General features: G+C 49.0%; 4 protein-coding genes across 5 annotated transcripts; 1 reads left to right on the forward strand and 3 right to left on the reverse strand.

Annotated features, from left to right (window-relative positions):
• Positions 1 to 20,700: 20,700 nt before the first annotated feature.
• DHX58 (DEXH (Asp-Glu-X-His) box polypeptide 58) lies at positions 20,701 to 41,022 on the reverse strand. Its single transcript, XM_006832650.1, has 12 exons — positions 40,855 to 41,022; positions 40,448 to 40,649; positions 39,720 to 39,910; positions 38,667 to 38,783; positions 25,628 to 25,754; positions 25,235 to 25,426; positions 24,435 to 24,688; positions 23,806 to 23,955; positions 23,556 to 23,717; positions 22,619 to 22,809; positions 21,205 to 21,301; positions 20,701 to 20,886 (listed from the first exon to the last, which is right to left on the reverse strand). Exons 1-12 carry the CDS (start codon positions 41,020 to 41,022, stop codon positions 20,701 to 20,703), a joined length of 2,037 nt encoding a protein of 678 aa, XP_006832713.1.
• A 1,133-nt stretch (positions 41,023 to 42,155) lies between these two features.
• On the reverse strand, positions 42,156 to 51,128 carry KAT2A (K(lysine) acetyltransferase 2A). Of its 2 annotated transcripts, none has more exons than XM_006832652.1 (18): positions 50,790 to 51,128; positions 50,530 to 50,653; positions 50,077 to 50,222; positions 49,883 to 49,972; positions 49,419 to 49,600; positions 49,127 to 49,318; positions 48,258 to 48,364; positions 48,026 to 48,136; positions 47,793 to 47,929; positions 47,502 to 47,710; positions 47,198 to 47,324; positions 46,302 to 46,412; positions 45,799 to 45,942; positions 45,420 to 45,534; positions 45,302 to 45,338; positions 45,160 to 45,223; positions 44,955 to 45,039; positions 42,156 to 42,349 (listed from the first exon to the last, which is right to left on the reverse strand). In XM_006832652.1, the coding sequence occupies exons 1-18, from the start codon at positions 51,126 to 51,128 to the stop codon at positions 42,156 to 42,158; spliced, it is 2,514 nt and encodes an 837-aa protein (XP_006832715.1). The 2 variants fall into 2 exon arrangements, with proteins under 2 accessions (XP_006832715.1, XP_006832714.1); XM_006832651.1 differs by having other exon boundaries at positions 47,793 to 47,932.
• A 1,218-nt stretch (positions 51,129 to 52,346) lies between these two features.
• HSPB9 (heat shock protein, alpha-crystallin-related, B9) lies at positions 52,347 to 52,825 on the forward strand. Its single transcript, XM_006878319.1, is given in 2 exon segments — positions 52,347 to 52,536; positions 52,539 to 52,825. Coding segments are annotated over 2 exon segments (477 nt in total).
• Positions 52,826 to 55,218: 2,393 nt separating this feature from the next.
• On the reverse strand, positions 55,219 to 59,084 carry RAB5C (RAB5C, member RAS oncogene family). Its single transcript, XM_006832653.1, has 5 exons — positions 58,850 to 59,084; positions 57,438 to 57,589; positions 57,045 to 57,167; positions 56,011 to 56,104; positions 55,219 to 55,341 (listed from the first exon to the last, which is right to left on the reverse strand). The coding sequence occupies exons 1-5, from the start codon at positions 59,013 to 59,015 to the stop codon at positions 55,226 to 55,228; spliced, it is 651 nt and encodes a 216-aa protein (XP_006832716.1). The 5' UTR covers positions 59,016 to 59,084; the 3' UTR covers positions 55,219 to 55,225.
• Between the last annotated feature and the right edge of the window lie 6,562 nt (positions 59,085 to 65,646).

The following is a 65,646-nucleotide window of genomic DNA, read 5'->3' on the forward strand; positions in this document are numbered from 1 at the left end:
TCATTATAGAGTTAATCCCATGTATGTCAGAAAAAGAGTTCTGGTAGCAATCGGGCTGTGAACCGCAAGGTCAGCAGTTCGAAACTACCAGCTGCTCAGCGGGAGAAAGATGAGGCGTTCTGCTCCCATAAAGATTAACAGCCTCGGAAACCCTGTGCAGGGTCACTATGAGTCGGAACTGACTCCATGGCACACAACAACAACAACAACATGTCAGAGAAGAACTCTATAGGGTTTTCAATGAGGCAACTGGACTCAAACTTCTAACCTTTCAATTAGCTGCCAAGTACATTAACCATTACGCCACCCTGGTACTTCACATACCTAATACTGTTTGTCGTTGTTAAGTGCCATCGAGTCAGTTCCAACTCAGAGGGACTCTGTATAGGGCTTCTGAGGAGCAGCTGGTAGATTTGAACTACCGACCTTACAATTCAAAGTGACTTGTAATCTAATGCTTATCCTACGGCACCACACTAGGATCCCCTGAAGATTCTTGTTTTAACAGGTACTCAATAAATGACTGTTGAGTTACTGAACGAATTCATTTATACTCAAAAGTAAATGCACAATGAATTTTACACTTTAAATGGGTCATTTGGATAGTATGTGAATTGTGATGCTGTAGAATAAGCACTGGACTTCTAACTCCAAGGTCGGTGGTTCAAACTCACCAGCCACTCCTCAGAAACCCTATATAGGGTTACTATGAGTCATAACCAACTCAATGGCACTTAAACACAACAAAGTGGTTGTTACTCCCCCCTCCAAAAAAAAAAAAGTAAATCCAGGGCAGGGTGACAGTCACGGGACACTGTCTGCTTGTTGTCCCCACAGCACACCCATCCTCTAAATTGATCCAGTCACACCCTGTCCATTCCAGTCCACATCCTGTGTCTGTCCATGGAGAACTGCAGTTGCTCAGACTTGGAAGGGATCTTAGAGGTTACCCTGACCAGTTACCCTCTGGCCTCTGCTTGAATACACTAGTAACGGGGTGCTCATTGCCTCAGGAGACAGTCTAATCTATTAGGGGAAGGTTCTCCCAGATAGAAAGCTCATCCATGTAGAGGGCTGAACTGTGCTTTTTGTATGATGCTAGTTCTGCTTCCTGGTGATGTGCAGTGCTATCCACACCCATGTATGTGTAGGGACTTTCTGAGAGGCCCCTTCTCCCAGCTAAAAAAGCACATGTTCCTCAATTCCTCTTCCCCTGACATGGCCACATTCTCCAGGAAGCCTTCAAAGAAGTGGATGTCCCACACTACACTTATTACACTGTGTTGAACTTTTGCCCCCAAGACCCTGCCCCAGTTATCCCACTAGACTAATCCCCTGAGGGCCGTCTGTCTGTCCAGTAGTACCCTGAAGAATGAATAGTGCCCAACTGACCTGAACTAAACAAACTTAGTACATATTTGTTGAACGAATGGTTTCCAGGCATTTTATCACCTCAGTCACATCCCTCTACTTACTTTGACTTTTCAGTATCCTCTGGAGAATACAACAAAGGAATCACCTCCCCACATCCTTGAGCCTGTCTCTCTTAATGCTGCCTGCCCATTGACTTCCCTACACTCGGGAGTTAGTTCTTGAGAGAGCCAAGGGTCAACGAAACCTCCCAGGAGTTTTTGCACCTGATGTGTTGGTGCATTCAGCACCCTGCCACTCCTAGTTCCAGGGCAGTAAGTGCTTTCTTGAGCCGTAAGCATCAGTCCTCATGTGGGCTTGCTGGCTCTCCCATTCTGCCCAGCCTGTTGGTATCATTCAGCAGTGCCACAGGTGCTAGCTTTCCCTCAGCTTAGTGCTCCCAGCAAAGACATGGCTTCACCTAGAGACCTAGGAATAACACATCCCTAATCTCAGCCATGTACCCAGACAAAATCTTTCTACACCTCCACTGACTCATTCTACCCTCCCACCAGTCCAGTAAGGAATCCCTGGGGGGTGCAAATGACTAAGTATTCAAGTCCTCGCTGAAAGGTTGGCAGTTCAGACCCCCTCTGCTTCTGAAAGGTCACAGCCTTGAAATCCCATAGGGCTGCCCCATGTGAGTTGGAACTGACTCCATGGCAATAAAGAATAACCCTGTAAGGTCAGTATTATGCTCCTCATGTTGAAGATAAGCAAAGGGCGGCTCTGAGAGGTTAATTGACTTGTCCAAGGTCACATACAGGAGGTCTGGTAGCCTTAACAGTGGTTAAGTAGTTGGCTGCTAACTGAAAGGTCGGCAGGAAAAGGATGTGGCAGTGTGCTTCCACAAAGATTCACGGCCTTGGAAATCCAATGGGGCAGTTCTACACGGTCCTGTAGGGTCACTATGAGTCTGAATCCACTGGGCAGAAATGGGATCGGGGTTAAGGCCACACAGTGAGATAGGAACTAGATAGGGATGGAGTTGGGATTTGAATCATTTTGGCTGACTCCAGAGTCCTAGCTCTCTTTCCACTAAGCCATGCTGCCTATAAGGCCCCCATCCCAATATGCCCAGTGACTTTTCCCTGCAAAGGTGACGTGAGGAAAAAGCATCAAACCTCTTCCTAGTCCAGAGACCTGGGGGTAGTCACATGGTGCTGGCATGCCCCTGCCTCCCTGCCCCATCCTGCAAGGAAGGATTCATGTTCCCTAGCCATAATCCTTCCCACCACCCCCTGACAGAAAATGACCGTTCGTCTAAATAAAGCCCCTGAGTGTCCCTTAGCCGTTACAGACCTCACCACTACCTAATTTCATCCATGATCTCGTCTCTCTCTGTCTGGTCTGGATGAATCTCTCCAGTTCAAGAATAGTGCCCACCACACAAAAGACAACGAACACATAGTTCTGGCTTTATGGAATGACCCAACTCTCACTGAGTGTGTAAGAAAAAGAGAGGAGGCAAACCCATAAAAAAGACCAGGCTGACTGGTCAGAGAGAGGTTGATGGCACCCCAAGACTATGGCCCTTGGTCACCCTTCAGTTCTGAAACTGAACTCACCCCTGTAGCTCAACTGTCAGCCAAGCAATAGACAGGTCTCTAGGGAGACAACAACACTGGTGAGGTTCACACGTCACAGAATGGTCAGCCACTGGAGATGAAGAGGACAGCATTTACCGACAGATAGGATTCAGAAGGGTAGGGAAAGAAGGAGGAATGGAAGCAAGAAGAACAGGGAGGAAGTCGGGTATTAAATAATGTTACACTGAGGGAAGTGTATGAGTTGTTGAAATGGGGATCTGCTCTGTAAACCTTCACTTAAATCACAGCGCCACACACACACACACACACACACACACAGAAAAATGGAGCAGCCTTTTTGTCCCAGTCCTCTGTGTGAACTTCAGTGAGTTCCTTCCCCTCTCTGAGCCTCAGTTGCCTTATCTGTAAAACTGCGCGATGCACATGTAGGAACACTGTGAGGATGCTAAGACATCATCCCTGCAGAATGCCTAGTTAATAAAAATGTTAAGTGCTGTCAAGTTTCCAACTCATAGCAACCCTGTATAGGGTTTCAGAGGAGTGGCTGGTGAGTTTGAACTGCCATCCTTGTGATTCAAACTGACTTTTCAGCCTAGTGCTTCTCCTACAGTGCCACACCAGGAGTCCTTAGTTAATATGGGCTTCATTAATTAGGTGTTCCTAGTCCCTGATTTAGAGTCAAAGACACTGACGTTCAGAGAGGTGAAGGGACTTATGCAACCGACTTTACTAAGCTTGGGAGTGATCTGTACAGAACACGAACCTGGGTGTGCCTGACTTTAAGGCTATGCCCTTTTCCTTGCCCCATGGAACCTTTTCTGAATGCTCAATAATGACCACTTCTACGAAGTCATGGGATTATTATTTAAAATGTCATTATTATAATAACAGCTAGGGCCCCAGCTGTGCAAAGTGTGTGGCAAAGGGGCCCAGGCAAGCAGCCAGAGACCCTTGCATATCCACCAGCTTCTCCTATTGTGCTCACAGCCCAAACTCTGCGGGGCAGGGAGGGTAGTGTAATTCTGAGCCTCTGGTTTCCAGGAAGGTGGGAGAAGGGTCAGTGTGTTTCATCCATCTTGGTTCCTTTCCGTTCCGGCTGGAAGGGCAGACTTGCTAAGGGCTTCAGCAAGTCTACTGTGACCCCTCCCCCTGTGGGGCCAGCCTTTGGCCTCCTAAAATAGCCCAGAGTCACCATGTGCCCACAGCCACTCCCCACTGGTTGCAAACCCCCCTGAAATCAAATCCCCATCCTGTCCTAAGTAGGATGGCACCACCTCCTGCCACAGTGCTGGCCAGGCTCCTCCCAGTGGAAACCCCAACGGTCAGTTGTCCTTCACAATGACCGGGCCATAAATTCCCAAATAATGAGACAGGCGCTGGGAACACTGAACCAGACATGGTGCTAATTGGTTTACTTCTGGGCGGGCGGGGACAATGTGTCAACAACAGTAACAGGCCTCGATTTCCGGCTAGTGAATTGGGGGTGGGCGTTGGGGGGGGGGTAATGATTTCCTGGGTCTCTTGGTGGGCTGACTTTCTGTGCTGTCTCCCAACTTCCCATCCAATGCTTGGTCCCTCTCTGCACAGAACCTAGTACTTCCAGACCGATGGGTTGATCTTTCTAGATTAAATTCTCAGACCCAGAAGGGAAGAGTTGAGGTCCCCTGACCCAGGTCTCAAAGCAGTGAGGTCTGAATCATCCAATATCTAGAAGAAAAAAAAAATCGCCTTTCAACTAAATTGCCTCCAGGCTCTGTCCTTCCCAGCAGGGCTGCGGATAGGGACAGGGCAGCTGGGAGGCCCAGCACAGTGTCCCATTCCCTGTGTGAAACGTCATGGAATCTCCATTTGCAGTAATCAGAATGAGATTATCACATGAAATTTTACAAATCTTTGCTCAGAAAGAAGCATCAGCAGCAGCAGACACCCTTGACTTCCCCCAACTTTGCCACCAGTGTCCTCTCCTGGGTCCTGGCCAGCTGAGAGCCACACGGAGGCCCTGCTGCACCAGGCCAAATGCAGGGGGGTGGACAGGGTGACCATGTGGTCAGATCGAAGGGGGAGGAGCCAGGGTAACTTGGAATAAGGCAGACATGCATATTATGATGCTACCATGTGTCCCTTCTCATTTCTGGACCTCAGTTTCCTCCTCTGTAAAATGGGGATAACATTAACAATAATAACAAATGGTAACTCCCTGGTCCCAAAGCTGACAGCTAAAAGGATTAGATAGGAGAACACATAGAAAATACCCTGTAAGCTGTAAAGAGCCTTATGAGGGATACAGCAGTTACAGCAGGAGAAACAGTGATGAGACTGCAGAAAGAACTTCCTCACAGTTGTGCACTGGAAACTAATAGAGCAAAGGGAGCGGGAAGAGAAATGGACCTGGGTGGAATTTCTAAAATGCCATCAATTTGATGCCCTCTCTAGTCACTCAAGGTCCAGGCTAAATCACTGTCATCTCACCTCCCAGAGCTCTCAACTCTCCCAGCTCAGGATGATAGTCAACACCAAGAAAATTAATTCAACCTCCTCATCTAGTTGGCAGAGCTGCCCGGGATGTAGAGGAGGCTGGAGCTGGAGAAAGGAGCCTGGGAACCGGGGTACCCAACAGCAGGGGTAGCCTCCTTCCCTGAATATCAGCTGCAACTGCCAGCAGTCTAGATGTAGTCAGCTTACTGGAAGGATTTCCCATGAAAGGGAAGGTAAAGGCCGAGAGGTCCAGGGGCCTCACCAGGACTCTGGCTCCCCTCCTTTTTACTTAGAGTTGCATTCAGAAGATGCCTGGAGAGGCCCTGACCACCAGCCAGTATCAATCGTGTGGAAATTCAGATCTTTGAGTCTAACTGACCCACACCTAACTTCCTAGTGCTTATATTCATTAATTTGTCCAGCAGGATCTTCTTGGGGTCCCTTCCCCTTCCTCAGTTTGAGAACCTAATTCAGCCCAACTACAGAAGGCTGTCAAGGAGCTCTGGTAGCATAGTGGTTATGAAATGGGCTGCTAACCTCAGGGTCAGCAGTTTGAAACTACCAGCTGCTCTGCGGGAGAAAGATGAGGCTTTCTGCTCCCGTAAAGATTTACAGCCTCAGAAACCCTGTATAGGGTTGCTATGAGTCAGAACCGACTGCCTCTATGGCACATAACAACAACAACAACAACAACAACAACAGAAGGCTGTCAGGAGGGACCAGTCACTGGAGAAGGATATCATGTTTGGTAAGGTGGAGGGTCAGAGAAAAAGAGGAAGACTCCCAAGGAGATTGATTGGCCAAGTGGCAGCATCGATGGACTCAAACCTGGCAACAGTAGTGAGGTTGGCCCAGGATCGGGCAGTGTTTCATTCTGCTGTGCATAGATAGGGTCGCTGTGGGTCGGTACCGACTCAATGGCACCAACAGAAGGCTAAGAATTTGGAGTCACCTGGGAGGAGTTGGAGGGAAGGGTTAACCTATAAGCCCACAGACTGAGGGAGATGGTGGGAGGGCCACAGCCCACCTTGCTGACCAGGAAACAGCTGCCAATCACATTGAGAGGAGGTCCCCTCCTCTCAAATCAGTGAGGTAGGTGGAGCACACAGGTTATTACAGCCTATGAAGGAACCTTTCAAAACCAGCTGAGAGGGTCCAAGCAATGCCAGACGATGGACATAGTCAACACTAGCCATGACCCCCCGGTGCGGGACAACTTCACACAGCAGGGCTGTGGCCTAGACCAGGGGCCATGCTGGATGGGGGACAGACCCTGGCCTCTGGAGCATCAGACCTTCACTTCATGTCTCTGCTCTGTAAAATGGGGCCAATAGTGTGATTATTAGGTGGACCGAATTATTGTTTGCTTTGGTGAATTTTTTGGTGAAACCATGTGTTTTGTTGGTTCTGACTCAATGACCCTGTATAGGTTTCTGAGGAGTGGCTGGAGAGTTGAACTGCTGACCTCGTGTTCCATTGTTTATCCTACAGTGCCACACCAGGACTCCAGTAATGAACACCATTTTGAATGAAAATGAAACCTTTTTAGGTAATATGGATTTTTATATTATACAAGCGGGACTCACAGGGTCTGAGGGGTATTTGGTGCTGGATTTGGTGGGATAAGGCCCATTTCTTCAATTCATGCAGTATATAGGCCTCTGCCAGATGGCAGTGTGCACTAAAAGTGGGGTCAGGGTTTCCCACTAACCCCTAGAGGTGGAAAATATAGGTGGGACACTGTCTGTCCTATGTGTCACGAAAGGGTTAAGAAAGGACATGAGGTGAGTGTATCTCTTTGTACCTGGAACAGGGAAGAGGCTCACTAAACACATTCAACAAACATCTGTTGAACCTCAGACCCTCCATTCTGTACTCTGGGGACCCAAACTGAACAAAAGTTTTCAGGGGTTATATGGAGCTCAAAATCTAGGGGACGTGGAGCGTACAGAAAATAGCATATAAACACATGAAGGGCCAGGGAGGGTGAGGACTTAACCAAGGTGGGTGCACAGGGAGAGGTCTCTGAGGAGAGGGCAATTATTCCCTGAATGACATGAAAGACAGACCTGTCTGGAGACCCTTAACCATGGCTACCCACTGGAATCACCTTTGAAAAGTCTGAAGTCTGATCTCCACTCTAGGGGCCCTGATGAGATTGGTCTAGGGTGCATCCTGGACACCTGGACTTTTATTCTGCCCACGTGAGAACCCCATCCTGCAGCCTTCCCAGACACCTGGCTACATGAGCATCACCTGAGAGCTTGTTCTCAGGTATCCTAGCCTCACCCCCAGGGGCCCCAGTTCAGGGGCCTCAGGGTCTGGCTTTTTCATAAGTACCCAGACAGGTCTGAAGAGCAGACAGGTCTCTAGACGGTCTAGAAAAGCAAGTCCAAACTCCTGTACTTGGCACTAGAGTCCTACTGCAGATACTGAGCCCATCAACAGGATCTCCTGCTCCTTCCAAACTCTGGCTCTCAGTCTGGAAGTCCACCTCCCTTCTGGGCCAGTCAAATCCTGCTTACACTCCTAGGCTTATCACAAAGCCCAACAGTCCCCACCTGTGTGGTGGGGAGAGCTCTGGCTCTGCTCCCCACTGCCCAACCCTTCAGCTGAAGCCCCATTCTTTTCCATGTCCATGCTCTATGTCCAGCTGGACTCGGCTCCCCAAGGCAGGGCTGGCTCCTCCACAGCGCCTGGCACCAAGTCTGGCACCCTACAGGGTATATCTAGCCCTGTTGAAGGAATCCCAATATACCGCAGTCTCTACCTAAGACAGCTGCTCCTACTACTGGACCAAAGGTGGTAGGGTTGTGAGCTGCTCCTCAAGATCCCTGCTCTGCCTCCTGTCCTGGGTCTCTGGTCCCAGGATTCCTCTTTTAGACTCTTCCTTCTTGTTGCCTTCCTTGTGCTAACCCAGGAGCCAAGTCCTGGGATGGAAATCAATGCTTCTCATCTGCTCTAGAACATCCTCACCTCCATCCCTTCCGAAGAACTGGGTCTTCCCCTTCAGGTGCCTGACCTAAGGGACCCCCCACACACACACATCCTTTTCTTTCTAGAAGCATTGTGTAGTCATACTTCCTGGATTCAAATCCTACATCTGTTACTTCTCGGCTGTGTTACTTTGGATACCTCAATCTGTACAAGGGGAATAAAAATAATAATAGCTCTCCTAGGGAGTCATTCGATTCCTGGTATGGCATTGTAGGATAAGCACTGGACTGCAAGGTCGGTGGTTCAAACTCACCAGCCGCTCCTTGGAAACCCTATACAAGATCACTATGAGTTGGAACTGACTCGACAGCACTTAACAACAGCAACATGGGATCATTATTGTTACTGTTGTTAAATGCCCTGGAGTCAGTTCTAACTCATAATGACCCTGTATAGGGTCTCTGAGGAGGAGCTGGTGGGTTGAACTGCCGACCTTGAGGTTAGCAGTTCAGTGTTAATCTTGTATCACCACACTAAGAATCTTGTCAAGTCAGCCCCCAATTCATGGCAAGCCCATGCAAAACAGAATGAAAAGCTGCCCAGTCTTGAACCATCTCCTTAATAGGGAAATAATGGGCCATTGTGATCCATAGGGTTCATTGGTTGATTTTTGTAAGTAGATTTCCAGACTTTTCTTCCTAGTCCCTTTTAATCTAGAAGCTCTGCTGCATCCTTTTCAGCATCATAGCAGCACACCAGCTTCCGCTGGCAGACAGGTGGCCAGGAATTGAACCCATCTTCCACACAGAAGGTGAAAAATTCTACCTCTGGCCTTAGAGGGTCGTTAACTGGGTCAATATTTAGAAAGTGTTTAACAAACAGGCACATGGTAATCACTATGTGTTTTTGTCAGTCAGTCAACCACCTGGGTCCTGACACTGTGTAAGGTGTGGGAGGTGGGGCTCACCATTTTTAGGGTGAGGAGGCTGAAGGCCAGGGAGATGAACTAACTTGCCTCAATGACACTCAGACCTCGGATCTGTGACAATTTCCTCTTAAGCAACCCCAAGACCACCTCTCACTCCCCAGGCTCCCAGCCTGGCCCAGATGGGTACAGTGCCTGGGTGGACAAAGACCCCTTTGTGCCCCTGCCCAGGTCACTCCCTGAGCTGGGAGCCACGAGCCGGACAAGCGCCCAGAGTCTGGGTCTATTTCACCGCCAGGTCTCACAGCTGCCTTCACTGCTCCTGCCATGTGACTCTGGGTGGGTGGACTCCAGAGCCATTCCCAGACCCTTTCATCCCCCACCCCGTCTCACAGGGCATCCCCTACCGCTCCCTCTGCCACATTCAGCAGGAGAGTGGCTGGGAGGGAGCCCCAAGGAAAACACCGGTTCTTGGTCTCCACCCTGTACAAACTCTTGATTGAATACCATGAGAAAAGGAGGGATAGGAACTGAGGATGTGAGGGATCAGAGGGAGGTCATTCTGGGAGTGGGACGGGCATTATCCCATCCTTCCTAACTAAGGTCGGCAGTTCAAACCCACCAGCTGCGCTGCAGGGGACAGATGAGGCAGTCTGCTTTTGTAAAGTTTACATCCTTGGAAACCTTCCGGAAAAGTTCTACTCTGTCTGTAGGGTAACTAGGAGTTGGAATCAACTTGACGGTGGTGGGTTCTGGGGGGTGCAAACAACTAACTCCAAAATTGGCAGTTCGAACCCACCCAGCCAGCATCAGTGAACGTCCTCACTATTGTAACAAAAAAACCCTGTGGAGCAGTTCTACGCTGTAACACATGGAGTTGCTTTGAGTTAGAATTGATAACCACAGCAACAGGTTTAATCCTTCTTCTGTGTTCTCCTCACCTTACCACCTGGATGGCCTCCTCACCAGCCTCCCTGCCTCCACACCTCTCCCACCCCCGCTGGTTCCTTACAGTCACAATGAGCTTTTTAAGAAGTCAAATCTCAGGTCACTCCCCAGCCTAAAACCTACAAAGGCATCTCCTTCAGGAGAATCCTAACCCCAGCCAGAAAGATCCAGCCCCTCATTGCCTCCCCAAAATCTGTCTCCTCTCCTGCAGTGCTGTGGATGACTTCATATGGCTCTTTTACCCATAGTCCTTGTAAATCACACCAGACAACTTTTCCTTGATGGGTCTGGATAAGAAAAGGTGGGAGAAGATGCTAATAAGATGATATATGATTCAGTTATGATTGTTAAAAAGAGTTCATTTGTGATTGTATAAACTTGGAACTGTAATGTGGATTAACCAAGATATAAATAAAAGAAGACTCAGATTAAGAAGTGTCAGTGGCCATAGCTAGAATGGGAGACAAGCAAAGTCATGGCTGAAGAGTCAAATCGTGACCACACTTAAATCTCTCAGTATCAGATGGGCAAACGCACAGTGGCAGACACTTGGTCAGGAGCCTTTGATTTGCTTGGCAGCTCAAATCTCAGTCACAAAACTTAAATAGAATTGATCCTGATGACAGTCATTTCAGTCAAAATGAAATGAAAAAAAAAAAAAAAGAAATTTGTTTAACTGTAGCTGGAGGGAAAAATTTTAGAAAACTCCAAACCAAGAATCAAGTTGGATAAATATAGTTCAAACTAGAAAATACCTTCAGTCAAAAGCCTTCCATGTTGGTGTGTTTGGGTTTAAAATGTTTGCATTCAAAACATCCTTGAGGTCAAAATGTCCAGGTAAAACTATCCTGTGTGCCTCCAATGTGTTTTTGTACCACTCCCTGCTCTGCTTACAAGTTTCCAACCACACTGGCCTCTTTCTGTGGCCTGAGCTCTCTGCCTCACCTTGGAACCTTCTAAAGCCTGTCCTCTCGGCTGCCCTGAGGTGCTCTTTTCCTCCCCTTCTCGTGGTTGGTACTGAAATATCACTTCCATCAGAGGCCTTCCTTCATTGTCCTCCTCAGGTCCTTTCCACCGTCTCTCACTCACTGACAGTACATTGTCATATACCTTCTTGAAGCCCACCCCACCCCCCCACCCCAGAAAAACCCACTGCCAATGAGTTGATTCCAACTCAGTCACCCTATAGGACAGAGTAGGTCTGTTCTGAGGATTTCTGAGACTGGAAATCTTTATGGGAGCAGACAGCCTCAGCTTTCTCCAATGAAGTAGCTAGTGGTTTTGAGCCACTGACTTTGTAGTTAGCTGTCAAGTGCTTAACCCACTGTACCACCAGGACTCCTTTCCTTGAATTCCAAGTAAAAAAAATGCCCCATGTCATTTCCGACTCATGGCGACCCCATGTGTTGCCTAGTAGAAATGTATTCCGTAGGGTTTTCATGGAAGGTTACCAGGCTTTTCTTCCACGCTGCCTCTGAGTGGGTTCAAAATGCCAACCTTTTGGTGTAGCAGAGCACTTGCTTGCGTGTTACTATTCAGAAACAAGAAGCCGAGGCAGCACAGTAGGTGAAACAAGGGGTTGCTAACTAATCAGCTACTCCAGAATTTGCCTCCATACAGATCTTCAACCCTGGAAACCCGAGCAGACAGTCCTGTTCTGTCCTGTAGGGCCGCTATGAGATGGAATCAACTCCATTCAGGTGATCCAGGGTCTCCTAGTAGTTTATTGAATGAATGAATAAATCTGTGTCACTGGGGTGTTAGTGGTCAGAGGGGCAGGGTGGAGACGCGTTCTACTTCTATCCACACTGCTCACAATACCAAGTTCCAGAAAAGGCCTGCTCAATGGGAGAGAGAAGAGGCGACAAAAGTAGTCCTGCTTCAGTTTTGCCCCTTGATCGAGGTCTATGTGCCAACTGGCCAGCTGCCCCCCAGTTGGGCTGCCCCCTGTAGCCTGGCTCCCACATTTCTCATTTGGCTGTTGTCCAGGCTATTTGAGGAAACTTCCTGATCCCCCCTCTGGCCTCTCCACCCCCACACCTCATCTTGCAGACCAGGAATAGCTGTCCCCAGCCTCAACCTAGGGACAGTCACATTCCTAATTAGCATCCAGATGGTTGAAATCATCTCTAAAAGTTTTTTGTGTGCCTCTCCCCTCAGGAAGCAACTAACTGGGACAGTAGAGCTCAGAACAAGGTCACGAGAATGCTGCCTGTTCTTACTCTCCCTTCCTAGCTGAGCTCTCTGAAGTTGGAGGAAACAGAGGATGAGGGTGAGAGGTGACTGCAGTTTATGATTCCTTTTTGCCCACGGAGCCAGCCGCCTGACATGGTCCTGGAAGAGGAGTGAGTCCTCCAGATGACTGACCCTGGGCAGTTGCTGTGCTGCCCCGTGCTGAAACTTTCTGTGATGAGGAGGATGTTGATCTCTCTGGAAGCTTCTAGAATGAGATGAGAAAGCTCTCCTTGGAGCGCCAGGGGGATCTTCTGAGCTCTTAGGGAAGTCTTACTTCAGGGCATCCTTGAGTCACTCTGGCTGGCTCAAACCTCAGTTGAAAAGGCTGGGAAGCCTTCTCCCAGGCTTGAGGTCCACACCCCACATGTCCCTCTTGGAATATCCCTAACAACACAGGCGCCCAGCTCCAAAAAACTTCTCTCCGAATTTCCTTTCCCCATCCTGTCTCTCTGGGTCTGCAATCTGCTCAGCTACCTTCTGGCCACAAGGGAGGGGAAGAAGGGAGGAGGCTGGGCTGGGGTAAGAGGCTGGCATCAGATACAGGAATGAACAGACCTGAGATTAGGAAGGCAGAGAAGCCCCGGGGGGCCTGGGGAGGTGGGGGAGGGAAGGCGGGCAGTGCAACCAAGGCTGGAGCCAGGTCTGGACTCTTGCCTGGGCATCTGAAGTGGGCAGAAGTATCTGTGAAGTCGCTCCTCACCCCACCCAAGGAAACCTTAGTCAAATAAACAAACAGCCAACACAGCAGCTCCTATGCAAGCAGCCAGCATGGCAGAAGGGAGAAGGCAGCACAGTGGGGAGGCCAGGGGAGAGGGCAGGGAGGCTGTTTAAACAAGCCCTGTGGACCTTGGGCGGTTGGCGGAAATGTTTAGAACAGGGTGGGGAGCGTGATGGTGGTTTGGAGCAGGAAGCTGGGGCCGGGGGTGGGTGGGTTGAGCTTGGCTGCTTCGAGGAAAAAGAAAAGTGTCAATTCAGCCCCATTCTGATCAATACCTCTTCTGAGGGAGACTCCAAGTCCCCCAAACCCTTTCCTCAACTCAAGGTCAACCATGTCACCCTCAGCCCTCTCTCCCTGGGCACTCTACTCCACTCCAAGGCGTTCTAAGGCTATGACCTGGGGCCTTGTCACTGAAGAACAGCATCTCCGAGTCCAGACCTAAAGCCCCAAAATCCCCAACAGAGGAGCAGGAGGGAGATACGGTGGCATCTGTCCTCACCAGCCCTGACATTCCTTCCCTCCTCTTGCCTGGCAGAGGAGGGTCCATGGCGATGTTTTGTCACCTTCACATACCCAGAGACACTCAGTTGTCCTATTTCCTTGGAACTCCTCAAGAGAGTAAGGCAGAGAGACAAACATCCAGACTTAGAAGCAGAGACGAAGAAAGACAGAAACAGAGGACACACCCACACAGTCAGAGACACAAAGCCAGAGAGACAGGGAGAGAGACTGAGGACAGAGAGCATGTGTGAGAGAAACAGAGACAGAGACTGAGGAGAGAGAATGTGTATGAGAGAGACAGATTGAGGAGAGAATGTGCGTGTGAGAGACAAACTGAGGAGAGAGAACGGGTGAGAGAGAGATCGAGAAGAATGTGTGTCAGAGACACTGAGGAGACAGACTGAGAAGGAGAATGTGTGTGAGAGAGAGACAGAGACAGGAAGGGAGACAGAGGAGAAAATGTGTGTCAGAGAGTCAGAGAGACAAGGAGAAGAGGAAGAGAGAAATGGAAAGAGAAGGAGGAAACACAGGGGGAAGGAAGGGTGAGAAAGAGAGAAAGAGATTGAAAACAGAGAGGCATAAATACAAAGAGAGGAAAAGGAAAAAAGAAAATGAACAAATGGAAGGCCGAGGGATCTGGGGAGGGACAGAAACAGCCTGCCAGAGACACGGGAAGACACACAGACTGAGGAACAGAATGAGGCTCACAGAGAACTAGACAAGGAGAGACACGCCTGGAGACTCAGGACCTGAAGACACTGTCCTGAGGGATCTGGAGTACTACTGGACGGTGATCGCTGGGAAATCCCAGGAGAGCCACACTGCTGCCTCCCTTCCATAAAGCTGGACACTACAGGGACCTGGCCCCAGGCACCCTCCAGAAAACCAAGCTGGTGTCACTGCATCTGGTGGGCCACCCAAGGGGAATGAAAAGTCACCAACAAGGCAGAAGGAGACTGATTATGGGGAGGACATGGGGGTCTGCAAACTGTCATTAGCATGAGACTTCAAGGGTATCCCCACCCAGACTGTAATTGATGCAGTGTTTAGGCATGTGAACTATGCACAGTCCAATCTGAGTGTGTGCAGGTGGGCAAACATGTATGTGGGAGTGTGTGTGAATTTCTGTGTGTATGTGTGTGCCCAAATCTCCAGTTCCTTCAAGCCCCTCACAACACTAATGAAGTCAGGGTGGCGGGTTTACTCCTCCAAAAGCCCAATCAGAATCAGTGAGGGAGTCTAACATCACAAAAAGCCTGTGCCTCTTATCCGTACAGACGGTGTACCTAGATGCCACAGGGCACTCAGCTACATTCACGACCAGTATGCCACTCATTCCCACCAGGGCTGATCCCCACAGTCTGGCCAGCTGGACCATACCCTTCTCCATCCAAAGTCCAGGATCCGAACTCATGGGAGGACCCGTATTTCAGATACATGGCCTGCTTCCTGGCTACGGTGACTTTTTCTCTGAGAGGGGCAGCCGGAGAGCTGGACGGCCCACCTCGTCTTGCCACAGTCTAGCTTCCATCTGTCCTACTCTGCAGCCCTACTTAGCCCTTTCTTGCTTCTTGGTGCATAGGCTGTCTGCTCCTGTCTCAGAAACCGTAAGGAGTAGTTCTACTTTGTCCTCTAGAGCCAGACTGACTCAGGACACTGGATTTGGTTTGGGTTTGTTCGCTCCTTGGGTGCAGTTAGGGCCCACACCCAGAAGATACACCACCTCTCTCCTGTTCCTTCTCTCTCAAATATTTCAGGACATTTAAAAAAGTTGCCCCAATTTTGGGGGTAGAGAACGAGGTCAGAAGGCCCATGGGGGTACTACTTATCGGCAACAGCTGACAGTCTTTATGTCACCTTGAAACTCCTTCCTGGCATAGGCAAACAAATTCTAAGCCTCGTGTTACAGGGGAGCTATCTTGGGGGACAGGGACAGGCTTCACTAAATGGCCTGTCCCTAACATCTGCAGGACCCAGGGCAAGGGGACAAATGGAGACCCACAGACACCTCTCTAAATATTTAAAAGTTATAAATCAAGCGAACAAACTGTTAAATACGTACTAGAGAGTTCTGGTGGTGTAATGGGTTATGCGTTGAGCTGCTAGCCACAAGGTCAGCAGTTTGAACACCAACGTTTCCCCAGGAGAAAAGTGTGGCTATCTGCTCCTGAAGGATTTCTGGTCTTGGAAGCCCTAGGGAGCAGTTCTACTTTGTTTCTGTATGGTCACTATGAGTCCAAATCGACTTGTTGGCATTGAGTTTGTTTTTTGTTTCTTTGACCCTTTATCTTGACAAATACACCTTAATTATTTGGAGTTATGATGGTGATAGTTACATGCCATGGAGTTGGTTCCATTTCACAGAGACTGTGTATAGATTTTCCAAGGCTGTAAATCTTTGCAGGAGCAGAAAATCTCATTTTTTTCTCCTGAGGAATGGCCCTACGGAGAAGATTCAAACTAATCTGGAAGACAAGGGTAAATTTAGATTTCTCTGACTTTGGGGAGTTGTGTACCAGAATGACGCTGGGTGGGGAGAGGCTGCTTCCCTGTCACCCCTGAGCAATGGCCAGTGCCCCTTTCCTTGTATACTGTAGGGGGACTCACATACATATGTGTGGGCAACCAATCTACACGTCCTCCTTCCATCCGTAATCCACCTGCCCTGCAAACACCTATCCCTGGTCATCCCTCAGGTCCAAGGAGCACACGCTAGGGCCACAGGCTACTCTAAGGAGGACAGACCCAGGGAAGGGGTTTGCACAGACCTGGAACAAGCTGGTGACCACCTGGGCAGGGACCTCCAGAGTCACAGGAATCGGAAGTGTGGTTTTGAAGGGGACCACAGGCTCCTTGGAGGCTCATCGTCATGGGCCTGCCGACTCCTCATCCCACAGGGAAAAGACAACTGGAAGAGGGCCAGAGCAAAATCCTTGAAAACACTCTGGCCAGGGTATACACCCTTGCCCAGGTTTAAAGGTGGTACTGAGCCAGCCTTCCCCGGCTTCTTTCAGAGTTGAGACTGAATTCACCTTTCTATAGGGGGGCAATGTGCACAATCCCCAAACAGGACATTCAGCCATTTGTATTATTTATATTCCTGGAAATTTTTAGTGTGGCTTGATACCAACTTCTGGATTTCTGGAGGTGGGGAGGGCAGGGAGGTGATGACAACGGGGCATTTTTTTCAGGTTGGTTCTCCAAGCCAGAGCTTGTTTCACTGAGGCACAGTTCCAAGCAGTCTCCTGCTACCACTGGTCCCTGCCCTGAGGGGAGGTTTTCTCCATCCCAGAGACAAAGGGACAAACAGAGGGACTAAGAGAGGAGGGTGAGCAGCCCTGAACAGCCCCCCACAACCAGCCCAACAGAAATCCAGGAACCAGCAATGGGCAGAGATGGTAAAGAACATCACTTTCTCTGGCCAAGTTTGAAAAAAACTTCCAACTGCTCTCCTACCGGCTACCGATCAGCCTTGCTGTCCTACACACACAGGGATACTTATATGTGTTGAGCTCTCACCAGGCGCCAGGCACTGTGCATATTCTCATTTAATCCTTGCAGCCACCTTATGAGGTGGGTTCTAATTCTATCCTCATTTTACAGGTGAGGAAGCAAACTCAACCAGTGAGGCTAAGTTGCTTGTCACAGAGTAGGTAGAGGAAACAGAACTCAGGTCTGTCTGACCCCAAAGCCCACATTCTTTCCACTCTAAGCAAACTGCCTCCCAGAAACAAGAAGCCGGCACAGAAGCAGAAGGGATGTAGGTTAGCTTGAGAAAGGGCTCCCTGATTGTGCTAGTGTGTGCAGCTGGGGGGAGACAATGGGCTGGGGCATCTAGACAGACATGGACATCTCTCCCCCCATGTCACCTCAATCTGTCCAAAGGCTTGTGATGATCTCTGGGGCCCCAGATAGATCCAAATGATAACATCTTGGTCTCTTTTCACCCTACAGTCCAGAGTCCTCGGTTCTACCCCAGCTAACCCCAAAGACTGACCGCCTTTCCTTTGTGGCTCAGAAACTCTCCACATCACACCTAATCTGACAGCTCAAGGCTTACTGTTCCAGAAATCTCCCATGAGGTCCTGGGAGCAAGTCTCCTATTTCTACAACCCAAGTTCCATTCCTAGGGTGCAAGCATGCCCCACATCTATGAAGTCCAACACATATGTGGACACATCTGTGATCACCTTTCTCTTGACACAGAAGGACCTAACCAGTGCCCAGGTTTTCCAGACCCCCAGGCCATTTGGCTAGCCCTCTGCCTCTCCATCCCCCTCACAGGCATACACTTGTAACCAAATAGGAACGATGCAGTGGTCCAGCGGTTCATCTGGAAGCCCACGTCCCAGCTGAACTCTGCAAAGACTCTTAACAATTTTGCCCACCCGCATAAGCCTTTTGGTCAACCCATCAAACCCTACCGTGAGTGAAGTACTTGGATGAAGCACTAGCCAAGTCAATGAGGTCCCCTTACTTCGTAGACCTCGTAGTCGGCGCAGCCGCATACCTAATGCCCTACTCTGTTCTTTCCCACCCCTAGAAGACAACCCTTGCGTCAGGGCGAGGCAGCCGGGAGCCTCTAAAGTTCCCCAGAGTTGAGCCGCACCGCTAAGATGCGCTATGTCGGTGCGCAGAACCAGGATAAAACCGTCCTCTCGGCCCATAAGGATCCTTTAGCTTTGAGACAAGGGACAGAGTAGGTAGAAGGGGCTTCCTGGCTCTCCCACCTTCCCTTAAGGTCTTCAGCAAGGACCAACCCGCGTTGCAGACTTACCTGCGGGGCAGAGTCGGAGCCCGCGGTGGCCACCTGCTCTCCAGTGCTCCGGAGCGCAGCGGCTTGGGACTGGCGGGGGCGGGGCCCTGCCGGGGGCGGGGCCTGGGAGGTAGTCTCACCCCTCCCCTCCCTGGGTCTCTGCCGGGGTTGGGGAGCCAAAGGTTTCAGGTGGGGAACGAGGAGGGAGCATCCGGGCCACTAGGAAGGGTGGGGCTCACGGTTTTCCAAGAGCTAAGTTAGCGCACCTGAGTCTCCAGGACTTGAAGATACTCTCTCCTGCAGGAAGCTTGCCTTTGTGCCTGGAACCAGTAGCTCCTCATGGAGACCCCTCACAGGAAGATGGCCTCAAACCACTCCTTAACGAGTTCCCCTTCCACCTGAGCTCCCTGCTCCCTTCTCAATAAAGCTCTCCAGCCTGGCTGACTGGGTGGGAGAGAGGATGCCCACCACCACCAAAGGCAGGGCTCATGTGCAGTGAATGAGTGAGTGACCAGCTGTATAGAGAATGAACCATTATCCTCAGTACCTCCCCCGCTCCGCCCCCAACACCAGCTCAGGCACCTCAGCTGTCACTGTTTAGCCCTGGAATGACAGGCGTCCGGACTCCGTGCGTTCAGCCACATTCAAGGCCACTGAGTTTAGCACCCTGGGCCTCTGCCCCCAGTCGCTAATTTTATTGACCTGTAAAAGGCACGTTGCTGGCAAAGCGGATAATAACTGAAGGCAAAGTGGAGAGCCGATGCAGCAGAAGGGGTCTGAGAGATGGAGATAGGACAGAAAGAAGGGTAGACTCTGGGTATTTGGTCAAGGGACTTTGGGAAATTAGGAAAAAGATGGGCCTGGAGAAAAAAGGAGTACATATCTCCTGGGGTTGGAGACAAAAAAGACTAGAACTGGAATTTTAGCCCACAGACAAGACACTGATGAAAGAAGATGCTGGGTGAAAGGATGTTTTATTTGCCATCCATCCTGAGGGAGAACCAAAGCTACAGAAGGTGGGGAGGTGGTTAGATGTCAGAAAGGACTGCCATCCTACTCTCCAAATCTCTGCCCTAGCCCCCTCCCTTCCTCTTGAAGGTGACTCCTGCCTGCTGGGCCTCTCTAACTACAGAAATAGTCCTTTCCCTGAAGAATCAACCTAGATCTTGCCTTTTTCTTTCTTGTAAAAATGAGAACAGAAAATTTAGGCCTTTGCAAGTCCCCTGACTCACATGCCTATCTGAGCTCCTGAACCCATTCCTCAAATCTTAGATCCCCCCGAGACGATGACCTAGGGACTAGAGTAGGATGAGAGGGTGGCATTGGGGTTGGGGTCTATTATGGGTTAGAGGGGGCAGAATGGCTTCACATTCATGACAACTTCAATTTAGACTTTTGATGTTCTTTCTAAATAAGGTTATGCATAAAGAGGAATGTTAAAACTAATATTAAAAATATACCACAAAACAAATCAATGAATGGGGAGGGTCAGAGATAGGGTTTATAAAGGGGTATGAGGAAACAGGTGATGGTGGTGGTTATGTTCCGTGGAGTTGGTTCCAACTCATAGTGGAGGTACAGGGTTTCCGAGGCCGTACAGCTTTACGGGAGTAGAAAGCCTCATCTTTCTCCTGTGGAACAGCTGGTAGTTTCAAACTGCTGACCTTAAGGTTCGCAGCCTAATTTGTAACCACTACGCTACCAGAGCTCCTTAATGGTGATGGTCATGTTTAGTATCTTGATTGTGGAAGAGCACCCATATATCAAAACTGATCAAATTGCACACTTTAAATGTTAGTTTATTTGATATCAATTATATCCATGAAGCTGTTCTCAAAATACTGCAAATTAGCTAGCCCATTTTTTCCCATTCTTTGTTTTTAATTTATAAAGAGCTTCAATAAATGGAAGTGACATGGCAGAAAAAGGACTGGCAAGAGATTGTGATTCTTAGAACCATGTGGTGACCTTCTGCTTCAGTTCCCCCACAACCCCATCCAGTGGCTTAGAAAGCGTCTATGCTGGTGTGAAGTGAGACCGGAGTCCTCCATTGGTTTCCTCAGAGAAGGCGTCAGAGTTAGTCTGGCCGCACACCAGTTCTTCTGTGACTGGAAAGAACAGCGCCCCAAGTGGATGATTCAAGCAAGAGAGGCCTGGACCCAGGTTTTGCCTGGGGAAAGATGGGAGTTGCTACAGACTCTAGTGCCCCCTGCAGTCTCAGGTAGGCACTGCAGCGACAAAGTGGTCAGTCGAGCAGCAGTTCCGAAAGTCTCTCAGCACAGTGCTGCGTGTAGTCGAAGTCAGGCACAGGGAAAGGCACGCGGGACCACTTCTTGGTATGGACCTTCCCTCTCGGGGTCTCCAGCAGCATGCTGTGTACTCGGAGCACTGGTAGCTTCACTGACTTGTAGTTTATCTGCAGACCCCAGCTCTAGGAGGGGACAGATCACAGGATCTGAGCCTCTGCTCTCAAACTGGGCTTTTCTCCTCAAATGGGTTCCATGAAGAGAAAGTGCTGACAAATCCCTCCCCCTTCACATAGTAAACTCCCTAAGACAGGGACTGAACCACCTTCATCGGACTTGGGGCTCATGAGGCAGGGGACAAACATTCCCCTTCAGTCTGGGAGCCTCCTAGGTAGGACTGTCTCCCTATCCTGCTGGGAGATCCCTGAGTACAGGACCTGGACCTACTCCTTCAGACTGAGGGCTGAGGACACTAGGACCCGAGACACAGGCCAAGCACTTACCTCCCCACAGTTCCTGCAGTTAATGGCGCCGCCAGGGCTCCAGTCCTTGAAGACTCTGTCCATTTTTACAGGCATAGGGGAGGTGGTGTAGTAAATCCTGGAAAGATATGGGGTTGGCCACATGGGGGAGCCCTTGAGCCTTTTCTTGGGTTTAGGACCTTCCTGCCTCCCAGAATTCGAGGTACAGGGCTTCCCGGGACCAGGAAACCTAATTTACACTACATCTACAGCCTCCATTCCACCCCCTCCTCCACTAGCCAAGGTCAGGTCTCAGCATTACCCATGTGCATGATATCATAGCTTCCCTCATTACTCCCATCCCTAATTCATCTTCTGAAAACATAAATGGGCTGAACTTTTCAGGCCTAACTTTCAAGATCCTCCATAGATTAATGTGTCTTCCTTCTGAATCGCATCATTCACAACTCCTTCCTCTCAGGTCAACTGGAATGACTCTTGTCTGTTTCCTCCTATCGTCCCTGCCTACCTATACTCTCTTCTTAGTTTTTTTTTTTTTAAATCCAAACCCAATGCAGCCTTGTAGACTTAGTTGAAATGCTGAAATGCTACCTTCTCAAATCAGAGAACTGGGTGAAAATCCTTGGCACCCAGTAGTATTTCATGAATGACTGGATGGGAACAAAGGTTTTGTGAGGGAGTAATGGTTGCTGTCTAGGGAGCAGAGACTGGGTTATGGGTTCTGGACAGCCAGCCCCTCCTGAGGTCCTCAGAGAACGTAGGACCAAGTATCTAGTACCTTTTGTAGCCCTTCAGCATTTGGAAGCCTCAGTTCTAGCTCTTGTTCAACCACATAGCTGTGAAGCATGGACAAGTTACTTAGCATTTCTGAGCCTCACTTTCTCACCTGTAAAACAGGTGTGGCATTGTAAGATAAGTACTGGATTGCTAACTGCAAGGTGAGTGGTTCAAACCCAAAAGCCACTCCTTAGAAACTCTATACAGGGTCAACCAACTCGATGGCACTTAATAACTACTAGACTAGTTCTGATGTGGTGCTGTAGATTGCCAACTGAAAAATTTGGTGGTTCAAACCCACCACCCACTTCTTAGAAACCCTACACAGGGTTGCTATGAGTCAGAACCAACTGGACAACTCCATGGCACTTAAAAACAACAGTTTGACATTGCTGTTGTTGTTGTTGAGTCCAGTTGGTTCTGACTTATATGACCCTGTATAGGGTTTCCAAGGAGTGGCTGGTGTGTTTGAACCACTGACCTTGAGGTTCAAGCAGACATTGCAGTCGAGTGCTTTTCCTATGAAAATGCAAAATCAGGACTAGTTAAAATGTTCTTCAACCTCATAAACCTTCAAAGAACTGTCTGAGGGGGGAGTCTTGGTCCCCACCCTACCCTCCCTCCTTCTCATCTTGACATCCCCTTTCATTAGTCTCACGAGAAGTTGGGGTTCACATTGACATGGTGGGTGCCCTCCACCTTCCGAAGGTCACTCCCATGACCCACTGCCACTGAGCAGTTGATGCAGAAGAGCCGCACGTGCTCCGGCTGGAACTGTTGCTGCTGCTTTGTCCGCTGTGCAGCTTGGGCTGCTCGTCTGAGCAGGGCAGAATGCTGCAAGTCCCGGATCTAAGGTGAGAGGGAACTTTCAGACTCAACTCCAGGTAGGCCCCAATGGGAACAAAGAGCTCCCAAATTCCTCAGATCATTTGTACCCAGAAAGGATTCCATTAACCCTCTTTTGTTTGGAGAAAAAGATAACTGGGGGGAAGGGCAGCAGAGGGAAAGGGTAAGCTTTCCAGATGAATCTCTGCCCCTTCTTTGGAGGGTTTCATGCAAAACTGCTGCTTTAAATCTGATAGAGTCAGAAAGATCACCCCAGGGGAGGGTGAACATATAGTTTTTTTTTGCCCAAGTTCGGACAATTTTGAGAGCAAACGAGGACATCATTAATACCTATGCTGGGACAACAGGACTGAACAGGGAGCACTCTGGGCAAGGCTGGATGCTGGTGGCCCTGTTGGAAGATGCTGTTATAAGCCCTGGTTCTGAGCTTATTCTGGGCTTATTCTGGGCTTTTCTTTGCTTTTTCCCCCCTTAGCCTGGTTCCAAAAGGGTTCTAAGGTGTCTCTCATAGAAACAGAGTATCTGGTGATGAGGATAATCCAAAAGCACTGGACAAGGCATGTTTCCAAGGCCTCTTGGAGACCACACATTGCCTTCCCTGGCAGCCCCACCCCTGGCCTCTACCCTTCACGCTATTCAAACCTTCCCCAGGTGGGGCCAACTAAGCCTCAAGAGTAAAGAGGAAGCAGATGGGTGGTGTGCAGCCCTCAGCCCCAAACCTCCATGGGACCTGAAGGCTGCCCACAGACCTTGGCTTGATACTTGGCTTGGTCCATCTTCTTCACAGCAGCCACCGCTTGCTCCATCAAGGCCTCTAGTGCTTCATTGGTCAGCTCCCGCCGATGCTCTCGACTGCCCTTGGCTGCTACAAAAGAGTACACACTCTGACCAGCCCGGGCACGGCCTCTCGCCTGTAGAAGGGAGCAAGGGAGGAGCCTCAGTAGGGCTAGGATTCCATGAAAGATCTTTCAAGGGTAGTTGTGGGGGCAGGGTGAGCACCTGGACCATGGAGATCTCATTGGTCAGGAGTCCATAGCGCACCACTACATTGCAGTGGGGGATGTCCAACCCTTCCTCAGCCACACTCGTGGCCACCAGGAGGTTCAGGGTGCCATCTCGGAACCTCCGGATTACATCTTGCTGGTCGCTCTGGGGTGGGGGAGAAGTGAGGTGGAAGAAAGTATATGAGGACCTACCTGCCAGCCCCACCTCTCTTGGTTCAGCCCTTTTACTCACAATCTTGGCAACCTTGCCCCTCTCCCCAAGTATGTCCAATATTTTGATCATCTTCTCAGAGGATCATCCAGTCCCTATCTTCCTTAGGGACACCTAAGAGTCCTTTTCCCTCTATCCTAGGGTCTCTCAGATCCTAGTCTCCTCAGATGACCTAGGCCATGGGAAACTGAATTACCAACCTCTTCTCCCTAAAGACCCCCAAACTGGAGGGACCTTTAACACTGGGCACCTCAGTGTTCAGCCCTCTCCTCCAGCCCTCTGTCCTTCTACCCTGGGGACATTCAGTCCACCCCACTCTCCCAGTGTCTGCCTGCCCCCATCTCTCTGCAATGGAGACCCAGTCCCTTCTTCCTCCCCTAGCCCCAGCCACCCCCCCCCCCACAAACCCACACCTGGGTCATATGGGGGCTCTGGTTGTTGCTTCCTGCCCCGATGAGTATTTGGGCCCTGATGTCCAAGTTCTGCAGGCCAGGCTGCTGCTGGAGCCAGAGCAGGAGTGAGTGGGCACTTTGGCGGGTACGGGTAAAGATGATGCCCCGAGAGCTGTTAGGGCCCCCAAACTGTTTCTGCAGGATCTCTTCCAGTTTCTCCAGCTTTGGATTCTCTGGGCCTTGATTTGCCAGGTGGGCCAGTTTGTTTTTGTGAGCTGCCGGAAAACCCAAAATAGAGGCACAGGACTCAGGCCTGAGGGTGGACAGGGCACTGTAGAGATCACAGGGATGGGTTGCTGGACTTAAAGGTCAAGGCAGACAATCTGAGGGAGCACTATGACCAGGCAAGGACACCCTCTACTCTGCCCTGCCTCAGAGGTCTGCGGTAGGTACTCCAGGGTCTGCAGTACCAAATCCTTAGTTCATATCCATCAGATCTGTACCCCCTTCAACCTAGCTAAAAGGCTGGCCCCTGACTTTCCCACTTGACTTCTGACACCCAGGACTGAGTCTTGATTGAAGGACTCTCCAGCCTCCAATCTCACCCTCTGACCACCTCATTTTCCCAGTCTAAAGGACTTCCAGGGACAGCTACAATGAAATGATTTTTTCAAAATCTTTCTATAACCTGAATTCATTTTCATATCTATGTCTTGACAAATGAGGAAGTTCAAGGCTATACCCACAACCTTGACGTTTGGTTAGAAAACTACAGTTGTCGTTTTCTAGCCTCTTCTTGCCCACACGGTCCTATGCCTCACCATCGAACTGTGCCAGCAGCCTGCGCTCAGCAAGCAGCACCTGCATCTTTGTGGAGCGCTCCTTGTCGTAGAAGTCTTGCAACATGGTCAGAGCATCCACGGCGCGGACCGTGTCAAGGATGAGCAGTGCGTCATTGTAGCGCCGCAGGTGGAGCATATACACTCTCTGTTGCTGGAGCCCGGCCTCGGCCGCTGTGGGTAGGACGCGAGGTCTCAGGCGCTTTCCGCTCCTGGCTCCGCCCTTCAGACTCTGCCCCTGGATGGCTCAGCTCCACTTCCTTAAAGCTAGCCCAGGCAGACTCCGTCCAATTGGACTTTACCCTAGGAGGCAAGTCCTGCCCCTAATACCCACCCTGCCAGTAGTCTTGTCCTTGGGCAGGTAACCCCTCTCACCGGTCTGGCTCAGTTTCACCACCTGCTGCTCGTACTTTTGTGTCCCGAAGTTCCGACTCATCTCGGGCATTTCCGGGTGATCGTGGATCTGGTCCATGAGTTTCTTCACCAAGTTCCCAAAAGGGTCCTGGGTGAAAAGAATTAGGGTGTGAGGGGATTCCTGTGCTCATACCCAGCGGGAGTGCTTACCCCCTTGTGACTCTGAGACTCCTAGCTTTGATGTTTCTTTTTTTCTTCCTTCTAAATTTTATTTGGACTCCTGGTGTGGCGCTGTAGGATAAGCACTGGACCACAAGGTCAGCAGTTCAAACTCACCAGCTGCTCCTCAGAAACCCCTATACAGGGTAGCTATCGGTTGAAACCGACTCGATGCATTTAACACAACAACAAATTTTACTTTGTTGCTATTGTTGAGAATAAAGGAACTCTGATAGCACAGTGGTTGCAAATTGGGCTGATAACTGCAAGGTCAGCAGTTCGAAACTACCAGCCTTCCCGCGTGAGAAAGATGAGGCTTCCTGCTTCCGTTAAGGGCCGCTCTGAGTCGGAAACTGACTCTACAGCACATAACTAACCAACCAACCATTGTTGAGAATATTCACAGCAAAGCATACATTAATTCAACAGTTTCTGCATACAATTCTGAGACATTTATTACATTCTTTGAGCGGAGCAACCATTATCAGCTGTGGGTTCATGTGCCAGACTGCTAAGCCATTTGAAATGCAAGGTCGGCAGTTCAAGCTCACCAGCTGCTTCTCGGAAACCCTATACAGGGTTGCTATGGGTTGGAACCCGACTTGACTTGACGGCACTTAACAATAACAACTCCTCACTTCACTTAGGAGTCCTGGAGTGGTGCTGTAGGATAAGCACTCAATCATAAGGTCAGTTTGAACTGCAAGGTCAGTAGTTCAAAACCATCAGTTGCTCCTCAGAAACCCGATATAAGGTCACTATGAGTCAGAACCAACTTAACAACAACTCCTCACTAACTGACATGGTTAGGTTCCAAAGACTAGGTCATTATGCAAAAATATGTATTATCCAAAAATGGAGGATGACCACATCAGATTGCAAAATGGATGATGACAACATCAATGTACAGCTGTCAACTTACGTCATTATATGGTGGTAGTGAGCTGCGTGGAGTCAGTTCTGATTCACAGTGATCCTTATAGTTTTTCTGCAGCTGTAAATCTTTATGGGAGCAGAAATCCTCATCTTTCTCCTACGGAACAGCTGGTAGTTTCAAACTGCTGACCTTTAGGTTAGCAGCTTGACTCATAACCACTATGCTACCAGAGTTCCTGACATCACTATATACCTGTCCAAGTATATAATTATATAAAAATATATATTTCATAATTGCCAAATTACATCATTATATAACTGCCAAACCATTGAGCATCAGAGCCTAGGAAGTGGATACAAACCTTAACCATCATGACTAGTGTTACCTTCCACCTGTTTATTTGTTATTTATGGCATTACTGCACAAAATAGACAGTAGATTTTTTTTGACTCTTGTCATGAATGTAAGGTAGATCAAGTTTTTGTTTGAGGGATGGCCACACAGTTTTCCATACCAGCTTACTATTTTCATTCCACCTGCAATGGATAACGGTACCCATTTCCCATAGCCTCACCAACATCTGTTATTCTCTGCTGCCATCCTAATGGGAATTAAATGGAAGCTCCTTGTGCCTTTGGTTTGCAACTCTCTGCTGGCTAATGATACTGAGCATCTTTTCATGTGACTGATGGCCATCTCAATGTCATCTTTCGTGAAAAGTCTATTCAAGACCTTTGCCCATTTTATGATTGGGTTATTTATCTTTTTGTTGTCAAGGTTTTACATATATTTTGGTTATGAGATTCTTGTTGGATACATGATTTCCAAAGATATTCTCCCAGTGGGTAGTTTATCTTTTCACTTTTTAAAGAAGTGTTTTGCTGAACAAAAGTTTTTCATTTTTAAGAGACCTCATTTATTTAGTCTTTTCTGATTGTGCTTTTGGTGTTCTATTGGATACTCCATTGCTGAAAGCGAGGGCTAACAGTACTGCCCTTGCTTTTCTTCTAAGAGTTTTATGTCTTTGTGCTTCCCATTCAGGTCCCTAACCCCTGCAGACATTCTAAGGCTGCACATCGTTAAGGAAACAGACAGCCGCACCTTTTTCCTGCAGAGTGGCTGGTGGATGCAAGCAGCTGGTCTTTTGGTTAGCAGTCTATCACTTTAATCACAAAGACAGAAAACAATTTTTGGCAAAAATATACCAAACAGGGGCCTAATCTCAAATATACAGAAAATATCAATACCTCAACAACAAAAAGACAAGCAATCCAATTTAAAAAAACAGGCAGAAAACATGAAATGACACCATGAGAGAACACATTCAGGTGCCCAGCACATATGAAGAAATGCTTATAATCATTAAGTCATGGTTTTTAAGTGCCATGGAGTCGGTTCTGGCTCATAGCAACCCTGTATAAGGTTTCCAAGGAGAAGCTGGTGGGGTTGAACCATTGCCATGCAGTTAGCAGTCCAGTACTTACCCTACAGTGCCACACCAGGACTTCATTCTGTTTGTTTACTTTTAGTGATGTAAAGTTGGTTCCAACTGTAGCCACCCTGTATAGGGTTTCCGAGGAGCAGCTGGTGAACTTGAACCACCAACCTTGTGGTTCAAACTCTGCAGAGTCCAGTGCGTTAACCCACAGCAGCACACCAAGACTCTTCACTTACTAAGTCATTGGTGGTTTGGTTTATGTATTGTGGAGTCAGTTCTGACTCATAGTGACTCTGTATAGAGTTTCCGAGGCTATAAATCTTTATGGGAGCAGAAAGCCTCATCTTTCTCCCACAGAACAGCTGATAGTTTCCAACTGCTGGCCTAGAGGTTAGCAGCCCAACTTATAACCACTAGAGAGATGTAAATCAAAACAATGAGCTATCACCTAACCCTAGTATTGACAGCATAGTTCAAAAATAAATAAATAAAAACAAATGCTGGTAGAGATATGGACAGACTGGGACCTCCGTACACTGCTGATGGCACTGTTTACAAAACAAAAAAAAAAGGTGCAATCACTGAACCACTGCAGAAAATGATGTGGTGCTTCCTTAAAAATTTGGAAATAGAAATACCTTATCATTCAACAATCCTACAACTAGTTATAGAGAAATAGGAGTCATGATATGAAGAGAGAGAGAGATACACATTCATGTTCTTTGCAGCATTACTCACAATAGCAAAAACAATGGAAGCAACTTAAGTGCCCATCAGTGGGTGACTGATAAACAAACTATGATACATACGCATAATAGAATACTACGCAACATGAAAGAATAACACTGAATCTGTGAAACACCTCATAGCAGAGGACAAGTATTATATTAGGCCATTATACAAAGTCAAGAAAAATTTTACACACAGAAACACTTGTTGATGGTTACCAGGGGTGGGAAGGAAAGGAAGAAGAACTAAGTAGAGAATGTTGTTGTTGTTGTTGTTGTGAAGTGCAGTAGAGTTATTATGTCTAACTTTACTGCCGACTCACAATGATCCCATATAGGATCTCCGAGGCTGTAAATCTTTACAGAAGCAGAAAGTTTCATCTTTCTCCTGCCCAGTGACTGGTGGATTCAAACCACTGATCTTGTGGTTAGCAGCCCAACACATACATAAACCACTATGCACCAGGGCTGAAACTAGAGAATACACATGTGTTAACCTGCGTGGGATGTGGCATTGTAGGAGCAGCACTGGCTGCAAACCACAAGCTCGGCAGTTCGAACCCACCAGCTACTCCTCAGAAACTCTATCCAGGGTCACTGAGTCAGAACTGACTTGATGGCCCTTAACAACAAATGGGTGGAGGGAAAGACAACATATGGATCAGCACAATAGGACCAAGGCAAAAGATACCGGGAAAGTGGACAAGAGGAAGGGCAACAAAGGTAACACTACATACACTTCACTGCAAACACAGTTAGTAACAATCACCCGCAAGTCAACACAAAGGCATGTGCAAAAACAAAGCCATGCCATGCCTACCACAGCCATCTCTACTCAGCTGGGTTTGAGAAGTCATTGTAATGAACACCTAGAACTCTGATACCATACTCAGTTTGGGGAGTTATTGGGGAAGTTACAGGTTACAAGTAAGAGTCAGAAATGTTCAGGGTACAGTTGTTTGAGTTAGGGCAGCCTCTTCTCTGTCATGCCCACAGGCAGATCTCTGGTCCTCAGCTTGGTCTCTGCCCTGCTCCAGCAACCTTACAGATTTCTTTTAGGGCACAGATGAAAGCCCACAGGGCACACCACTCTACTATAAGCCTTAGTCTGAAAGCACTTGGATCTAGTTCTGTGGATCAGCAAACCTAGCTCCCCCACTTATGTGTGTACCCGACTCTGTAATCAAGCCTCTAGCCCACAGTCACTCAGCTTTACTTGTTCTGTGGGCTGGGAAGCCCACCACTCGTGGTTCTGCTGCAGCTACTCCTCTGCCACTCCTCCAGGGACACAGCTTCCTGTCTCTGAGCCAAGGAGGTCCAATGTGCAGGGATCTTGGAGTTCAAAGGCCACCTTCCACTCCTGCCTCTTCTTCATGGTAGTCAGATCCCATCTCCAGATTCTGAGATGGCTCATTTCATACCCACATTAGAATTCTAAGTTCCACAATTAACCCTGTTAATCACTCACAACTGAATTATAATGCTCTATTAGCATCTTCTCCCACCTTTGCTTACCCAGACCCGCCAGGAAAAAGTTTTTTTGGTGAGAGTCACAAGAACTGTGGGTAGAAGACCCATATAAACAAACCCACTGCACTGCCGGACACCACTGACTCTTCTAGCCATTGGCCCTTTTATATTTCAAAGGTTAACTTTTCCCCATAACAGTATTTTTTAACTGAGCACACCCATGAAAGCCAGCCACTTCATGTCTTTATATCCTCCTATTTTAGATATCCAATTTCTAAATTGCCTGACTCTGTCAATCTGGTGTGGTGCTGTAGGATAAGCATTATACTGTAAAGTCGGTTTGAACTGCAAGGTCAGAGGTTCAAACTCACCAGCCGCTCCTTGGAAACCCTATACAGGGTCACTATGAGTCAGAACTGACTTGACAGCACTTAACAACAACAACAACATCAACCAAGTAGGAGCACAATAGCTCTGTAAGACAAACACTGGACTGTTGAACCACAAGGTTGGTGGTTCAAGCCTTTTTGCTTCCACAAAGATTTACAGGGTCTGTACGAGTCAGTGCCAACTCAACAACACTTAACACAACAACAACAATCAAGCAAGTACTCTGAGGAAACAAGCATATTTCTTGATGTGAAGAATCAAGTTGGAACTTGGAATAAAGTTCAGTCCAGAGCAAGGCATCAAAATTGCACCAGTTCACAGCATCAAGCATCTCTCTTCATTAGCCAGGTTCTGGTCAATTCAGCCCCAGGCATCATAGCTAGGTCAAATGGGTACAAGCTGCAAGCTTGAAAGTCGATATACACCTCCCTGCACTTAAGACCAGCTCGCCCTTCCACTCACTTTCTCTCGGCCATAGTGCCCCATGGGCTGGGAGAGTGCCCGCAGGCAGGCTCAGGAGTTCACACACTGCTGTGAAGTTCAGACCAGCCAGCCCTTCCTATTCTCTCTCTCAACTTGTCTCTTTGTTGCTGCAAATTCCCTCACTTCTACTCATCAAGTGGACCCAAGTGATCACCAGTGAGCATTCCAGACTGGCTGCTCCCCAGCTTCCTTTAACTTTCAATCCTAGAATGGGGTTCTTTTTGATAACAGATCTTTCCTGCCTTGATGCATCCAACAACATACTGCTTGCTTGAAATTCAAACAAATCAAAACACTTTTTATTCTCTCTCTCTCTTCAGGTCTTTCCTTCACAGGTAAATCTGTTCTCTCAGCAGGTCTGGGTGGGGCTCAGGTTTCTACCTAAGCCCCTTACTCTACAAAGACTTAAAACAAAAAACCTGTTTCTTCTTGGAGAATTTTGAACCCCCTCTTTTAGCATATCCAATCAAGTATAGGCTGAAGGTGGGCTTACAAGTTTTCTGTCATCTAAATACCCAGTAACCATTCCATCACACATATGCATAGGGCCGTGGGCCTCTGACTTGCAGAGTGGATCAAATAGGACCTGGCCCCCTATTAGTCATCTTGTTTAACCAGCCAGGCTTTTGCCTAGGTGGCTCCAGTCCAAGCATTGGATCTCTTAAATCTCGTTCAGCTATTGCTGGGGACAATAACCGAAGTAACCTTCTAAGAATAAAACATTTTACTTCCTATGCCCCTTTGTTCTTTCTCTTACAAAGGTCCATATTTTCACGAGTCTGGAGCCAGTGCAACAAACCCCACTTCTGACACCAACTCCAAAAAATGTGGCACCAATTATTTCCTCTACTCATCTGGGATCAGTCATTCACTGCAATGACCACCCAGAACTTAGACACCATGCTCACAGTTATGGGGTTTAGTATGGAAGCTAACAAGGTTACAAGTCAGGGTCAGAAATGTTCAGAGACCAGTTCTTCCACTCAGGACGGCCTCTCTCTGCCCAGCCAATATTATAAAGTTCTTTTCTGTTGTTGTTAGGTGCCATTGAGTCTGTACCGACTCATAGCAATCCTATGCACTACAGAATGAAACACTGCCCAGTCCTGGGGCAACCTCACAACCATTGCTACACTTGAGCCCATTGATGCTGCCACTTTGCCAATCCATCTCACTGGGAGTCTTTCTCTTTTTCTCCGACCCTCACCAAACATGACCGGTTCCTCCTGACCATATGTCCGAAGTATAAGAGATGAAGTCTGGCCATCCTGGCTGTGCTCCAAGGAGCACTTCGGCTACACTTCATTTAACACAGATCTGTTTGTTCTTTTGACAGTCCATGATACTTTTAATATTCTCCTCCAACCCCATGACTCAAATGCATCTATTCTTCTACCGTCTTCCTTATTCATTGTCCAACTTTCACATGCATATGAGGTTATTACAAGTACCATGGTTTAAGTCTGGTGCACCTTAGTCCTCAAATGGACATCTTTGCTCTTGAACACTTGAGAAAGGTGCTGTACAGCAGATTTGCCCAATGCAATAGGTCATTTGATTTCTTGACTGCTGCTTCTGTGAGTGTTGATGGTTGATCCGAAAAAAAAAAAAAAAATGAAGTCTTTGACAACTTCTATCTTTTCTCTATTGATAAGAATGTTGTTTATTGGTCCAGTGGTGAGGATTTTTGTTTTCTTTACATTGAAATACAATTCATCCTGAAGGCTGTGCTCTTTGATCTTCATCAGTAAGTATTTCAGTCCTCTTCACTTTCAGCAAGCAAGATTGTACCATCCGTACATCTCAGGTTGTTTATGAGTCTTCCTCGACTCCTGATGCCATGTTTTTCTTCATATAACCCAGCTTCTCAGATTATTTGCTCAGTATATAGGTTGAATAAGTATGGTGAAATAATTCAACCCTGTCACACACCTTTCCTAATATTAAACCATTTGGTGTCCCCTTGTTATGTTCGAACAATTGCCTCTTGGTCCAGGTCCAGGTTCCTCATGAGCACAATTAAGTGTTCCAGAATACTCATCCTTCGCAATGTTGTCCATAGCTTTTCATGGTCCACACAATCAAAAGCCTTTGCATAGTCAATAAAGCACAGGTAAACATCTTTCTGGTATTTTCTGCTTTCAGCCAAGATCCATTTGACGTCAGTAATGATAACCCTCATTAACAGAGAAAGTTCTTTTAGGCTGTTGAAAAATGCCACAGGGCAAACCATAGCCTGAAAGCACTTGGCTCAAGCTCTGTGGGTCAGCAGAGCTAGCTTCCCACTTAAGTGCCTGGGGGTACCCCACTCTCCAGCCCAAAGTCACTTAGCTTTTATTTGCTCCGTGGGCTGGAATGCCCACCATTCTTGTCTCACGTCTGACTCTTGCTTTGGCTGCAACTGCTTCTCTGCCACTTCTTCTTCAGTAGAACAGGATTTTGTCCTTGGGTTGAGGAGATTCAATGTGCAAGGATATTGGGATCCAAAGGACACACTCCACTCCTGACTCTGCTTGATTGTAGTAATATGCTCATTTTACAGCCATGTTAGAGTTGCAAGTTTTCACAATTAACACTGTTAACCATCACTCACAACTCTGAATGATATAATTCAGACCACAGCCTTCAGTATGAATTACATCTCAATGTAAAGAAAACAAAAATCCTCTGGACCAATAAAACTCATGATAAATTAAAAAAAAGATTGAACTTGTTAAAGTCTGCATTTTGCTTGGACCCTCTATTTTCTGTTGTTGTTTTCCTTTTTTGTTTCATTGTTTTTGTTTATTCTTTCTTCTCCTTCTCTTTCCATTCTCTGAAATTTTTCTCATTCCCTTGAATTTTATCTTTTCTATCTCTACTTTTGTTTTTCCTTCTTTCTTTCTGTTTCTCATTTCCCCTCCTCTTCTTTTTTTTCCCTTTTGAGTATTACTAGTTTATACTCTTTTTTCATCTTCCCTCTCCCTGTTTTTATTATTATTATTTTGTTTTCTTATTTTTCCTCTTCTATAGCTCCATTTCTTCTGTCATTTTTTTCTCTTTTTAGTCATTACATTTTTTTCTGTTTGCTGCTAGTTGTTATTTAATTTTTCTCATTATTTTCTTTTTCATTGTTGGTTGCCTGTTTATTTATTCAGTTTTTTGTTGTCTTTTGGGATGGGGGGAGCTGGGTTTCTCCTCTTTCCACTCAACAGGAGACAGCAACTATGTCTATACAGCAAGTCACAACCATACCCTCTGTACTTCTACCCACTGGGCAAGGACAAATACCAGCTCCTAAACCACCTGATCATTGATAGACAGCAGCCAACAACAGCCAAACCCACTCTAAACTGAGGTGCACTAATGGCAAACAGAGAATGTATATACTTCTAATCTCTTACTACTCCCACAGGAAACAGTGGGTGGGAGCCTAAGAACATGTCAATGTGCAATCATCAATTAAATACCAATAGGAAAACACCACAATGCTCTGGAGACTAATTTAGCTTACACGAAGAAGCAAGAGAGAACTGTTCAAACAAATGATCAAGATGCAGTGTCAAAAAACATTTGAGGGATAAGAGGCATTGTTGTTGTTGTTATGTGCCATCGAGTCGGTTCCGACCCATAGCGACCCTGTATAGGGTTTCCGAGGGTGTAAATCTTTACGGGAGTAGAAAGCCTCATCTTTCTCCCGCGATGCAGCTGGTAGTTTCGAACCACTGACCTTAAGGTTCACAGCCCGATTGGAACTAACTAAAAAAGAATTTAAAAAATTGGTATTTCGGCACTTTCAAATGATTGGCAGAAAGATAGAAGAAAGCAAGGAGAGCACAGAAAAAACTTTAGAAGAATTTAGGAAAACACTACAAGAACAGACAGACAAAATAAATGCAAATTTTGAAACAATAGCTGCAATTAGAAACCCAGAAGATTAATGCTGAGATTTCAGAAAATGGACAATACATTGAAAGGGCAAAGGAATTGACTGGAAGCAACGGAAGCCCAAATTAGTGAGCTTGAAGAGAAATCTCTCAATACATGCTAACAATCAGAAAAATGTAATGAAAACATCTGAAGAAAGCTCAAGAGTTATGTCGACCACCATGAAGAAGAATAACTTAGGGGTGATTGGACTTTCAGAACAGAAAGAGACAATTAAAATCACAGAAAAAACTGTCAAAGAGTTTCTGGACGAAAACATCCCTAACATTATGAAAGACGAGAAGATAAGCATACATGAAGCTGAAAGAAACCCACACAAGATAGATCCCAAAAGAAAATCACCAAGACAGAGTATAATCAAACTGTCCAAAACCAAAGACAAGGAAAGAATCCTGAGAAGAGCTTGGGGAAAACAAAAAGTTCCCTGTAAAGGAGAACCAATAAGACAATGCTCTGATTTCTAGCAGAAACCATGCAGGCAAGAAGGCAATGGGATGGCATATGCATAACTTGGAAAGAAAAAATTGCCAACCAAGAATCATATACTCAGCAAAGCTGTCCTTCAAATATGATGGCAAAATTAGGACATCTCCAGATAAACAGAAACTAAAGGAATTTGCAATGACCAGACCAACTTTATCAAAAATGCTAAAGGGTATTCTTTGGACTAAGAACCAACAACAACAGACAACAACCTGAGATTAACATACATGACAACACTGCCCAGAACTCAATCCAGATATACAAGTATTTAAAGCAAAACAAATCTACAGGACTAAAAATAGGGAACTAGAGATATCAATGCATAAAGAAGTCAACTACCAAGTAAAAAGAGGGAATAATACAGATCATGGTTTTTCTACCAAAATTTCTAACACAATTCATGGGCTATAAAAAATTATCAACTTAAAAATTAGCCTGTTTGTTATATTTGGTCAAACATTTAATTAACTCACGTCTAATGTGATGGCTGGAGTCCTGGTGTGGCACTGTGGTTTAATGCGCCAGACTGCAAAGTCCTTGAAAACCATACACAGAAGTTGCTATGCATTGGGACTGACTCGATGGCACTTAACAACAGCAACAACAATGCGATGGCTGCAACTTTGGTCACCTTGACAGGACCAGAGGACCTTGTAGAAGTCCTGGAGTTCTGATGTGGCACTGTAGGCTAAAGCACTGCATAGCAAGGTCAGTTTGAACCACAAGGTCGGCAGTTCAATCTCACCAGTGACTCCTTGGAAACCCTACGCAGTGTTGCTATGAGTCAGAAATGACTTGGTGGCATTTAACAACAGCAATAGGAGTCTTGGTGTGACGCTGTAGGATAAGCACTGGCTTACAGGGCGGTTTGAACCACAAAATCAGAGGTTCAGACTCACCAGCTGCTCCTCAGAAACCCTATACAGGGTCACTATGAGTTGGAACCAACTCAGCAACACCCAGCTACAACATATTGCCCAAGGGCCAGATGTTCCCCACCTCTGTTTTAGATACAGAACTTCCAAATGGCAATAAAATCAAGTAGATTTTGAGATAAAGCAGACTGTTTTAAACAGGGGGGAAAATAATAAGTAACTGGGTATCCTCAAAGAAAATGAATACATCTTCACATCAAAATAAAAAAGAGGAAAATTAGAATGTTTTAGTAAGCATGAACACAACAGAAATGAAAGTGAAAAGAAAACCCACAAACAAAATGAATCAGCACAGAAAATCATGTGGAAGAATATGGATTAAATGCACCAGTCAAGAGAGAGTAACAAAATTGATAAAAACACAGTATCTTTCAATATGCTGTCTGAAAAAGACATGAAAAAGATGGAGACAGCCCAATGCCTGTCAACAGAATGGTTAAGCAAACATTGGTACATACACACAATGGGATACTACGCAATGTTGAAAAATAACAATGAATCTGCAAAACACCTCATAACATGGATGAATGTGGAGGACAGTATGCTGAGTAAAATGAATCACAAAAGGACAAATATTGTATGAGACCAATGTTGTAAAAAGTTAAGAAAAGGCTTTCTTGATAAAAGAAACATTCTATGATGGTGATGGGGGAGGTGAAATGACTCACCGACCAGAGTGTAGACTCGCATTAACATGGATGACAGGGCAGGCAATATACAAGAGTGAGGTTGGCGGAGGAGAGATGGAGGTAGCGGGAGACACAGAGGAATGCATGAGTTACAGTGAATCAAGGTGAATACTGTGAACTGATGGTACATGGAGGGGATTGCAATCATTGTAATGAAGTAAAGTATATGATTTGTTGAATGCAAAATGATGATCTGCTCTGTAAACCTGCACTGAATCCACAGTGAAATGTTTAAAAAGAAAAAGGTTGTGAACAATCATTTAAGCAAAAAATGAAGAAAATCAAAGAAACAGAGACAAAGGACATGAACCGTGTGAACCTCAGTGTCCACTACCTGAACTAAATGGTGCCCAGCTATTAATACTGACCACTTTAGGACCACGATAGAAGGTCCTGGCTAGAATAGGAGACAGATGTGCAACAAAATTCAAAATCAGCAAAAAGACGAGACTGATGGGTCTGACAGAGGCTGGTGGAACCCCTAAGACTATGACCTTTATAGACCCCTTTACGTCTAGAACTGAACTCACCTCTGTGGATCAACTTTAGCCAAACAATAGACAGGCCTAAAAAGGGAACAGTTAACACCAGGGAGGAATGTACTCCTTAAAACAATCCATCGGACCAGACCAAACAGGTGACATCTGCCCAAAAAACGTAGCTGAGAAAGCAGTAAGGGGCAGGAAAGAAGGACAAATGGATGCGCGCTGTTGCGGGGATTGCAACCAGTGTCAGGAAACAAAATGTGTACAAATTGTTGAATGGCAAACTACTTTGTACTGTAAACTTATACCTAAACCACAATAAAATGTTAATAAACAACACCACACAAAACACTGAGAATGGGTATAAAAAGCTGATCTTCTCCCATGTAAACTATCTCTCAGTTCTCTCTCTCTCTCTCTCACACACACACACAAGTTCATTGGGGCAGGGGGAACAGGGGAACAACATTGAGAATGATCAGGCCTGTTCTGAGAGGCCCACTGGGGTGAGAGAGAGTCCTGGCTGTAGGCAGAGGCCAAGCTATGGTCTGGGTTTCGGTTGTTTCCACCCTCTTGTTATCATTGGACAAATGGGGTCTTGTCTTTTCCAAGCCCTGCCAGAGCAGACACTGTTGTGAGTACACCGAAGGAGAGCGCTTGGGACACCCTCAGCACTAAGTGCCCCTGCTTGATGGTTTTTACAAGGCACTCGATAGAATGTCCAGGTCCTGGCACACATGACCGTGGCTTCTGACTCAATCCCGGCGGAAGCTGTGGGTATGACTTAAAGCTGTCCCATTTCATAGAAAAAGGAAATGGCAGCTCAGAGACATAATGAAATGACCTAAAGTCACACATCCAATGAAGAGGAGAGTCTGGCCTCAATCTAGGTGCCCTAACTTTACAGTAGGCCCCACCCTCCTCACCCACAGGTACCTGGCTGCGCTGTTGGCAGAGATCATACTGTTTGCAGGGCTGGTGGCTGACGTCATGCAGCTGAGGCTGGTGTTCTTGGGGTGACATGATGCACCATGTGTCCAGGTTAGCACAGAGCTGTGACAACAGAGAGGGGTTCACTGGAATGAGAGGGTGTGGAAATGATGGGCAGAGCTTTTGGGCAACCTGGGGCATGGCAACAGAAGCATGAGGATTCGTTCATTCAGCAAAGATCTATTGCCCGCCCCCTTGGTCCCAGATACACATCTAGACTCAGAGGGACTTTGGAGTTGGGGAGACAGCTGATGAAGCAGTAATGGACAGAGTGAGAGCATTGTGGGTAGAGTGAAGAGCTCTGAAGGGAATGCAACTGGATGAAGGAGTGGAGAGACGGTGACCAGGTCGCACTGAAGCTGCTCTCCCAGACTTTACTTACTAGCCAGGTAAAGTTCAGGGGAAAGGGCATTCAGGGCAAAAGGAGTGCATAGGTTGAGAACAAACCTGCAGAGGCTTAGCGAGGTTATCAGTGGTATGAAGTGCCCAGGTGGTTTGTTGTTAAGTACTGTTGAGTCGGTTTTGACTCAGGGACCCTGTATAGGGTTTCCAAGGAGCAACCGGGGGGGGTTTAAACCGCTGACCTCATGGTTAGAAATCCAGTGCTTATCCTACAGTACCACAGTAGTGCCCAAGGGTAATGTCTAAGTTGGGAACACCCACCCCCACACACCCAGTAGGGTGTGTGTGATTCACTGGTTGGCCCCCTCTGGTGTCCACTTGAACTTGTGCCTGGGCAAGTGCCCTCTCCGTCCACCTCGGTAAGCCTCTGTAAGCATGACCATGACCTGTTCAAGATACAGAAATAGGGTCAGTATAGCTGTAGTCTGGACAGGTAGGCAGGGGCTAGACCACGTGAAACTCTGTAAGCCAGAGTAGAGTTGGAAATTGATTTTAAGTGTAATAAGAAACCACTGGAGGCTATGCTGTGGGTGAGGAAGGGGCCCAAGGGAGCCAGGGTGGGGCTGGTAGAAGGGAGGGCCACAGGGCCCAGCTGACCTGCAGGACGTGGTTGATGGCTCCATCAAGCTTGGAGGCCCCTCCAGTGCCTGGGGAGGCTGTAAGCCCTAGCACCTGGGGCAGAGGCTGCACTCTGTGGAGTTTATGCTCTAGGTATCGGCTCATGATGATGTTGTAGACAGTGTCTTTATGTGTGTGGTGACACTCGTCTATTACAAGCAGGGAGAAGTCTGAGGAGGAGCACATGAGGGAAAAGGTGGTCATCTTTATAAAGTTCTTCTTCTCATAAGCTGAGAATTTTCCCACACTCGTCTGAGAATCCCTTCACCGTTCACAGGGAACAAGCCAGATGGGGATGGTTTACTTCCATTTTACAGATTAGTACACTGAGGTTCTGGTAGCGTAGTGGTTACGGATTGGGCTGCAAACCGCAAGGTCCAGCAGTTCGAAACTACCAGCTGCTCCGTGGGAGAACAATGAGGCTTTCTGCTCCCGTAAAGATTTACAGCCTCGGGAACCCTGTTTAGGGTTGCTATGGGTCGGAACCAACTCGACGGCACTTAACAACAGTAACAACACTGAGGCTCAACTGCAGTTAGGGACTTACCCAAGGTCTTGCATAGGAGCCACAGCTGTTTCCGCTAGCAGGTGGGCTAAAGGTTGTTCCACAGGGAACCCCGTCCCACAAAAATAAGGAAGGGGTGCCCTGAGGTTGACAGGAGTGGCTGCTCAGGTGCTCACACTCTGCCCCCGCCCACATCTCTTACCAGTGAGCTCTACATGCTCCTCTTCCTCAGGGCTGTTCAGTGCCATCTGCAGCAGCTCAGCTGTGCAGATGAGGAGGTGGTTTCTACGGGCCAGGTGGCCAAAGCCAGCACGTGGCCCCATGTCTCCGCTCAAGGTTACCACGGCCCAGCGTCCATCCAACATGCGATTAAACTCTTCACGATGCTGGGTCACCAGGTGCACCTGAGGGTGGGGGATGAGATGGGGAGGAAGGAAGCCGGATCAGGGACTAGAGTTTTGGAAAGGGAAGGTAGCCCCAGGACATGTTTGGGAACTGGAGTGGGGTGGCAGGGGAGCTGAGGGCTGGCCCCAGCAGCACTGGGGTTCTGGAGGGTCCAAGGAGCACCGAGGAACTCAGGCCCCACAAAATGGAGAGCAGGTCACTCACCCTGTTGACTAATACAACCACCTTAGCTTGGTCCACAGTCTCTAGATGTCTCTTGGCCACATAAGCAGCCGCCCGCGTCTTTCCGGAGCCTGTGGGCAGCCATATGATGACATTTTTGCCCTCCAGGGCCGGCATGATCACCTCCCTCTGGTAGGGTCGCAGTTCCATTTTGAGTATATCAGAGATTCAGAGCCCTCTCAAAGTGACTCCTCTCTACCCGGAAGCTGGGGCCAGCTGGGCGGGGGAAGAGCTCTTCAGTTTGAGGGGGCAGGGCTGGCACTGTTCTGGCAGACAGGGAGACTACACCTGCTCCCACCTGGCCTGGGTCTCATCTGCACCTCGGGGGCTGACCAAGGGCGGCTCTGCTAGGCTTAGCTTGCAAGACGCCGCCTAGCTTGGCCGAGATGGGAACTGGAAACTGAAACCAAGGGGAGGAGCCAGCTAGAGCCTGGAGCTTAACATTCCCCTTAGAAACTTTCAGCCCCTGCCTTCTGGGGAAACACTATTCAGCATGTTGGGGTGGGGGTTCAGTTATGTTACTGGCAGGGTGTCACTCTTTTATTCCTCTGGGGTCCTGCTACACCCGTACCCCCTTTCCAAGCCAATAATAAAGTCCTCTCCAGGCTGCCTCTGCTGTCCCTGGCACTTGGGTCAGGAGTGGGGTGAAGGGGCAGGCTGCAGCCAGGCAGGCCACACCACCCAGGAGTCCTGGATTGGGTATGGGACTTGTCGTCCTGAGGGTACCACAGTGGCCAAGGTCAGTCAGTCTGGCAAAAGTTGGGGGCAATCCCCAAGAACCACTACACAAAAGGGGAAAACAAAAACAAAAAACTTTATTGTTCCCTCCAAGGGATTAATGCCAGGGAATGAATGGTCCCCTATATCTCCCACCCCTGGGAGACAGAATGTCAGACAGAACAGTGCAGGGCGAGCCTTGGCCCCTACAGTCTCGTTTGAATTGCCAACCTCTGAAGGGCCTAATCAACTCATGTTAAAGTCAGTAGTCCTGGCCCAATAGGAAACAGCCAAAGTGGGCCAGATCCAGGATTCCAAGGTGCCATAGCTCTAGGGTACCAAGACTGGGCCCACTAGCCAGATTAGAATGACAGGGTCCCAGTCCCAAGGTCAGACACAATGAAGGGTGGGTAAGAGCTGCAGGCTTGGTGGTTCCTGCAGATCCAGAAAGGGCAGTGGGAGCCAGGCTGGAGTGTCTTATGCTGAGAGTCAGCAGGCCTTGGGATCCCTAGGGGGTCACGTCAGAATCCAAGTGAGGGGGAAACCCCCAGGTCTAAAGCTAGAGACTATTTGTCAATGAGCCCCCCCTCCTTGAGCTTGAAGTAGAAGAACTTCTCGAGGGCACTGGCGCAGCGGCAGTACTCGCTGTCTGGGGGGTTGTACTCCCGGCAGTTGGCGATGACTCGCTGCAGATCTGCTACAAAGAGTTTCCGGGTTACGTAGTAGCGGCTGCGTAGCCTCTCCGTCATGGTCTTCAAGTCTGGGCAGCAGGAGACAAAAGCAGAGCTTTTAGAGGCCGAGGAGAAACTCTGCTCATCAAAGGACTTTATCAAAAGAATAAAAAGATAACCTAAAGAAGGAAAATTTTTCGGGAATGACAACCAATCAGGGTCTAATTTCCAAAATATATACAAAACGTCATAACTCAGTAAGAGACAAATAACCCAGTTAGAAATGGGCAAAGATACGCACACACACTTCATCAAAGAGGACATTCAAAAAGCCCCCAAAAAACCACCTGAAGAGATGATCAATCATTAGCTGGAGTTGCTTGTGGTGGTGGTGTGCTGTGGGGTCACTTCCGACCCTGTATTGGATTTCTAAGGCTGTAAATCTTTATGGAAGCAGAAAGCCTCATCTTTTTCCTGAACCTTGTGGTTTGTAGCTCGGCTTATGTTACCAGGATTCCTTGTCATTAGCTAGTAGAGATGCCAATCAAAACTCCAATGAGACATCAAAATGGCAGTGGTTAAAAAACAAAACAAAACACGTAACAACAAATGTTGGCGAGGATCTGACGAAACTGGAACTCTTATCCACTGCTGGTGATGGTGATGTGCTGCAGAGCCGGTTCCGACTCATAGGGACTCTGTATAGGGTTTCCGAGGCTGTAAATCTTTACAGGAGCAGAAAGCCTCATCTTTCTCCTGAAGAACAGCTGGTAGTTTTGACTTGCTGACCTTGAGGTTAGCAGCCTGATTCCTAACTATTGTTATCAGAGCTCCTTATTCACTGCTGGTAGGAATGTAAAATGGTACAATGGTTATAGAAAACAGTATGACGCTTCCTTAAAAAATCAGAACTCGAGTTACCTTATGATCCAGCAATTCTACTTGTGATATATGCTAGAGAGCTAACAGAAGGGAAGCAGACACACACACACACACACACACCCATATTCACTGCAGCATTACTCACAATAGCCAAAAGATGGAAACAACCTAAGTGCCCATCAACAGATGAATGGTTTAAAAAAATGTGGTGTATGTGCATAGGACAACCTTTGCTACGATCAAAGAACCAGCAGGTGCATTGTTGTGATGGAAAACAATTCCTCAGCACAACTTTCTTGGTTTTTTTTGTCACTAATGCAGTTTTCAATTTTCTCAAAATTTTTTTCATGAGCTCCCCCATGACTGTCTTGTGTCCTTCCAGGAAACCTACCAAGATCTGCTTTGTAATCCAAAACACCATAACCTCTGAGCTGACTTCTTCACTTTGAATTTAACTGACCTGGCAGATCCCCTCAGAAGCCACTGTTTTGATTGGACTTTTTTTTTCCCTTGAAGGCCCCCTAGCAAGATTGAGGCAAATGTACGACTGAAAAAACCTGTCCGTGCCATCCACTGATTGTAAGGACATGCATAAACATGTTTTGTTTGGAATAAATTTGTGTGTGTATGAACCCTATTACTTTTGACTTACCCTTATATATATCTTTGCAACCACCATGATACATGTATGTATATATGTATAAATATATATATATGCACATATGTAGGTAGGAGTCCTGATGTGCTATTGTAGGATAACACACTGGACTGTGAGGTTGGTTTGAACTTCAGTGTCGGCAGTTCAAACCTTACCAGACACTCCTCGGAAACCCTATACAGGGTGGCTATGAGTCGGACTCAACTCAACAGCACATAACAAGGTGTATGTATGTGTGTGCATACAATTATGTGTATGTGATCATTAAGGATCACATCCCAGGAGGTAAGTTTTCTGGTTTGAAGACTCAGGTTCATGAAGTCGTGTTTCAACTCAGCCAGTTGGCATAACGTAATTTATAGAATTTAGGTTCTATACTCTATTTTGGTGAGTAGTGCTGGCAAGGAGCCATCTAAGACACAACTATTGGTTTCTCTTTGGCTGGAGCAAAAAAGAAAGACAGAAACTCAGACTCAAGACTGAGAAGAACCAGTCTACAGGACTAATTGCTTACATGAACCAACATGGACTCCTCTACCCTGAGACTGGACGAACTAGACGATGCCCACTGCCACTCCCCTATGTTCTGATCAGGACCTGTGGAGCCTGACAGAAAAGGAGAAACACGCAGAACAAAACTGGACATTAAATAAAAAAATCTAGTCTTACTGGACACACTGAATTGCCCTGAGATAGTCTTTAAGTCTTGAGCCAAAACTATTGCGAGTCACCTTTTACCTAAGTAACAGGCTAGCTTATAAAGAACTGGACCTCACTCTTGAGTGCTATGCTCATTTAAAGACCAGCTATGGAGACTAAATGGCAAAAGAGACTCTAAAACATAGATTGAGAGGGTTGGGGGGCTGTGACACTGGGTAACGGAACAACTAGAACAGAAACAGTATAGTCAGAATGTTGATACAATGTGAAGAATGTAAATAATGTCAACCTACAACATGCAGAGTCATTGTTGAATGGGAACCTTTTTTTTTTTTTTTTTTAAATATTAAAAATTTTTTTATATTTTTAAAAAATATTAAAAAAGCTTTGGGGGGGAAGAGCTGTAGCTGTCTGCTAAGGTGGGCCAGATGGCCCAGTGAGGCAGAAGTGGATCTGTTGGTGGAGGTGGAAGGGGCTGGAAAGAGCATGCTCACCAATGGGGAAGCGGATGACCTCATAGTAGTCTGGGGCCTCCGACTTCTTCACAGGCTCCATGAACGGCCAGGCACTGGGGTGGGACTGCAAAGAGATCCACGGGGGTGGGGAGTGGGGGGAGGCACTGAGCCCCATGTCCAGCCTTCCCGTCTGCCACCACCCCAGACCAGATCATAATATAAGTCAGGGCCCGGGACTCCCCACCTTGATCTGAGCTAGCAGGTTTTTGAGGGTTGTGTAGAGCTGGTCAGGGTCCTTTAGCTCCTTCCTGGGGGTGAGAGATGTCGAGCTAAGGTGCCTGATTCCCGTCTTCCCCACCCTCCCTCTCTCTCAATGCAACACTCACCCCTTCTCTTTTCCCAGTGGTTTCCAGCCTGTCTCTCCTGTGAAGTGGGGAGACTGTTACTCAGAATGTCTGCACCCCCCCACAACAGTGAGCCCTCCCTGCTGAGACCCCTGCTTACGAATGCCAGGAACACTCTCCACAGGGATTTGCCTCACGCCTTCCTTAAAGCAGCTGAGCCCAGGGTAGACCTTGCGGATCTGGGCCTGTTTGCGTTCAATCAACTTCTTGATGATCTGCGAGAAGGAAGGGTCTGAGGAGCTAACTCCAGCCCTCCATTGCAACCACCTGCCCAGGGCCACAGTCAGAAGAATCCCAGGTCACTCCCTCCAAACGTCCCGAGAGGCAGAGCAAGACCCAAGGCCCCAGCTCGTGCCCACACACGGATAATTGCAGGTACCACATGGTGCATGTCCACATCCTTGTGTGCACCCCCTCATGTATGTTCATAAAACACACATGTACACACACACACACACACACACACACACACACACAACCTCCTTCTGCTTCTTGATGATGTGAGACAACTCCGTGTAGGGGATCCGGGGATTTAGCTCACACTCCATCAGGGTTGCACCTTCATAGTCCTTGATGTAGCCCAGGTAGCGGCTCTTGGGCACCTTGATGTCCTTGGAGAAGCCCTGCAGGAAGATGGTCATGTCTTAATGCATCAGTATATGTTTTCCAACTTCCATAACCCCTCCCCAAAGAACATGAGGGGCACGCTCTCCCTCCCTGGGTACCTGACAAAGTATTCAACACACAGGGAGGGCTTGGTCTGTCCCTAGAAAAGCTTCAGGACAGCTGCCCCTTTCCACCTCACCCCCAGGAGCCTGCCCTTCTGCCCCTTAGGATCCTCACGTTTCACTGGGGCCGTGTCAGGAGGAAGCCAGGCATGAAGGACTTCCCCACAGTGGTGAATGCAACACAGGACAAGAGAGGACTCCCCCTCTATTCACACCCGGGAGTTGGTGCAGGGTAGGGTGAGGCTGAGGGTCACCTGCTTTTTGAAGTAGCCGATGGCATACTCATCAGCATAGGTGAGGAAGTAGAGAATGTTGTGTTTGATGTGATACTCCTTCAGGTGGTTCATCAGGTGAGTCCCGTATCCCTGCAGGGAGGTGAGCCTGGTGTTGGAGAGGCCTCAGGAGGACCCAGAGCCCAGAGAGTAGGGGCAGAGAAGGAAAGGGGCAGGGAAGCTGGAGAGCTAAGCTGCCACACAGAGGAAGGGGGTTTATGGGAAGGAAAATGAAGGGCACAGGGTGATCAAGTGCTCACTCTGAGCCAGGCCTAATTCTCAAGTTAACCCATGAGGTGGTTCCCACCCCCGGGTGCATTCTGTAGATGAGAAAGCACTTGGCTAGGTTAGGAAACATGTCCCAAGTCAGACTCCAGCCACAGTAGGCCTAGGATACAGTTAAACAGGCCTGATTCCAAACCAGGCCACTGGGTTCTAGTCTCCGGGCTTTAGAAATGGAGGGACAGGGGGCATCACAAGGGGTCTGCTAGTCATACCAGCTGAGCCTCAAAGACACTCTGTCTCCCATACGTCATCTGGACCAAGGAGGCACCAGGTGGGTCTTTGGAATTGAGGAATGGTCACCCAGTGCAAGAGTATAAGAACAATGCCTAATTTCCCAAGTATGTAAATGGCCTTGGGATGAAGAAAACACAGGTCCATTTAAGTGCTGCTGATTCTTGGGCTCCATTGTCAACAGGTGCTTTCTGAATCCAATGTTCTCAGAAGTACAAATGCCACCTGGTGGGCGTGGGAGGAACCATCTGGCCACTAAAAAAGTTCTTTCCAAACTGGAAAGGGTTAGGGGCTGAGCATCAGCACATCCAGCTGCTCTGGACTGGACCCAGCAGCCTAGGGGGGAGGGTAACTGCGCTCACCTTGACCTGTTCATTTGAGGTGACAGCACAGAAGACAATCTCCGTAAAGCCTTGGGTGGGGAACATGCGGAAACAGATCCCACCGATGACCCTCCCGTCCTTGATCAAGGCCAGAGTCTTGTGTTTCCTGAGAGGAAAGGGGCATGTCATAGCCTCTACCTGCTCACCAAAAGCTCCCCAGGTCCCGCCAGCCCTGGAAGTCTGAGCTAAGTTCAAGGGGGGAAGTGAGGCTGAAGAATTCCCAAAGGTTGGAGGGGGCAGCCTGGGGATGGGGGCCAAGGAGGAGGCTCTTCTAGGGACGCACGGGTCAAAGACGAGGCGGGCGATATACTCCTTGGGCATGCGTGGCAGCTGGTGTGAGAAGACGTTCTGTAGCCCCACAAGCCAGAGCAACACCCGTCGGTTGGCCTTGGGCGTCAGTGAATTGCCAATGACGTGGAACTCAATGATTCCTCGGCGCTCCTCCAGACGGGCGGTCTCATCCCGGGCTGCATTGGCTGACAGCAGGCTGGTCTGGGCACCACAGGAGGGGCAGTGAGCCAAGGTCTCCAGCTGGTGAGGGCCCCTCTCCCCCCACTGACTGTTGGCTGCCCACCTCGGGCCCCAGCATGGCAGCAGGGTCTGTGATGGTCAGCATGACCTCGTTAACCAGTTCCATGGGGATGTCACCCATCACTCGCAGCCGCTTGGCATCCTCCAGGGTCAAGTTCTCTGGGAGCTTCCTCTTCTCACCTGCTGTGGGAAAGGGAGGGTTGGCAAGTCTCTTAGGAGCATCCAGAGGTTGGGGGAAGGATACATGTAGTCAGAAGCCAGAGGTCAAGTACTCACCTTGCATGGGCTCAGCCCCTCCAGAATCCAGACTCAGGGAGCTGTTGCTGCCCCCACCTATGGTGGGGCTGAAGATGGGGGTGCTGGGGACAACCGCTGCACTGACAGTGGCTAAGACAGAAAAATCAGGACTGGAGTTAGGTATGGGCAGATGTCACAGGGACCCAGGTCCTTCTGCATTCAGCCCCTCTCTTTCCGGGGTGCTTAGCTCAGCCAGGAAGATGGTACATACTTGGGCGGGGCACCAGCTGGGTCCCCTCTGAGGGTGGCATGGTGAAGCTGGACTCCCAGATCGGAGAGTTGGCCCCGTAGATCTCTTCCTCCAGCATGGACAGGAATCTAGGCGGAAGGCACACGGTGGGCCCTACAACTCTATCCCTCCAACTAAGGGCAGAGCCTGGAGTGCGGCACCAAAAAGGTAGAAGGCAGGGGAAAGAGACAGATCTGTTCCCAAGGAACTGAAAGTCTGCAAGAAGATACACCCTCTGCCTTTAGTGAAGCCCCCAGTTGAAGGCAAGAGGGTAAGACACTTCCAGAGGCCCACTTCCTGCACAAAGGCAGCACACCGAGTCACCCTGAGCCTCAGTCACCTCAGTATCAAAATGGGGCTCAGAGCTCACCACCTGGGGGCAGGAGGAACACTGGAGGGCCCGTTGTTGTCAGGACCAGCTTTCTGAACAGAGGAGTCATGAACCAGGCTTAAAATGAGCAGAAGATATGACGGCTGAGCAGAGGAAAATGTTACAGAAAGGACTAGAACAAGGATGGAAATCGGTTGTCCCTCAAGTGTCAATTCTAGTTTCTTGGAGGGCTGTTGGGGGAAGAATTCTGATGCTGAGTCCAGGTTCAGAAGAAACAACTAGTACTGTTTACCATGGGCATGGGAGGGGCCACATTAGCACTTGCACCATGGCCCAGTCATCCCCAGGCTAGCACCTACAAGGCAAGTTGCATCTGGGCCAGGGCGAGTCAGCCAGTTAGATGCCCAGGCCCCAAAAGACGCACAGACATGGAGGAGGAACCACTCCAGGAAAAAAAAAAGAGGCAACAGCAAAGATAAGAATTTGAGACAAGATACTGAGAGGCCAATATGAGCCTTACTTGGGGAAGTGAGTGAGGATGAGCGTCCGCTTCTCGGGTACCAGCTTATCCTTTTCTACTCGGAATTTCTCTAGCAGCTGCCGGCGGGTAACGGTGAAGATGGAGCGGAGCAGGCTCCGCCCAAAGACATGAGTGGTCTCATAGCGGGGGAGGCTATCACAGCTCTGAGGCACGTGGCAGTAACAGAGCCACCTGTGGAGGTGAGGAAGGTGGCAGGTGAAGGTGGCAACCACTAAGCCTAGGCTGGACCTATACACCTGGCCCCATGCAACCGACCCCAGGCCAGCCCTACCTGGTATAATTGACCTTGTAGGTGGCTACATCCTCAGCTTGGGACCTCTGCCGGAATTGAGCAGGTGTCTCAAGCTTCCAGTAGTTAAGACAGAGTAGAAACATCTTTGAGAGCTCAAACATCGTCTGGCGCTCCCGGGGAGCCAGGTGGCTGAATTTGTACTGCACGAAGTTCAGCACACCCTGAGAAGGGGTGGGAGAGAGGAGACAAAACAGGGGTGTGTGTGTGTGTGTGTGTGTGAGAGAGAGGTATGAGCAGTCAGCTAAGGGCTTCTTATTCAAAAGCAAATGCTCTCTGCAGGCAAAGATGAGGCTCGCCTCTCACTCTGGGGCTCTCTGCAGAGAAAACTGTCCCACTCCTCACAGAACCTTTTCGCTGCTCTGAACCTCTACCTTGCACTCAGCCCAGGGAGGATGAAGAATCCAAGTTCCCCAGTTTTCCTCTTACCACAATCCCCATCCCACCTGCTCAATATTAGGCTTCTCAAATGGGGGGCTGCCTAAAGACCCCTCCACCACGGGCCGGGTCATCTGCAAGATGCATTTCCGCAGGAGCTAGGGAGGAAGAGGAAAGGGTAGAGTGTTGGTCAGCAGAGCTGGAGGTGTACTAGCCCTATGCCTCATCCATGCACGCCTTCCCTCATTGGGAGGAAACTCACCTTGAAGAGGTAGAAATACACCTGCTTGGTGTCTGTGTCCTCCTCCTTGTGAACAGACATGAACAGATTCTCCACATCTACCACCATCCCTAAGAGCCGGTTGATCTCATCCTCAGATACATTCTCCAAGTGGGACACGTGGTCAGCTGCAAGAGGGACAAGTGGAAGAGTTAGGAGGCCTGGGTAGAAGCCATCAACAGGGACCTCTTTCCCCTCTTCATAGCTCATCTGTCCAGTTACCAGCTAATGAGACTAGCTGCTTCTGTGTCAGTCCTTGGGTAGTCTCCTGATTTCCTTGTCCTCCTTTGAGGCAAGTATACATACTCCCAACCCAATCCCTCCCTAGGAGGCATCTTTGGTCTTTCAGCGATGAGGGACTGATAGCATCTAGTTCACTCAAGAGCCAGCAGTCCTCCCTCGACTCCCCAAGGTCCAGGGCTCTGCTGGCCTTACCTAAGGGGTGCTCACAGCTGCGGCACAGCTCGCTCAGGTTAGCAGCTGGCTGCTGTAGGTCCATGCGGGGTGCAGTGGGGGGCTTGGGGTTTTTCCAGCCATTACACTTGCAGGTTTCATTGGCCTGCAGGCAAAAAGATTAATCAACGACCCACTGCAAAGAGCTGCTCTGCTCCCCACGCAAGAGCTTGCCCCCATTCCCATCCAAGCCCTTGGACGCCCCAGGCCCCGCCCCTTTTCAATCCAGGCTCCGCCCCCACCTTGCAAGCAGAGAAGACCCCTAGCTTCTCAAGCTTCTTGGCGCGCGGCAACCCCCGGACTTGCGCTTTCCTCTGACTGGCGCGTTGTTGTTGGCTCAGGCCAGGTCGAGCAGGATCCCCTCCGCTACCGGCTCCCCCACTTCCTACCCCGGGTCCCCCAGTCCCTGTGCTCCCGGCTGGGGCTGCAGCTGAGGCGAGTGCTGGTGCCGAAGAGGGAGCTGGAGCTGTAGCCGAAGCAGGACTGGGAGCAGGAGTCGGAATTGGGGCAGGGACTGGGGATTGAAGGGGACGGGGCTGTGCGGCCGGGGCCGGGGTCGAGGCCTGGGAAGGTTCCGCCATGGCCTCCCCAGCAGCGGAGCGCGGCGCGGCGCTCCCAGCCCTAGGGCCGCATGGGCAACCGGCACTCAGTGCGCAGGCGTTGCTGCACTGGTGCATGATGGGAATTGTAGTCTTCTGTAGTCGTTCCCCTCTGCCTTTTGCTTCCTGACATTTCTGTCTTGTTCCCTGAACCACAGGCTGCCAGGTAAACCCTGAGCGAGCAACCCAAATGGACCCCGCCTCACTTCCCATCTCTCTTGGAGGCTTCCACGATATTCAAGACAGTGTTCTATTAGAGACAAGGAGGATCGTCCCCAGAAAACAGAAGTCTGTTCTGGGGAGTCATGAACTCTTGTCTGCCACCCGGCCCCATGCACTGGCCTTGGACTTGGGGTCAAGTCCCCACCTCCGCAAAGGCCTTGCCCTACAGGTGTTCCCCCGGGACAGAGTTGCTGTTACTGAAGATACTGAAATTTTGCAACACTTCTGTTTCTTGAGCTGTGTGTTCATTACATGAGTGTGATCATTAACTGTATGATTTATGCACTTTTCTGTAAGTATATCACATTTCAGTAAGTTTATTTGAAGAATGCTGAGTGCTAGAGGCACGGCTGTGGTTACAAAGAAAGACGAGGGACTCTCCTCCAGTTTTGAGGGCAGGGCCCACCCACATCTTCATCTTTGTGGGCCCAGAGTCCAGTCTTCTGCCACACAGCGGACCCAGCAGCACTTGGGAGAGAAACTCTTGTGTGTGGTTAGGGAAAGGCAGGACTTCCAGAGAAAGGAAGACCCGGGTCTGCAACACTTTGCTGGGAGCAATCCTTCTTGCCCCCACACCTGATTCCTGGAAGATCCAGACAGTCCCTCACAGCCTGGAGGCTCGATCTGATTTTGGTGCCTTAACATGAAACTCTCACAATTTCGGTCCAGTTCAGTCACAGCCTCCCCTGTCAGGTGAGGAAGGGTCCTTGAAAGAGTCAGGATCCATGATAAAAGGAGCCGGAGCACCAGAGCTAGGGGTTAGGGCTTGCATAGCTGACCCTGACTCTCACCCACACACAAAAGCTATGGGAACTGAGCTGAGCTAGGCAGTGCGGTGCCAAGCACGCACGGGTGTGAGAGGGTCCTTGTCTTTTCTCCGGTGTGGCCCCTTGTGAGCGCACCCGTGGCTCTTCCACGCTCCAAGCGAGCTCTGCGTTCCGGGAGGCGCGCGCACTAGGACAGCAGTTGCTCACACCTATGCAGCGGGTAGGGAGTGGCCTCTCCAACGAGAAGGTGGTGGCGTCCCGGCGTCCAAGCGTAGCTCTTGTCTAACAGAATCCTGTGGTCAGGCTGCCAGTGCGGCTGCTCAGCAATGATCCCACAGCTGTGGAGGATGACCAAGCAAAAAGCAGCTTCCAATTGAAGGTGGATACCCATGGCTTCAACCCGGAGAGCTGGAGGTGCGGGTCAATAAGGGGTGCCTGATGGTGACAGGTCAGCAGCACCTGGAGAGCTGCGGCCCAGACGGGGGAGGCTTTTGCATGGCACGAAAAGTGCACCAGCAAATGCAACTACCACCTGACCTCGATCCAGCCACCATGACCTGCTGCCTGACACCCTACGGCCAACTGTGTGTCCGAAGCCATTGCGGGGCTCTACCCCCCCCTCCGGAAGTCGAGACAGGACCACCTTCCAGACTCGGGGGCCGCAGCTCTAAGAGCTACAACCTAGCCTGAGCCAGTAAACAACCTTGGTGTGCAGCAGAAGAGTTGTCCCTGGTTCTTCCTGAGGGTGGAGTGAAAGTACAGACAGAGGGAGGCGGGCACTTCAACCACCAAGAAAGGACGAGGCTGTGGCCATGGAAGATGGAAAGGTGTGCTCCCCTACTGTGCTCACTTCTCTGTTAGGGCATCAGGTCCAAGCAAGGAGCAGCAGTGGGCCTGGGGCACCCAAACTACACCTAGCTCCAGAGCCAGCAGAGGATCCCAAGAGCAGGGAAGGGCTAGCTGGGCCCCGGCACGCGTGCGTGCATGTGTGTACATGAACGTGGGAGCAGTGGGAGAAGGTGGTGAGGAAAGCCAGGTGCAGCTTTGGCCTTATGACCAACCTGAGGTTCTAGATCAAGAGTGGAAAACCTTTTTCTGCCAAGATTTATAACATCATTCATGGGCCATCCAAAATTATCCACTTGAAAATCAGCCTGCTATAGTTGGTCAAACATTTAATTAACTCACCCCTAATGTGGAGTTCTGGTGTGGTGCTATGGGTTAATATGCCAGCCTGCAAAGGTGTTTTAACTGCAAGGTCGGTGGCTCGAGCTCACCAGCTGCTCTTCAAAAACCCTATACAGGGTCGCTATGGGTCGGAACCAACTCGATGGCACTTTAATAACAACAATGTGATGGTGTGGCACTGCGGGTTCATACGTTGGACTATAAAGCTAGTTTGATCTGCAAAGTTGGTGGTTCAAGCTCACCAGCCACTTCTTGGAAACCCTATACAGGGTCGCTATGGGTCAGAACCCACACAATGGCACTTAACAACAAATATGGGCTAGAGCCCTGGTGTGGCACTGTGGGATAATGCACTGAACCACAAGGTGGGTGGTTCCAATTCACTAGCCATTTCTTGAAAACCACCCTAGGAGTCAGAATCCACTTGAAGGCACTTAACAAATGCAATGTCTTGAACTGCAATTGCCTTGGCAGAGCCAGATCAAATGATTTCTCTCCGCCCAAGGGTCAGATGTTCCCCACCGGTTCTAGAGGATGAAAGGACCAAGTCCCATCTGGGCCTGCTATTGCTGTTAGTGACCCATAGCGACCCTGATAGGGTTTCCGAGGCTATAAATCTTTGTGGAAGCAGAAAGCCTCATCATCTTCCTTTACAGACCAACCAAAGACTCCAGAGAGGTCGCTTCTAGTGTTTCCAAAGCCATCAATCTTCCAATACATACTGCCTATCACCCTGCCCATGTATTATGTAATGGGAAGGAGGCTGATGCGGGATCCTCAAGTTTCAATTTGGTGGATTCAGAGATTCAGCCCAGGTCAGTGTGACTCTACTTCTATCCCACAAGAGTCGCTAACAGTAAGGGCCTCTTTCTCTTGGTTACCATGACCACCAGCATCCCTCATGGTAGGAAAAAAAAAAAAAGGCCTTTGTTTGACTAAGATTCAGTAGTTCATTTCACATTAACATCAAGAAAATTGGCGGTACGGTCTGATAAACTCTGCCAGAGAAAGACAAGGAAGACAAGAGCGAGGTCGATCGGCTGACTATATTGACAAGATACTGATTGGTTACATGTTGAAGAAAACATACAATACAAAATACAGAAAAAGTTGGTTCCATCCCGTCCCCACTCCCCCCCTTACCCACCCCCCGCAAATACTCATCATCGTGATTTGGTCAAAACAGGGTTCAGAGCCAGAGGTCAGGGTGACCGAGGGGGTGGGGTGGGCAGTTGGTTCGTGGCTGTTACATTTTCATGTGTGGTAAGTAATCCTAGTAATGGTGTTTCTTTCCCAGCTGGGGGGCTGAGGTCCACTGAGGGAAGGGCTTACTCCCCGACCCTCGCCTCCAGGGCCTTCCCCGCCACCCCAAACGACACCCGCTCTAAACAAGGTAAGGATGTAGATGTTCCTGCCGAGCCTGCTATTCAGCCCCTTGACCCCATATACGAGGCTGAGGCATAGGAGCATGTGGCCACTACCAGCAAAGGGAAAGTGGGGGAACAGAAGGAAGGGAAGGAAGTGGGAAGAGCAAAAGATCATATATATTAAAAAAGTGACTTAAGACTTAAAATTGAATTAGTATTTGTACAGAAAGGTGCAGGTAGAATAACTCACTCCGGCCTATGATCCAAATTATCTGGAGAAATCATGGTGGACCCCTCCCCCTGCCCCCCCCCCCCCCCCCCCCAGTTGGGTAGCCAATGTCCAAGTTTCCCATCCCTGTCTACTCTGTGTATGGAGGAGGTGGGAATTGAACGCGCCGACGACGACGGCTTGCCGAACGCCTCCGCTCCCCCCCCCCCAGCGGTGGCCCGGTCGTTAAGTGCGATTGGTTAGAGTGGATTCCAGTCGGGTCGTTCAGACGGAGGAGGTGGGGGCAGTAGGCAGGCAAGGGGGGGCTCAGTTGCTGCAGCACTGGCTCCGGCTGGCTGGGTTGTTTTCCTGGAGGTCCACACCTCGGTTCCGGCCCGGAGCACCAGCAGCACTCTGGGGCTCGTTCTTGGGAAGCTTCTTAGCTGTTTGGGAGAGGAGGAGAAAAACCGCATTTGAGGGGGATCCCTAATACTCTCCTAATGCCACTTAAGTACAACCTGCTCTTCACCCTTCCATCAATGATAACTCACAGATTTGAGGGCTGCAAGGAGCTCTGGAAGTGTAGTGGTTACGAATCGGGCTGTGAACCTTAAGGTCAGCGGTTCGAAACTATCAGCTGCTCCGTGGGAGAAAGATGAGGCTTTCTACTCCCATAAAGATTTACACCCTCAGAAACCCTGTACAGGGTCGCTATGGGTCGGAACCGACTCGATGGCACTTAACAACAACAACAACAACAAGGTGCCAGGCAAGTTCTGAATGTGTCAGGAAACTGAGGTAAAGCAAAGTGAACCAACACACTCAAGGCTACAGAGCAGTGAGTGGTAGAGCTAGCTTTTGAACATAGGCAGGCTGATACCAGAGTCTAGAGAAATGGATGAGGGGTGGTGATTGTAATCTCTGAAATGGGTAGCAAGCTACTGTGTGCAGGAGTGGAATGCTGAAACTCTGGCTCAGGCTAGAGTAAATTCTGGGTGAACTATCTACCTGGGGGAGTTAGCCAACTATTCTATTAGAACAATGAAGGGATTCCCAGAGACCTACTACAGAACAGTAGGCAGCCCATACACCCTTGGTGGGAGGTGACTTACCTATTGCCATGAAGATTTCATTCACGTTCATTGCAGTCTTGGCTGATGTCTCCATGAACAGCAAACTGTTGTCATCTGCATAGGCTTGTGCTTCCTGGTTCGGATGGAAGTGAGAGAGGAGATGGGAAGGAACTGTTGGCTGTTGGCAGTGGCTAGGGCCCGGGATAAATCTCATCCCTGGACCAGTGCAGGGCTTCATGCTTTCCTGCTCCGCATTCTCCTAAGACATTGACCCCATGCCCGACCCCTCAGCTCACACACAGCAGCCGTTGTCTTACTCAGGTTTTTCTAGGTCTATGCTATGAAATGACAAGGCTAGGACCACTTCTGGAAAGTCATTCTACAGAGACCCCTGGCCGTCTGGACAGAGCACAGGTACGTGGATGGTAAGTGCTGCACTGTCTTCAGTCAGCTGCTATTACAAACTACCCAGGGTCCATCACTAATTTGTTGTTGTTAAGTGCCATTAAGTCAGTTCCGACCCACAGCAACCCTGTATAGGATTTCTGAGGAGCGGCTGGTGAGCTTGGATTCTTGAATTTGTGGTTCAAACCGACTCTGCAGTCCAGCGCATTAACCCACAGAACCACACCAGGACAATCAGTAAAGGAAGGGTAAAACTAAATGATGAGAATGCATGCATGATAGCATGCTCCCGACTGTGTAAAGAAAGGGATTCATACACCTGGGCCTATTTCTAGAAAGACAAAGAATGGTGGGGAACCTTGGGAAAGGGATTCTGGGTTTCTAAGGTAAGAAGAGACTTTAGTTCCATTCCATATATCTTTTTGTATTAGATTTAAAAAGGAATCCTTTTTCAAAAATTGAATTTACAAGAAAAAATTAACAGTAGTTTACACTATACATTGTAACCCTCTCCCCTCAAAGATAAATAACTAGGCGAGGCAGGGGACACCTCCTTTTAGGCCCATGCTTGAGCTACTAGGGGGACAGAAGACTAAAGCCTGGCCCCTCCCAAAGGCCCCTGGAGCAGCCTGGTGTACTCCGCCCCCTGGGCCCACCCAGCTCCACACCTGGAATTCCACGGCTCTCTTGCTGGCCAGATCCGCCTTGTTGCCTGCGAGTGCGATGACGATATTGGGGCTGGCCTGCCTCTGTAACTCCTTCACCCAGTTCTTGGCCCGTGCAAATGTATCCTGTGGAGAACAGGGCCAGAATGTCAAGGGATGGAGGAGGCATTCTGCCCAGGGTCACACCCTAAAGAAGCTTGAGCTGTCACAGCCAAGATGGCTAAGATGCCAGGACCTTAAAGATCCTGGTGAGATAGCCCCAAACAACAGAGGAAGTTTGCTCACATACCACCCCAGGAACACAGGGTTGAGGGGTCTGAAACAGGGCCTATTCTATAGCCCAATTCCAGGGGCTTCCAGAGATGAATAACAGGGAAAGAAAAAAACCATCTTTACTGTATTGGTGATGTCATAGACCACGATGGCGGCCTGGGCCCCCCGATAGTACATGGGGGCCAGGCTGTGATACCGCTCCTGCCCAGCCGTGTCCCAGATCTCAAACTTGACTGTCGTGTCGTCCAAGCAGACAGTCTGTGTGAGGAAGGCCGCTGCAGAGAGAAGGTGGTGTCATCAGACAAGAACAGGTTAGAGAAGCCGCCACCACACACTCCACCGGTGACAGCAAGGCTCTGAGAGAGGCACAGAGAAGCCTAGCAGGCCAACAGCTAACACAGGCCTCAGCAGGGCAAATGGAATTCCTGTATCTATGAGTGTCTCGGGGACAGGGATGTACAGGTTCTCCAGGATCAGCCTGGCCAACGAAGGAAGAGAAGGGCTGCCTACTGCCGTAAGGACAGGTGAAGAAATGCCCCAGGAACCTGATTCCCAAGTAAAGTCCACTCCCCATCTTCCTCCTGGGCTCGCCACAAGAGCTCAGCCTCCCCACCCCCAACCCCCAGAGAGTCCTCCAGTCCCTGGGTATGCTCCAGCCCATGGGTGCTGCTGACCTTCTGTTCCCAGAGGACACACTGTTCCACTGCAGGTGGAAGCTAGGCGGCCAGTTTCCCACCTGCCTGCCACCACCCCCAACTCTGACTGAGACCCATTCCTGCATGGCCATGCAGTAGCCTGACTTTCAGGGGACACACTGACTCTATCTTTGGTCTAAAGAGATAAGGGAACATGGGGCACTTGTGCGAATGCTTCACAGGAGGCTCCCTGTGTCCCTGGACCCAGCTCTCTGTAGAAAGTCAGCTCTCCTCACCTACCCTCGCCGCTCACTGAGGGACCTGGGACTCGGCCTCACATCCCCCTCTCCTGCTCCTGACCCGCGTGCTGAGGAGGCAGCGGGAGGACTGCTGACATGGCCCATTTTGTTTCAGCTGCCTGGACACCTCCTCCCAAGTAAGAGGGTAGAGAGGATGACTCAAGCCCAAGGACAGTCCTGACCTCTCAGGGTGTGTACTGTCCACAAAGGCAAGAGGCTGAGTCCAGCCCCTCACATCCTAAATGCTGACCACTGGGAAAAATCAATGACATACAAAAGAAAGGGTAAAGGTCAGCTTCAGAAGCCCAGCCTCCACTCCCAGCCACGACTCCCCGGGGCCATTTCCCCATTCTGGAAGCAGGGAGAGGCTGGGGCACGTGCACCGTCAGTTAGAGAAGAGCCAGCCCAGGGCCCACAGAGCTCCAGACTCAGCCTCTCTCTTCCCAAGGCCAGGCCAGGCCGGGCCAGCGCGCCCAAATAACAAAGAGCCGGAGCCAGGTGCGAAACTGGCTTTCCCCTCTCAGCACCCAGATGAACTGGAGGTGCATGGTTCCCCCTCCCCTCAATGCCAGGCTGCCCTCACAACCTCGTGCCCACTCACCTCCGATTGTGCTCTCCTGGTACTCGTGGAATTGCCCCTTGACAAAGCGGAGGACAAGGCTGGATTTGCCCACGGCAGACTCCCCCAGCAAGACCAGCTTAAATTGGCAGATCTTGTTCCCAGAGGCTGGTCCGTTGGGTCGTGCTGTACCTCCCCGACCCGCCATGGCCCGTCCCGCTGTTGTGGTACCAGTGAGCGTGGGGGCGGGGGGCCAGTGCTAAGCAAAGAGGCACTTGGTGGGGAGGGGGTCTCCAACTGCAAGAGAGAAATGAGAGTGCTGGGTTAGGCCTGAACTGCTGCACATTAACCCCTTCATGAGCCACAGAGCTCTCCGTCCACCTACCCCATGATCTACCTGGCTGCCTTCCCTCACCCCAGACCCTTCGTCCTGGAGTCATGAGGAGACCCTAACTAGACTGCGCAACGCATTTATTTGCTCTACAACCATCTGAGTCATGGAGAAAGGTAGTCTCCCAATTTCAGGCTCATGGTTCTGAGCAAACTCCCTGCCTTACTGACCCCAAATATGTACCTCTACATCCACAGCCACTAGAGTGTGTCAAGGCTGAAGCCAAGGCTCCTTGGGGTGCAGACAATGTCCAAGAAGACACTAGGATTTAGGCCAACAAACAATGAACTTGCAGTCTGTGAGCTTGACTCACAGCCTGTTTCTGTGCAGAGCCAGAGTGGGTGGGGAGGCAGACAAGGGCACAGGGAGTCCCAGTAGAAAGCTCCTTAGATAAGGTGGCCAGTCAACCTTGTGGGCACTCAGGGACCAGGGCCTGGCCAGGCCAAAGAGCCAAATCAAAATAGCCATTTTCTGCTATTTTGTAGAAATAGCTGATAAACTTCCTTTCTGACAGCTGGAACACTGAGTAAAAGCTACCTTTCACTTGCTCAGCCGCTGCTTCTTTCCTTGGTTCTTGTTTTTGATGGGCCAGAAGTCTCATACACATTAAAAAACAAAACACACACACAAAACAAATACACATTGCAGCCAGTGCTCCACTGAGTGCCAGCACGGCTGCCAACTTTCCCCTTTAAAAAGAGACCTCAGTTCCGTCCTCTGCTGCAGAAAGAATAAGGGGTAGACGTGGGAGGGTGGAGACGAACTCAGGACACTAAGATCTGCACCACCAAGAGCTGGTGTCTGACACTGACAGTCTCTGGGATAGAGAACACTTCAGATTTTATTCTTTAAGATTTTACAATTGCAATGAGGGATGAGAAAGTATCTCCAGATATCTCTAGGAGACTTACACCAAAAGATGTCAGTACAAATCCTTATCAAAGGGGAGGTGGGGGGGAATGCAGAACAGCATATAAAATTCTCATGTAATTCAGACTTTCTGGAGTTATGGAAGGTAGATGAACACATGAAGCTACTGCCCTAATTTTTAAACCTTGAACTAAAAACATCCCCTGAAGTCTTTTTAAAAACAACAGTTTAGCTTCACTAGTAGAGAATCTGTCTTGAGCACTGTGCTCTTTTCAGATCTCTCTATGTACAAGGACCAAATCCATGCTAGTAACTCAAAAGATACGAAAGAAACCTTATGGGCCAATGGATCTACGAGGAAGTGTGAAAAAGTTCATGGAAAAATTCCATTATCTTTTCATCCCATTTTCCCATAACTCTTTGAAGTCCTCTCATATGGCAAGAGGGGAAGAACAATGCAGAATGGCTGGCACACCTCAAAGAATGTCATCAATGTCACTGAATTACACATGTAGAAACTTGTACATGAATTGGTATAGGTTTTACTGTATTCCCAACAACAAAATAAGATAAACTGTATTTAAAAAATGATGCCACTACATATACAGAAGCCTTTACAAATGAGTTGTGAATTCATACTTCTTGTTGTTAAGTGCCGTCGAGTTGGTTCCGACTCATAGCGACCCTGTATAGGGTTTCCAAGGAGCAGCTCGTGAGCTTGAACCACCGACCTTGAGGTTCAACACTGACTTTGCAGTGCAGCACATTAATCCACAGCACCACGCCAGGGCTGTCTGGAATATTCTACACAGTGCTTGAAGCTAAGCTGGAAAGAAAAGGGTTTATTATACTGTCCTGTGCATAGGAGTCCCTGGATGGCACAACAGTTAAGCTCTCAACTACTAACTGAGATGCCATCCCAAGGCACCTCCGAAGACAGGCCTGGTGCTCTGCTTCTGAAGGTCACAGCTCTGAAAACCCTCTGAAGCAGCTCTGCTCTACCCACGGGGTTGCCCTGAGTCATCATTAACTGGGCAGCAACTAACATCAACAACCCTGTGCAGGATGGGGTCTACGCAATAAGATGCCAGGGAGAGACCTGCCCTGCCCTCTGGCAACAGAGGCCGGTTAATCTTACAGTCAAAGGACAGGGGTGGCAAGAACAGAAGATGTCTGTGCTCAGGCAAGAAGCTGACGGCAAAGGACTGGCTTTGTTCAACCTCAAATCGTTTTTCCCATCCAAGTTCTCCCAGCAACCTGTTTAAAACAGCTTCAGGAAGAATGGATTCACTAACAAGGAACAACAGTTTCCTTTCTGGACAATACCAAAGGGAAAGACTTGAAATGGGGGTTACCTCTTCCCCAAACGCACACAGAAGTAAGTGTGGGGGCATCTCAATCAATGTTGAGCAAGAAACGCCATTTTGAAATACTTGATGGTTTACCATGGTTTCTCATTTCACGCCTGTCAGTGATGCAGGCAAGACGATAGCCCACAAGGCAAGGCCTGTACTTTCTGCTTCTTTCAGAGGCCCGCTCCACAATGCCTTTGTACCATTGAGGAATTCAAAGAGTGTAAAGACAGCAAGCATTCTACAGTGAAATTACACAACCATTAACCTTTTTTTTAATTTTTTTTTATTTTTAATGTTTTATTGTGAATTATAAGGGAGCTCTGGTAGCGTAGTGGTTACGAATCGGGCTGCGAACCTTAAGGTCAGCGGTTCGAAACTACCAGCTGCTCCGCGGGAGAAAGATGAGGCTTTCTACTCCCGTAAGGATTTACACCCTCGGAAACCCTGTACAGGGTCGCTATGGGTCGGAACCGACTCGACGGCACTTAACAACAACAACAACATTGTGAATTATATGAGTTTACATGGAAGAACTTTAGTTTTGCATCCATTCCATCGTATATCATCTCATTGCCATGGATCCAATCCCCGCCATGCATCATCAACCACCCAAAGGGTATATCCCAGAAACCCGCCCCCTACACTTCCCCTTCCTCCCCCCAGTTTTTGGCCCACAGTCCCTTTCCCTCTCTGGGTCGAAAGTCCCCAGTCGCTTCATCACTCCACGTCATCATCTCTGTCTCTATCTCAGGCATCTCTGTCTCTCTGGGTAGGGTCCCGCTCTCGGCTCTTCTCCGTTGATGGTCCCAGAGGCCTCCGCTCCTATCCTGGAGAATTAATCACTCCCTTCCTTGTTACAAAACTTCCACCTTTGCATTTCCAACCCTCATAATCCATCCTGATAAGCATTATTCACTACAGTATCACAAGTTACCCATCTGTATCTCCTTTCATCAGCTCCGCCCAGACAGATTGAGTAGTACCTACTGGAGATTCTGCCTTCCGCCATGCTCCCTAGCACCAGGTTCCCTCTTGAAAGCTTGTAAGCCAGTCACTTCTTGCCTTTGTAGTCCCCCACTCCCCATTTGAGTATCCAATGTCCAAGCTGCCCTTCTCCGTTCACTCTGTGTGTGGGTGTGTGTGTGAATGTTTCTTGCTGTGAGGATTTGTTCCCTCTTTTGAGTCGCTGCTCCATAGGTATAGGTCAAGTTCATCAGACTGTATCAGCTCACTCTTTTTTTTTTTTCTTTTCCCCTCTTCTTTCCTCTCCTGGTTGAGCTCGATCATCCAGTCATCCAGTCCAGGTCACATGGGTATCATTTGCAAGTGTGGGCGCTCCTGTGCATATGTCCTCTCTTCCCATCAGCCGGTAGCTCCCCTCTCCTCTCGAGTCCTCCGTGGCCATGCCACTGACTCTGGGCCCAAGAGTCCCCAGGCCTCTTCACACTGCTTGCCAACCAGGTCCCCAACTGGGTCCACAGAAGTCCACTGGACATTGTAGGACTTAGCTTGCCGCTTCATTGCTGCTTTTACCCCACTCCCCCCCATCGGTGATGTGTATGGTCACCAATCAGAACGTGCATTTCCGTTGAGTCTTAGTCTTGGAAGAGGGTCTGCGTTGAGAGGACCTGGCCACTTGCTTTGATGTTTTCTAGGGATTTGTTTGTTCTCACCATTAACCTTTAAGATTTAGAAGCACCCTTGCTTTTCCAGAAAAATAACCCGAGGCTCAGGCGTGAAATGCCTTGCTCAGGGCCACCCAGCATAGAAGTGGCAGAGGCCAGCTGCAACCTGGGATTGTCTGAATGCTCTCTTTCCGGTTCGTCTCATCACTGTGCTCTCCTGGCTGTGGAACAATGCAGGGAACACCCATCCACTGTGCTGGGTGTCAGGTTGTTGGGTGGAAGACACTCTCTGTGGCAGCAGTTTGGGTGGCCCAGCAAGGTCTGCTTGGCTGACGGTCACAGAGATTTGGCAGTCTCAAAGCACTCTGAACAGTGGGAGGAGCTGCCCAGGGAAAAACCACAATGGGGATTACAATGTTGGTTACTACCCAGAATCCACGTGACAGTCTTAGATGGGGCTGAGCACTAGAGAGGAGGCATGAATGACTGCGGAGAGGGGAACAGAGTCCAAGGAAAACCAAAGCTGTTGGGGGTAAAGGCTACTGAGGTGGGGAGCAATTAGCACCTACAAGTCTAGAAAAGTAGAGGGAACAACACATGTGTCTTAGTTATTTCATGTTGCTGCAAGGTCGGTTTGAAAAAAGCAAGGGCAGAGGTTCGAGCAACACAGGTTAACAACAACAACACAACAGAAATGAGCCCTGGTCTGGCACTGTAGGCTAAGCATGGGACTAGTAGCCACAAAAGGAGCTCTGGTAGTCTTCTGGTTATGAGTTGGGCTGCGAACCTCAAGGTCAGCAGTTAAAAACTACCAACTGTTCCTCAGGGGAAACATGGGGCTTCTGCTCCTGGAAAGATTTACAGCCTCGGAAACCCTGTGCAGGGTCACTTAGATTTGGAACTGAATCCACGGCACACCACCACCACAAGACTGGTGGTTCAAACCCACCAGCCACTCTTGGAAACCCCTGTACAGGGTAGCTATGAGTCAGAACCAACTCAATGGCACAAAGTAAGAGTAACAGAAATAACACAAGTGGATGGCTTTAACAAGCATAAATTTATTCTCTCTCAGTTTAAAGGGCTAGAAATCTGAATTCAGAGCTGGCTTTCTCGGGGGGGTGGTGTGGGGAGGGGATGGTCTTTGTCTCCTTTCAACATCTGCTGGCCAAGCGCCCCTTAGAGGTTTCCATGTGTCTTGGCATCAAGCTTCCCCTGGGTCTAGGAGGTTCTCAGTGCAGCGACCCTGGGTCCAAAGGGCACACTGTGCTCCTGGCTCTGCTTTCTGGGTGGCTATCAGCTCCCCCTTCTCTGCTCTCTTTCTCTCTCTCCCAAGATCAAAGGGGGTGTAACCCTGACTGCCCTATGGAGACGCCCCTTACACTGGATCACCAGGACTGTGACGTGAGTAAGGGCAGCAACTGAAGTAGGGGGGATACATCCCACCCCAAGCCTGCCTCATTACCAAACACAACCGGATCCTCTTTAGTATAAATAATCTCATCCTGGCCTCACTGATCACAGGCAGAGGTGAGGGTTTATAACACATCACAGAACGGAGGATAATCACACAACACTGGGAATCAGGGCCTAGCCAAGTTGGCACATATTTGCAGGGAGGGGAGTGTCACAATCCTTGTCTCCAACAAATCAAATCAAAATTTCATTTTATAACAAACCAGAGGGAAGACAAACAGTTTACACATCGGTTCTAAACCATGTTTGCATTCCAAAATCCTCTGAGTAGGCAGCCCCTGGGGTCCCAATGAGGGGCTGCAGTGGGATCTGTCATCTGGATATTTCTGAAGCTCTGTTGGTACAACTGAAGCCCCACTAGGTCAGGAACACAGGCACACAGGTTCAGGCAGCTGGAGTCACCTTATAGAAGTCACCTGAGCCCTGAGGCTCCGTGTCCACACCATAAGCAGTGGGGGTTACAAGATTAGCGATACTGTCTGCCAAGTGTCAGACACACATAATATTGAATAAACAGTAGCAACCGGTACGGACGCTATTATTCATTATAACATCTCTAAGGATGTTGGTGAACAAACTCCAGTCTCCCCAATGAAATGAGACAGCCTACACCAGGCACAGCCAGCTGATTAAATTTGCTGCCTGGACTCTGGTCCTGCCTTCTAGCACACCTGAGCACATACACACACAGCACTTTTTACGGTCTGTTGCCTCATGGCTTACCTGGCACCACTTAGTGATCACATGAGCAGAGGGCAGAACACCAAAAGTACAAAAAAAGTGCATGGAAGTGTTTAAGATGGGGAAGGCCACATTCAGTTACACCTTCCAGTCCTAGTCCTAGGACTAGCTGATGCATCCCCGGAAGGTGGTCAAGCGAAGGTCATGCACCCAACTGTTCCGCCCACTGGGGATGGGACTAGTGCCGTGGGAATCCTTCCTCCTGTACCAGCAGCAAGAAAAACCCACAGCTGAAGAGTGAGCCTAGGTAAGGAAGTGCTCAGCTGCTGACCGCAAGGGTGCTGGTCAGAACCCTGCAGCTGCTCCACAGGACAAAGACCTGGTGGGCTGCTCCCGTGAAGACTGTAGCCAAGAAAACCCTCCAAAGCAACTGTACTCTGC

This window comes from Chrysochloris asiatica, unplaced genomic scaffold (assembly GCF_000296735.1).
Source record: "Chrysochloris asiatica unplaced genomic scaffold, ChrAsi1.0 scaffold00007, whole genome shotgun sequence".
NCBI lineage: Eukaryota > Metazoa > Chordata > Mammalia > Afrosoricida > Chrysochloridae > Chrysochloris > Chrysochloris asiatica.

Bases quoted from the DNA above. Each gene is read 5' to 3' on its own strand.
- DHX58 (XM_006832650.1), bottom strand. From the start codon at position 41,022: ATGGAACTGCGACCCTACCAGAGGGAGGTGATCATGCCGGCCCTGGAG. The intron at 25,427-25,627 runs GTGAGAGGGGTT...TCCTACCCACAG, and splicing joins GGTGAAACTGAGCCAGACCG to CGGCCGAGGCCGGGCTCCAG. The intron at 22,810-23,555 runs GTCTGTGGGCAG...CTCTCACCTTAG, and splicing joins AAGCCAAGTATCAAGCCAAG to ATCCGGGACTTGCAGCATTC.
- KAT2A (XM_006832651.1), bottom strand. From the start codon at position 51,128: ATGGCGGAACCTTCCCAGGCCTCGACCCCGGCCCCGGCCGCACAGCCC. The intron at 49,601-49,882 runs GTGGGATGGGGA...ACCCCTTCTCAG, and splicing joins AGAAGCCTAATATTGAGCAG to GGTGTGCTGAACTTCGTGCA. The intron at 47,933-48,025 runs GTGAGTACTTGA...CCTTTCCCACAG, and splicing joins AGGGGCTGAGCCCATGCAAG to CAGGTGAGAAGAGGAAGCTC.
- RAB5C (XM_006832653.1), bottom strand. From the start codon at position 59,015: ATGGCGGGTCGGGGAGGTACAGCACGACCCAACGGACCAGCCTCTGGG. The intron at 57,168-57,437 runs GTAAAGATGGTT...TGTTCTCCACAG, and splicing joins TCTATGACATCACCAATACA to GATACATTTGCACGGGCCAA. The intron at 56,105-57,044 runs GTGTGGAGCTGG...CATCCGAACCAG, and splicing joins AGAGAGCCGTGGAATTCCAG to GAAGCACAAGCCTATGCAGA.